Raw genomic sequence first — 50577 nt, forward strand, 5'->3', positions numbered from 1 at the left:
ATCATCTTTCAACTCTCAAATCTTTCAAGATTCCTCTTGAAACTACATCTTGGTTAAGGTATGGACTCAAATTACTTCAACCTCGATAAGGCTTCAAGGGATTCACTAAGCAGCATAAGGGAGTGTTACATTGGGGAAGTTAAGTGTAAGTGTTGCTGATCTAAGACCCTAGGGAGTAGGTGTATTGGGTTAAGCAAAACTATGTACCATTCTCTCATATTTAGTGAATTATTCGTAGTTAAGAGACTACCTGTGGCTTTTACATCTAATAGGTTGCTAGGTGGTTTTTAATGTTATACCATGTGTACTATTAGAATCACTTTTATTTATCTATGTATGAAACTTTTACTCTTGCTAAAAAAATAATCTAAAGGAAGAAACTAAACATGTAATAAAAAATAAAATTTGAGGATTAATTCAAGAGCGCCTACCTATTCATCCCCCCTAGGTAGTTCCATTATATCAAGAGTAAACATAAAATTTCTTTCAAATAGTAATATTATTGGTTAGCCTTTAGGGTGCCACAATAAATTTTCACAAGTTTTCTTGCCTGATTGCTTATTTAATGTACCAATGTGAATATCTAAATATAGATTAATACTTTATATTTGTAAGTTTCTTTCATAAGAATCCTCAAGTTCAAACTCCTTAAGACATTACCTAGTTCCAAATTTAAGGCAAATATACATGCATTCTAACTAACCTGTGCAAGACATTCCCCTCGATCTTTGGAAGAAAGAAAATCATTTCCATGCCATGCATCTTTAAAACAAATAACTTCAAGAAGCCCATCATCTACAAAAGGATCTTTACAGTTTCTCTACACATCAAAATAAACAATGTCTCTTCAGTAAATGGTCTAATGATGTGATCATAAAGTTGGCTTAATGCAACCATGAAACAATCACTCTTCTCTTTGGACATAAAATAGTGCATTTAAGGAAAGAGAACTTACATAATTTTTTTTTACATTTGGTCTATCTGGAAAGCAAGGCAAGTTAATGCAAACGATTGACCTAGTGCTACATATAAGAGAAAGAAGTAACAATTATGATTAATCAAGTACAACCCATATGGACAATACGTAAAACTAAATTCTTAGCTTTAAATAACATATAACAAACCTTTGTTACCTTAATATTGGACAATTATAATGGCACAAAGATTGGGTTATACTCCACAACTAATAGGTTTATTATCTAACAACTTAAGCTTTTGGGATTCAATATTAGTTTATTATGATTTTAAAGTCATTTTAAGACAATACCCTTTTTTTTTAGAACTCTTCTTTCCACTTCTTTGTTTTCTTTCAACAAATAGTCTTTGATTATTTTTAATACTATTACTTCTTGTTATCATCCTTCTTTAAATACCAACATCACATATAATTCATGTGATCATCAAATTCATGTGATCAAATGTGGAAGCTATAGTTCAAGTAAGTTTAATTGAAAAGTATAAATTAGAATATAGCAACATTATAAATTTACCTGTGTGGTATGCTTATTTCTTTCCATTCTCCTTGTTTATTTTTGGTTTTAATACCAATAGGTAGAACAATGGTCCTGCATTCTCATGCTCCTCACATTATTAAATAAATAATAAATCAAAACGCAAGTGTAGAATTAAATATTCCTTTTAAGTACATAAAATAATCCAAAAGTCAACTTATTTGATAGCCTTTAAATTAAGATATCCTAGCACAATGATAACTATAAATTCAAGCACAAGTCAAGATTTCAACCTCCTATGTTGACATAAGCTATGAATAAACTATCATTAAAGTGAAGTCAAATTTTGTCATTAAAAATGTTCAAACAAGACTTCCTAATAATAGATACATGTGGAGAGGGTAGTTGTTTAAGGAATATGAGTGGCAAATCATTTTACCCACATATAATTGAAAAGAGTAAATTTCATCTTTAGTACTTCAATCTTGAGTCTTAACAATATAATTAATTTAAAGTCAAAGGTAAAGTGACGAAAAACAATAACATGTGCTTGTTATATATTTATATATGTGGATATAATTAAACATAGATATGCATATATGGTTGTCCCATGATCCTAGTTGTGTACTTTGCATGTCAAGGTTAGATCCTCCTAATTAACCTTCACTAGTTAGGTCTAATTGGCACATTCTCACTCCATCAAGTGTTCTTTCAATTATCATCCTCATTACTTCTAAAAAAGGTGGGGAATCAACATTTTTTTAGGAGGTCATGAAGAGTAAGCACCCAGTTACCTCATCAAGAGGATACATTCACAACAAGGATCATAAAGAATTTAGTCAATCAATTGATAAATTCATATTTTACCTTTCTTTTAAGGGTGACTAAGAACATGTAAACTATATGTTTTAGTTCCATCCTACTCAATAGTAAAGCTTGAGGTCCTTAATTAACATGGTCTTGGTCCATCTTGATAGATAGCTTACCTCTTCCTTATATTAAGTATATAGGATGGTTCGAGGGTTTTGGTTTAATTACTAGGTTTGGAAGCTTGCTAAGAAAGGATGATACATAAATTGCAAGACCTTCTTTGGTTCAATTAAGAAGAATAGACATTTATTGTTGATCTTCCAAGAAACTTAGGTTAACCAATCTAATAGTGAATGACATAAGCTTCCTAATTCATGCCAACCTGAAATGAATGCAAACTCTAGAATCTTCAAAAGTCTAGAATTCTATTTTAGATTAAACCCCTTCCTACAAATATTAATTTTAAGAGAGATCTATATAATATTCCCCTATTAATTAATTCTTCATTATAGTTCCAATTTAGGACAGAAGACATGGAAAGGATTCTTTTTAATGAAACATAAAATCTCACAATCCATTCTTAAAGTATCAAAATGAAATCCTTAGACATTGTAGCAACATCAAACTTATTGCTTATGAATTTGCCTTTAGGATTATGAAGAGAGATGTTCTAGATTTATTTTCATAAATGACTAGTGGATGCAAGTATTCAACTTTGGGGACTTTAGATTAGTGAATTGTTACTATTCAAATGATGAACTTGGTTTGCTAAAATATTTGCTCTTATAATGGTATAGAGTAAGATTTCATGAAAGCTACTACTTAAGATTCAAGACTTGAATTGTACATATATCTTTCTTTTTTTTTTTTTTTGTGCCCTCATTTTTTTAGATATACTACATTTTATATGTACAAGGCTCTATGATCTTTTGAGAAGATTCTTCAACATAACTGATTAAGCTTCCTTCTCATGTCCATTAGGCTCTACATAGTTTTTCATGATGCATTTTTTCTTATAATAACTGAAGTACTTGTTTTTCTTAGACTTCAATTTAGATCCAAACTTACTTTTGCCATGATAATTCTTCTTTTATATTATCCCTTTAGGAAACAAAATCATGTATGCCTTCTACTTTGAGACATTTTTTTCTCAACTAATTAAAGTTCAAAATTAGCTTAACTTTCTCAATGGAAAAAACATTTTTATCATATTTCATAGCCATCAATAACAATACTCCTTAAAACCATAATGGTTATTAAATTGAAATGATGAAGATAGTTGTCAACATAATTCTTTTATATATTTAAAAGATTGAACATTTTTTTTTCAAATAGAAACAATTCATCATTGGCTTAATGATATTCATAAGTGATAGAAGTCATAAATTGAGCTAAAAATAAGGCTAAAATTGCATATTGGGTGCATGGTAGGTGATAAACACACTCGTAATGAGGTATTTTACAAAGATTTTAAGGCATTTTAGAGTTGGTCACGACATCCCATGGCATATGTCAATCTATGTTAAGAAGAGAGACCTTTATGACCACTCTTTTGTCCATGAAATGTTTCTCAAATCTTAGGTGTTTGGTGATAAACTCAGGTTGTAATCTAAACTTCCTTTCTTTGATTAGAACATTGGTTCTTAATGCCTAAAAATTTGAGTTTAGGAACCTCTTTGAGAGTATCTTAAGTGCATAATAGTCAAAATCCCTTTTCAACGTAAGACAACTCTTATTGAACTCCTAAAGGTATGATTTGGCAAACAAATAAGTAGTGGAAACCTTAAGGATACATGTAGAGGTGTAACTCACAAGTGAGAGACTTCTAGATTGGTTAAAAATAGCTTGTATTGAAAACTTTCTAGCTGAGAATACTTGTAAATAATTTTAGTTTTCTTAATTTGATTGAGGGTATTTTCATAGAAGTAAGGAAGTCAAAGGGATCCCCTAATCCTTATCATTTTTGCAAATCTTTTCAAATCTAATTTCACCTTAATTTTACCTAGGTTTTCCCCTTGTTTTAACAAAATTTATCAACATTTTTTGGTTAACAACTGAATGAAAGAATCACCTTAAAAGAATTTGCTCACTTTTCAAAGCTTTCCATTTCCCTTGTACCTATAAGGCCACCTCGTCGTGGATAATACTCAACTCACTATATTCAGGGACTTTACCAGTTGGTATACTTATTTAAGAGCAGTTAATAAACTCCCTAACTTTATTGATAACCCATAAGTATATTAGAATTTCATTTTATGCTTTGTATATGGGTTCATTAATTTCCATAAAGGGCATCCTCATCACTAAAGAGTTAGTAACCTATGCACTAAATTAAAAAAGAAAAAGGAAAAAAAAAATAATTGTAAAAGGATGTAGTGATTTATGTGGTTTGACTCATTTAAACCCTCTCCTACAACATCAAATTAATTCTATTAAATTGGACTATCTTCCAAATAGTAGGCCTTACTTTCTTACATATTTGGATGACAAATAGTGAATAAACTATGAAAAAAGAGTTTGCATTTTCATTTACCATCCTATGATGAATGCTAACACCCTATCAATTGAGAGGGTTCATGTTAAACATGTTTTCATCTTTATTTGAATTGATCCCAAGGATACTAGCTTGATCTTAATGGCCTAAAACAACCCTATGACAAATCCTATACTATTTTTCTCTAATTAGATGAAATGGATTCTTCAAGATGACATAGATTAAGTCTCACATAATCTAGTACATGAATACATGATTATTCCAAAGATAAGTAGAGGTACCTAGATAAAACACACACACAAAAATAAAAATAAAAATTCTTATTCTAAGGGTTTATTATGTTTATTTTGATTTCTATTACAAGCAACCATGAACCGCCAAATATCAAATAAAAGTATCCCATTTTTTTTGTGCCTTTTGACTAGTTTAGAATTTCAATATCATAAAAAATAAAAAATGACTATTTTTCTCTCCCACTTTGCTCCTTCTCTTTTTCTCACACTATTTCCCTTTTCTTTCTCTTCTATCCCCCGCTAAGAAGATTACACCTAAATTTAATGTACTTTTTAGTTATCAAACAAACATATGTTTAAATATATCTCAAAATCTTATTTTAAACTAACTAGAACATAAGGAATATGAAATAAAGAAATACATGTAATGAAATCTCTCTCTCTCTCTCTTAAGCCTCACTCTACCTACAAGGATAATATCATATCATAATTTAATGCTTTTTCTTTTTTTTTACAAAACAAATATATGTTTATATATCTCAACAAAACCAAGTAAACATCACTCAAACGACATAATTGTTACTTTAAACTAAGTAGAGCATTTTAAGTAGGAAATAAAGACAAATACCATTATTTGTAGATATTGAAAATATCATTATCAAACAATCACCTTGGCCAAGACGTCAAAGAACAACTACCACAACATCCATCATTTTTCTGTGAAGAATCTTTAGCATCCAATCCTAATATAAACATGTCAAATCAGTCAACAATGTAATCCAAGTTCATTTGACTTGATTTTCATGAACTAGTACTTTTGTTTGAATATCTTAAAACTTATAATGCAATAATGTAGAGAGTAAAAAAAGTAATATAAAATACAAATTTGTTTACATACAATGTTAAGTGCAATAAATGACTAATTGAATGTTTACTTCTAAAATATCAAATAATGATTTTCTAAAAATATGAAGGCAAATCTATATGATAAAATGAGGTGACTGGTATCAATCAATATAAGAAACAAAAGTCCACTAAATATCTCATAAGTAGAACATTTAGTCTAAAGTAGAATAAAAGAACAATCCAAATGAAACAAACTAGGCCAAAAAATTGTCAAATGTGATATGAAAGTATGCATAGTAACCTTAAAAAACTTAGAGAAAAATGAATAGTTCTACTATATTGTTTACTAAATAAATCCTAGATGAGGAATTATTAGGATCAACCAAAGTTTATAGTTTCTCAATTATAGGATTGAGTAACAAAAATGTGATTTATCAAGTCAAAATTTTTTGGCAATGAAATATAAGATTTTACTAATTGAAGTAAGACCCAGAGGATGGGGTGCGGTGTTCAAAAAGTGATAATTTATGTGAGACCTTCAAACACAAGAATACAAATATATGCTAGTTACATTGAACCTAAACACAAGTACTTCAGGAACTCACATTTTTACAACTTTACTTTCTCTAATCCACATAATTATTCACAACCTTTCTAAGAAAAAATAAAGTTTCTCTAGAACAATGATGAGAACTTGAATTAAACACTTGGATGGCTTTAAAAAACTTATTTTAGTATGTTTGAGGCTCTCATAACAAGCCCAATTTTTTAATTTGATGTTAATACCTCAGAAAAATTTGTTTTGATATGTTTTATAAGATTTTTGTAGAATTAAGTTCAATTTGGTCCATTTCCAACACTTCATGTAAAAAAAGAGTACCTAAGTAGGGATGCTATCATTGATAGTGCACTTTAATCTAAAGAGCCTACTAGGAAGAGCAGGGCCCCCAGTAGCGCACTAGGAAAAGCCGATTGTAGATTGCATACCCTAGGAGCACCAATCCAAATTGCATACTTATAGAAGCACACTTAAAGATTGCATATTTAAGTAGTGGTTCGGATTGCACACTAAGGGGCCTAATCTACACTATGCACCTTATATTGTGCATTGAAAAGACTTTGGCCCGATTGCACACTCCTTAGGCATGCTCAGATGAACTCCCCTAGGCATCAAATGAAGAAACTGAACCATACTTCCTCATCCTACACAAAACTCACAAAGCACACCCCAACAACCATAATTGTGCTATTGTTCATCAATATGCCTAGCACACATCAATAACCCTAAGTGCACAATTTTCCACAACAAAGTAGTGTACCTTCCCAATTCATATAGTACGTTCTTCTCTCCTCCACTAATGAAGCACACCTTAGATAGTTTCTACTCTCATTTTCTCAATCACTCCACCTTGTGCATATGTCACATCTTTTGATCATTGTGCACTCAAGGCAGTGCAACAATTAGTGCCCTTAGACTTTTAATTGTTTCATCTTCTTCATCATGTTGTTGTACTGAAAAGAAAGGCAGTGTAACCAAATAGTTCACATAAATATCTCATGATTGATGATGTTACTAACATATTTAGACCACCAACATAAGTAGGAGGCATAGCTAAATAGGGGGGTTTTGGAGTAGTAGGGAAGGATCAACGAAAATTGTCGCCTATATATACTAGGACTATAAATAAACAACGGGAGAAAGAGGATCAATAAATAAATAAGTTAGATTGTTTTAGTTGTTTTTCTCATGTTTCTTTTCCTTTTTGTAATATTTTTCTACTTTTAATAAATCTTTCATTTCACTTATGTGTTTCTATGTTTATTTGAATGTTTTCTTTTAGTAGTATTTTTTTTCTTCTTTTTGTGTTATTCTCAACTCCAAGGGGTGAAAGGAGCTGAGATCTCCATATCTTAGTTCAATTCACCATTGGTTTAGCTATGAATGGTAGAAAGATACCTAACTTAGGTCAGTAGTTATGAGTACCACAAGGAATGAGTATTAACTTAGGTAAGTTATTATGAGGATTAAAAGGAATAACTATGGTGAGAACAACCTATGTCGCTCTAGTTGTGAATGTCGTAAGTCAAGCAACCACAACAACATACCTTTGCTCCATCGACTCTCATCAATTAAACATAAGCCTTTTAACATGAGTAAGAATCCACTTAAAGCATCAAATTGCGAGGACCTAAAAAGGAACAATCAGACCAAGTTGATCTTTCAATGAGATAGTTAATGGTCATCTCAATTGGAAACCCTTTGGTATAAACCCTTGGTCTGGTCCTAAAGTTGCAAGCATAGGATCAAAGCCCTATTGGTGAGTTGAACTTGAGACAAGGAATTTAAGTGAATTTCTACTCTTAGAGTTTGTTGTGTCTTGATTTTCTGATTTCTAAGGTCCCTCGCTCTCTCCAAATTTAAAAATCAAAATTTAATTTTCCAACCAACACTCACGCCCTCAAAACTCATACTTTTAGCACAATTAATTTGTAGTTCCCTATGGAAATAACCTAATTGCTATACAACTACTAGTTCTTTTTATTTTTTATTTAAGAACTAAGGGGTTCAATGACTAATCTAGTTTAAATTTTGTTCTTATGAAACTTCATCATTAAATTTATTTCCAAATTTTGTTTTAAATTTATTTCAGATCCTAAGACATAGAGTTCATACATTTATTCTATAGTGTTTAAGACTATATTTGGATCTTTAAAAGTTCTAAGGAAAGGAAGATAAATGATAAAGAAAATCATTTTCTTTATTTTAGAAATTGAAGAAAAGAGTACAGAAAAGATAAAGGAAAATATTCCTTTTTTTTTTTATAACTTTTTTCTTTTTTTCTATTTATCACCTTTGATTTTTTATTTTTATTTTCAAACTTTCTAGCTAGGAACCAAGCATAACCTAAAGTCCTAGTAGTATAAAAACAATTTTAATATATCTTGATGCTTGATGATATCAAATGCAATATAAAAAAAATTGCGTTTTTTTTTAGTTCAATATCTTGCAAAATTAAGGTGAAATTTAAATATGCATGACATGTTTGTGAAATAAGCATTTGGGATATTTAGATATTTAGGTTTTGATGCATAACATTTTGATATATTCAAATGTTGGGATATTTAGCATTTAAGATATCTAGGTGTGGCTTACAAGTTGCAACTGATATGGTATATTATAGTGCACCTTGTATACATTATGAAATTTAACATGTTATATATTTTAATATTTTTATAAAAACATGTAGTTTTTTAGCATTAATTGGATATCTTAAAATGTCATATTAAGTAGGAGAATTTTAATACGTTGAATATATTCAACTCAGTTTAATTTTTATGCATAGATTAAATTAAATAAAAGTAATAATCACTAAAGGTGTAAGCAATAACTAGGAGTTTAATGAACTCTCAATATTGGGGCTTATAAATGTTATTATTATTATTCTTATATATATATCCGGTAGAAAAGTGGATAAATCTAGTTAGACATCAAAGCAAAGATGAAAAATTGAATGATGATAATTTTTAATTTTTTGGTACTACATTTGACAACAATTAGATCAATATCATCATGATCTTGAGGTCTAGTAGAGATGGCTAAATAGAGATAGATGTGTACATTGTACTATGCTAAGAATAATGATCTAATTGGAAAAATTGAGCCATATACAATTGTATATGAGTTATGGGAATCTATGAAGCAAAAACACAAAATCATCTCATTTGCTAAGTTGCACAATTTCACAATGAAATTTGACATCAAATGAAATCCAAGCATTTAATCATGAATATTTATAAGAATCATCTCAAACATGATATTGGTGTTTGAAGGTAAAGGTTACCACCTAGCTATGAATAACAAGTTAAGATAGTTAAATATTATCTCACTTATTCTTAGGAATTTATGATGTATAGATTGATGCACGAAAAGAATGTTCAAAATTTAAAGGAAAGTTCAAATTTTTAGAAATTCAAGCTTAGATCTTAGAGGCTGCAAAAGTTGACAATTCTAAGTCTAGTTTATGCTAAACATTTGGGTCAAAGTGTAAAATACTTTTAATAACTTTATTAAAAAAAAAAAGATATTAAAAGGTGACAAAGCCAATAAGTGCAAGAGAGGAATTACTATGAAAAATAAGATAAAGCCAAGATAACCTACATCAACAGCAAAATGTTGGGTCACTTTATTGTGAATGCACTAAGTTGAAGTATGTACTACCTAATTTTATTTCTAGTATTATTTTTTTTCACTTTTTCTAATGAGTTAAAGGATAAATTGCTGGTTCTTTTCAATTTTTATCCTACGCTTGGGAGCAATTGATCACAGAGAAATATAGTTGTGTTTGAGGATTGCCACCTAGTTCTAGATAGCAACAAATGTCTAGACTTTCTTCATGATGCACTTTATGTTCTAGAGATTAAGAAAAGCATAATTTTAATTATAATTATGCTATATCTAAAGTTTCAATTTGTTTCTATTTTTTTAAGGGCAATGGGATTAAGTAGTATTTTTGTATAGTTTATTCTTGATCACTTTTTTTTTTCTTTTTTAGTGGCTAGTTTTATGGTTTTTGGTATTATTAATTCTATCTTTTCTAATGTAATAAATCTAATTGTTTTATTACATTTAATTGTGTAGGTGAAACTGGTTAAAAAGGATGAGTAGACTAGATAAAGATTCATTATTGTATTCATTGGGTATGATCAACTTATCTAAGCATGAATTTTTCTTTGTAGGAAAGGTAATCGGAAAACCATTTTCTACAATGGGTAAGGCATATATTCTTTTTAACTTATACATTTTGATATTTATAGGCTTTTGAATGTGAGGGAACCGTATGGAACTACCTATTTCATAAAATTTATAGATGGTTATTTTCACTTTTGATGTCTATTTGATTTCTCAAATTAAAAAATATTACCTTAATAAGGTTAAGAATAAATTTGGTAAAAGTTTTAAGGCATTGACAATTGATTGAGGTTGCTAGTAATTATACATTATAAGAGAAATTTAAGTAGTTCTATCTATGAAGAAAAGGAAATCAACATTTAGTTAATAGTTTCTTGCACTCCATAGCAAAATAGAGTTGCATAAAGAAGAAATCACACAAATTGTTAGAAATAGTTATTTAAATTACAGTCTAAACTATCTATTCCACTTGTTTTTTGGGATATACACTATTGACTATAACCTACATTTTTAACTATTTAACATCAAAGTCAATGCCATTTACTAGAGTTGTGAACCTAAAAGATTTGGGTAATATGTGACCATGAAGACCAATAGCACACTTAAGTGAAGTTTTCCATAAGTTTGGTAAGTTAGGTCCTTGAGAAAAGAATTGTATCTTCATTAGATACTTTAAGCATTCCAAGGGTTTTGTGTTAACAAGTTGGCAAACTAATGGTAGCATAAGTGAGATTTTTTCAAGAGAAACCTATTTCTTGGAGAAAGATTTTCCCGGTGGAATAAAACAAGTAAAACTTAAACTTTTATGAAATGGAGAGTCACATCTAAATGTAGTAAGTAAACTTACTTGAGAATGGAGAAAGAATTCCTTAGCATTTCATGAAGAGTATGTGTAACCACATACCAATACATTTATTCAAGCAGAGAAGAATCTTCATCATGAACATGTAGAAATATCCTTTTCATGGTTTTTCAATTAGGATAAATTTTTTTGGTATTTCAAGATAAGAAGGAGACTAATTTTTGTGCATGATGAACTCTCTGTCTCTTACTAGTAAAGAATGAATAGTTTCATTACATGAGAGATGAAATTTATTAGGACTAACCATATCTAGGAATTTTGACTTTTCATGATGGTATAATACTAATGGGAATAAGCGGGTTTTAAAAGTGAAATGCAAGGGAGATGGGTAAATATATATATAGGAAAGGTAAATGGTTGAATCAAAATATATGAGGCTTTCCTAGTAGCAAAAGGATACACCTAAAATTAGGTTATAGACAATGAGGAATATTTTTCTTTTCTGGTAAGGTTTGCCTCAATTGGTTTTATTTTGGCTAGTATCCCACATTTGGAGTAGGAGTCATTACAAATAGACATTAAGACAACATTTCTTTGTAGAGAATTGAATGGGGAGATTTATATTGATCAATATGAAGGCTTTAAGATATAAAATTAAGAAAACAAACTATACAAGCTCAAGAAATATATATTAGATTTATATTGACCTAAAATAGTTTTAGAAAAGTAGAATATTAGATTTTATTAAGCCATTATTTCTAATGGGCATGATAATTGATAAATATTATTATATGTATTTCAATTGATACAATGTCAGTTTGTTTAAATTATGTTTATATGCAAATGGTGTATTGATGGTAAGAATTTGTAAGGGTTCATTGTCACTGCTAAGCAATGTTTATTATTAATATTCTATATAAACGACAAATGAAAATTAAGCTATAAAACTTCTCAGTTTGTCTTAAGTGACATATAATAGGATTCTATAATGATTAAATATGCCAGACTACAATGTTGGTTGACTCTTTTATCCTTAAATATGAGAACTTGAACCTTAAGGTTGGTTGTAAGACTCCCAAGGAAAAAGACAAGATGATTTATGACACCAAGGTCGTTAACTATTTGATTATGACATGATACATACTCGACCTTGTTGGTGTTATGCCAACTGGATGCAGGCCCATATAGCTTCACTAGAGTCAGATGGATTACTTCCTTGCACAAAATGATCTCTAGACAGGTGGTCTAGGCATGCCTCTCTGGAGCTTAAGTTAGAATCTAGAAAGAGTGAATCCAACTTTTTGAATGGATATGTACGCGTATCTCTTTCATGCTTTTGAAGGAGTTTTTATAGAATGTATATACCATTATCTCAATGTTGATTGTGCATTCATGTATTTCCTGTGCCGATGAATGTCTTCATGGTGGATACTATGTCTTCATAAGATAATAAATGCCATTTTCTCAGCGTGGATTGGACAATCATACCAAATAAGAGCTGTAGATTAGCGTCATTTGTTGTCTGTCGTGCAAAAATCCCAAACCATGTCATTGCCTGTGCATTTATATTTATCAATGTCACTGATTGCATGTAACAACTGAGGGACATTGATTTTTGGGTGTAAATACTATTTTGATTGTTGCTTAGGCATTGGTGGTGGTTAATCATCCACTCAATGACTATTATTTTCGACTAGCTTAGTTTGTTTGTCTAGAAGTCCCTAGTCGGTTTGGTCTGTCCATTCCATCTAGCATTGGGGAAGAAAGAAATTTGTCTTTCCTCTTGTGCCAAACGGAGCTTGTCTTGGTCCAAAATCCGTTTACCTTGGATGGCCAATGGGTCTTAAGCTTATGAAGGACACGTGGAGGGAAACTTCCCAAAATGCCCCTTAATCCATCTACCTATGTCCAGTCGAGTTGCTGACGAGTTAGGGCAGGATGGATTGTCTGTTTTTTCAATTTTTTAGGCGTCAAGGGATAAGTGTCATTTGGTGCTTTAATGATGGGTCACATCGACCGAGGCCGACTGTCAGGTGGCATGTTCCTTCACTAATCTTGGTAAGCGTTCCTAGGTAATGTGTCTCTTGGTTTGCCTAAGTTTTTGTTCCCTATAAATAATGAGGTTCCACTTGATTTGACTTTTAGTTTTCCTGTACATAGTGTTCTCTCGTCTACGCTGCTCCTTCACTGTTACTATGCTTACTACTAGTTGCGTCTTTTCGCCTCCATCGTTGTCATCGACTGGTTTGCTGCTAAAGGATTTTTTTCCTTACCTAAAAGTGTTTTGGTCTTGGCTTCAGTAAGTTTTCTACTGTCGGTTTGTTTCTTTGCTTGTTTTTTTTTTTGTTTTTCTGATTGTGTTGGTGTTGTTTGTTCAGAAAGAAAATGGACATATCAATGTCTAGATTTTGGGTTTTTTAGATTCCTTGCTTGCTTCTACGTCGTCATTGTATTTATGTTGTTGTTTCACACTTTCACTACCATCGCGATGGTGCGATGTGTATGACTTTTCGTCTACCATCGGCGAAGGAGCTTGTTCTGCAAGTTTTCACATCCAAATCCATCTAGATTCAGATTATAGTTCGTTTAAGTTTAAGTGTCCATCACTGGGGCAACACCAAATGATAGACGGACTAGGTGATTAGTTCTGACAAGTGTGTTGATCCACGTAGGTTTCCACACGGCCAAGATCTGTATGATCTAAGGACAAAGGAGAAGTTACTTCTACCAACGGAAGGCCTTAGCAAGGCGAATGAAAAAATGCTAGAGTCGAGCGCTCTAGGCCAGATCACCTAGTTAATGACCTGTCCAAGGGGGAGTGTTGGGCTCATTTTTGTATTTTGGACATCATCCCGATTTAGCTATCAAACAACGAAGCTTTATCGTTAGTCGATCTCTTGAATAACATGATATACTTTACTAAGGAATAGTTTGTCGCAGGGCTTTGTCTCTCCTTACCATCCATTCTTAAACAATTTCTTCACTTCACACAAATTCCTACTACCTTCTTTCATCTAAACATCGTCTGGATATTGATGGGGTGTAGTGTGTTAGACATGCTCTTCCAATTAGATATCTCCCTACTGGAAGTCTTGTTCATCTACACTATCAAGATGAGCCCAAAGGAGAGGTTCAACTTGTCTACCCACATTCATTCTCTCCAATTTGTGATCAATCTTCCGAACTCGAGCAAATGTTGGGCCAATGGGCATGTTTTGGTGTTCGGCCCCTAGAGTGGTTCATATGAGGGTCTGAGCGGAGTTTTTTCTCCATAGCACTCGTTGGAAATTCCAAGTAGACTATGCTTTTACCACTTTCCTTTTGTCTTGTTGTTATTCCATCCTTGTTGCTAACCTACTCATGATCTTTATGTTCGTCTAAGGCGGGTAAGAAGAGGCGAGAACTTCTTGTAGAGTGGGTGAAGAAGGCTTGAGATTGATGTTGTTGAATAGGCTCATGTGTTCTTCTGTAAGATAGGAACCTCTAAGCCCTGATTGAAAATCCAAAGTCCTTCATTATCTCAGTGTTTCCTTGGTTAGCTTCTCCATCTCTAGTGTTTGATGAACATTTCATGCGAAAGGATCTGTCTTTCTATGAGGTTGCTCGTTTAGTGGATTCTAATGCACATTAGGCTCGTTTAGAGGAACCTGAAAAGAAACACCAAGAAGGAACACCGAGGCAAGCTCTAGCTACTAGTCGTCCGGCCTCTAACTCTATAGTGTGTCTTCTTGCCCAAAAGAAAAAGTCTGCGGCTCGTCCCGTCTAGAAGGAGAGGACTCCACATATTACAACCCCGTCTTCATCATCTTATTCGTCTTATTCGTCTTCTTCATCTTCTCCGTCCTCTTCATTTTCTAGCCATGAAGTAGAAGTAGGGGTGAAATGGTTGGTGCCTTCTATTATTTATGAGGAAAAGGAAGAAGAGGAGATGACCACTAACTTGAGAGTTGGATTCCGTGAGAAGCAGCATAAGCGCCTATCTAAATCTATTACTATCAACCATCTCTTTCAAAGAAAGCCCGTTCGGCACCTAGACCAGATTTTTCGTCTAAGCCAATACCTTCGACTCCTACTACAATTGTTGTCTCAAGTCCAGATGATAAAGTTGGCGACATTTCCTACCACGAGATGAGAAAGCCCTTTGTTGTCTCTGGAAGTGTTAGTGAGGATTCATTCGAGTGTCCAAACTCTTCTCCTCATTGCCCAAATTCGGCCTACGTTCCCAATTGGGAGGAAGTATCCGAGCTTTTGAGGCATATCCCCTCCTTTACTAAAAGAGAGCTTTTAGTGCAAGACATGAGGGCGCTCTTTCTGGCTACACAACGAATTTCAGTTCAGGTAGATGAAGACCTGAACCAGTCTTTCATGGTGTGACTTCTTTAAGGTATTCAATTACTGCCATTGCCCATATCATTCATGTAAAGGACTACACTGCTTTTGAGATAGCAGAAGTGATAAGTCGTCTCTTTCTTTTTCACTTGTGACTTTTCTCATTTTTTCTTTAATCTCTTGTTTCATAATGATCTTTGCTACCCCCAGGTGATAGACGAAGTTCATAACCTCATGCGATAGTGAGCGCACCTCTTCCAATGATTGGAAGTAGAAAAAACCATGAGGACATACATTGCCTATTACATGGACGAAAACGAGGAGCTTCTAGGCTGCTTGGATATGGCAAGGAGAAAGGCTACTGCTGCCCGAAAATTAGCTGATGAGGGTGTTTGTCTGCTAAGGAAGGCCCAAGAGGAGAAGGAAGCATCCCAAGGCGAGGCTTGCCGGTTGGTTGAGGTGAAGGCGGCTATGGAGGCCAAGAAAAAGAAGGTTGAAAAGGAGACTGCCTAGCTAAGGCGAGAGCTACAAGATCTTCGGGCAAGGTTTGCCACTCATAAAAAGGATCTGGAAATAGACTATCAGAAGCAGACTATCAAAAGCAGATTGATGACATGTTCTTCTATGGCTATCGGTGTTATATGAAGAAGCATGACATTGCCAACGATACTTCCTACTTCCCTTCTGATGATAAGGAGGATAGGTTTTTGGGCGGCCTTGTCCCAAGAGACGGGCTTGAGCCAGGAGGCAGACATGTTCCAGGAGATGGATCTTCCGTTGAGGATGGCTCCTACGACGAGCGAACTTGATTTTTTTTTTTTTTTTTTGGCTGATTGTGGCCTAGATTTTTATGCCTATACAAATGATGTATGCTCTTTTGAGCCTTTTACTTCAATTTTGAATGCACTTATTAATCTTCCTTCAAGTGTGCCATTTTTAACAGTTTGTCTTTGCTACATTATTTCCAGAAGCAACTTTTATTGACAAGGTCCAAGGGTGGAGCAAGGGCACGATGTCTAGTGTCTGGAGATGGTATGTCTTCGAGTCTCCTACCTTAATTACAACATAAGGTCCTTCCCAATTAGCTTGTAGCTTTCCAACTCCCACTTCAGCTGTGTTTTTAAAGACTCTTTTGAGGACTAAAGATCCTGTTTGAAAAACCGTAGACGTGTTTTTTTCTTGTATTGAGCAATTTTTCTTTGATGGCAAGAAGCTATCCGAATAGTTGCAGTTTCTTGCTTTTCGTCAGCCCAATATAGTTGTCTTTTGAGTTTTTCATCGTTGCCCATTTAATCTCACACGGCTATTTTGGTAGTAGGCATGCCAATTTCAGTTGGAATGATGGCTTCCATCATATAAGCAAGAGCAAAGGGAGTGGCTCCTATTGGCCGTCTGGATATTGTCCAATAAGCCCATAAGACTCTAGGTAATTTGTCTACCCATTTTCCTTTTGCTCTTTCCAATCTTTTCTTCAATGCATTCAATAGGATTTTGTTTGTTGCCTCTGCTTATTCGTTGCTCTGCAGATAATGGGGTGTTGAGTACAAATTCTTGATGTTTAGCTCTGAGCAAAATGTTTGAAAGATGGCGTTGTTAAACTAGGGCCCATTATCCGTGATGATTGTTTGTAGAATTCCAAATCGGCATACGATGTTTCTCCAGATGAACTTAGAGACATCTTTGTCTTTGATATTGGCATAGACTTCTACCTCAACCCACTTGCTGAAATAGTAGGTTTCAACGAGTAAAAACTTCTTTTGTGCTGCTCCAATGGGCAAGGGACCAACTATGTCCATCCCTCATTGCACAAACAAGCAAGGACTTATGACTAGGCTAAGGGCTTTCAAAGGTACACTAGGAATGAAAGCATGTTGTTGACACCAATTGCATCTTTTGACATAGCTTTCCGTGTCTCGCTTCATGGTGGGCCAATAGTATCCTTACGGGTAGGCGCAATGCGCCAAAGTTTTTCCGTTTGGGTCATTGCCTCATACGCTCTCATGGAGTTCGACTAAGACATACTTGGCCTCTGGCTTGCTCAAACACTTTAGGTATGTGCCTCTGAATGATCGTTTATAAAGTTGATCATTAATTAAAGTGAAGCGTGCTGGTTATATGCGGAGTTTGTGTGTTTGTTTCCCATTTTTTGGTATATCCCTTGTTTGGAAGTATTTTATGATGTCGAGCATCCATCCTGAGTTTGTTTTACCTATATTACCTACTGGCTTGAGAGTGATGGAAGGCGCGACTTTAAGGTAGACGGGCAACATTACTGTCTTATTTATAGGAAGAATGACAACTATCCCGATTAATGCATTGACCTTTCTGTTCTCCTCCCACAACATCCGTTTGGTGATCCATTCATCTAGTTTTTTTAGGCTTTCTTCCACCATGGCAAAGTATCGTGCCATACATTCATCCTTTACTTCATACTCTCATTGAATCTACCCGATAATTAGTTGAGAGTCGTTCTTGATTTCCAACTTGGTTGTGGCTAACATTGGGACAAGATCTAGCTCGACTAGCACAACTTCATATTCTGCCTTACTATTGGGAGCCAGGAAACTGAGGTGGATAACTTGTTCTACTAGTTCCCCAATGGATGACTGTAGGACCAAACCTACTCCTGATCCAGACAGTCTGAACATTCCGTCCACATGAAGTATCCGCTATTGCTCTCCAGAGTGGTCAGCTGGATGTGTTTGTTTTTTAGTGAGTTTAGTTATAAAGTCGACTATAATCTGACCTTTTAAGGATAATCGTGGCTGATACTTGATCTCGTACTCATTGAACTCGATTGCTCATTTCAACATTTGCCTAGATAGGTTTAGCTTGTGCAAGGTGACTCGGAGCTTTTGGTTTACAAGTATGGTCACTTGATGAGGCTGAAAGTAAGAACGGAGATTTTGAGTGACACTTTTCAGTGCTAGAGTAGTTTGCTCTACTTGGGAATACTGTATCTCAGCATCCACCATTGCTTTGCTCACATAATAGATAGGTCTTTGCTTCCTGTCTTGTATATGTCAAAATAGGACGACGTTGACAACATAGTCAGATACAACCAGATACATGTAGAGTTCTTCATCAGACTTGGGATTGCTTAGAATAGGCGATTCAGTGAGGTAACACTTGATTGCCTCAAATGCCTACTTACACTCGTCTGTCTAGTCGAACATGCTTGCCCCCTTAGGTGTGAGGAAGAAATGTCATAACTTATCTGTGAAATGAGCTATGAAATGACCTAAAGCCGCGAGATGACCTATGAGGTGCTGCATTCCTTTTTGATGTTTAAAGCAGGTCAAGGATAGATTTTACTTAAGATGGATTAACTTTAATTCCCCTTTGGGTTACCATAAACCCTAGAAATTTCCCTACATTGACACCAAAGACACATTTAGTTGGATTTAGCTTCATATTGTATGCCTGCATAAGACGAAATGCTTCTTCCAGGTGTTAGATGTGCTCAGCTCGGGTCATGCTCTTTACAACAATGTCATCAATATAGACTTCCACAATTCGGCCGATTAAGGGCTTGAGGATTTTTTTTCATTAGTCTCTAGTAGGTAGCGCTAGCATTCTTGAGTCTAAACAGCATGACTTTGTAACAATACAATCCCTGTGGTGTGACAAAGGTTGTTTTCTCCTCATCTAGCTAGAACATAAGGATCTGGTGGTATTCGAAAAAGACATCTAGAAAAGAGAGCATCCCATGCCCAGTGGTGGCATCGACTATTTGATCTATCTGGGGCAAGGAAAAACTATCCTTTGGGTAGACATCATTCAAGTTGGTGTATTCAACGCAGACTCACCACTTCCCCTCTTTCTTTGGAACTACCACCACGTTCGCCAACCAATCCAGATATTTGACTTTTATGATAAATCTAGTTGTCAGTAGCTTGTTAACTTTCACCTGGATGATTTTTTTACGGTCCAGATGAAAGCGTTGAGCCTTCCATTCAACAGGCTGTGAGGTGGGCAAGATATTGAGTTTGTGGAAGGCCACGACCGAATAGATTCTGGTCATGTCCGAGTGAGTCCATGCAAAGATGTCTTTATTCCACTAAAGCATATTCCCTAGTAGTTTCAGTTCATCTTGCGCAAGTAAGGAACTGGTGTAGGTGATTTGATTCTTGCCATGTGAAAATAGCAATGGTTGGAGTGGATCAACCGCGAATGGATCTTTTTCCACCAAACTCAGTAACCATTATTGTTCTATTGCATTTTATAGCTCGGGATGTGCCTCCTCACTGGTCAAATGTCCGAACTCTAGCACCACCTAATAACATTGTCGTACAACTAGCTAGTTGCCTAGGAGATCGACTTGTCCCGCATCCGTGAGGTAGCTTACCATTTGATGGTACGTAAAAGGAATGGATTTCATTTTGTGAAGCCATACACGTCCCATAATGGTATTGTATGGAGGCAGATCATCGACCACGCAGAATCGTAAGCTCATTGTGGTCGGACCGACTTGGACAGGCAACACAACATCGCCCAGGGAGGTTGTTGTAGCTCTATTGAATCTGAATAATAGATGTCTTAGATTCTCTAGGGCAGATGGAGAGTAGGCCATTTGCTTATAAGCCAGCATTTGCAAAAGATCAGCTAAACTATCCGTATTAACTAAGATTCTCCACACGTCAAATCCATCCACTTCCAACATTAGGATCAAAACATCTTTTTATGGTTGCAACATCCGATTGACATGTATAGGAGGGAAGGTGATTGTGTCGTCGATGGGATGAACACTTCCTTCTATGAAGGTGCCTTAGACGGAACTAATCTGTTCTCTTATAGAAACCGCACGAAGCAACCTTCGCCTTTGCCACCTAAAGTTGTGTTTGTCATCTCTTAAACCTTCGTGTATATATTTTAATGAACAACCCTGGGAGCTGCTAAAAATGCAGGGGCTTGGACGATTGCCTCTAGTGCCACCTCTCTTTGGCCGCTTGCTGAGCAGATGTACTGCTTAAGATGCCCGACTTTGATGATTGTTTCCACCAAGTAATGCAGATTCTAGCATTATTCAATGGTGTGGCCATGATCCTTATGGTAAGAGCACCTTTTCTTCCGGTCCCGTCTATTCGAATCTTTCTTAATTGGCTCCGACCATCTGAAGTTCGATAGGTCATGGATCTGTGGGAGAAGTTTCTCATTAGAGATACTTAGGGAAGTGAGTCTTTCCTACTATTGTTGTCAGTCCTCTTGCCTTTTGCTACCTTGCCTCATTTGGTTAGAAGACTTAGAACTCATTGTTTTATAATTCTTAGTCGGCTGATTGGTGACCAAGACTTGTTGAAAGACTGCTCGGACATCATTTTTTAGGATAGAACACTTGTCCGCCTACCTGAATAAGCCATCCATTGTTATGGGTAGCTTCTTTGTGTGGGACTCGAAAAATGGAGTGCCCGGGCTGATGCTTTTCTTAAAGATCTATAGGATGGTGTCCATACTACAAGATTTAACTTGAAGCACTGTTTTCCCGAACCGCTTCATGAAATTCCTTAAGGTTTCATTTTCATGCAACTTAATGTTTTGTAGAGTGCTTATGTTCTACTCTTGGCGAGTTGAATATAGGTAGTAGCCTGCAAAGGCTTTTAAGACATCTCAGAATGTGCTCACGAAATTCTGTGAGAGACAGTGAAACCAGGAGAGAGCTTGGCCATGTAGGCTGGCGAAAAAGACCTTGCACATCAATGCATCATTCCCTATGTTGAGGGTCATGAGCTGCCTGAAGTGCATGATGTGGTCAAATGGGTCGCTTGTTTCATCATACATTGTGAATTCCACAAACCCTCTAGGTAGTTCATAGCTAATAATATAGGGGTTGAACAGTGTGTAGAGCATGCCATCCAATTTTCATCTGATGGAGTCAGGTAGGGCTCACGTTGCTAGCACTCCTGCCTGCTATTGCCTTGGTGGTTGAGGGGGTCATCCGGATGTGGTTATCGTGACTGGATAACCTAGACGTGCCCTTAGGGTTTCTTACATGTGCGATTGCTCTTCCATGCTTGGTTCTTGAGGTTTTAGTCGGGCTCTCATTGTGTTAGATAAATACAACCCTCTATTGTCCTTTCTTTTCCTTGATGCCCGAGTGGAGATGGTGCATTCGTCCTGTTGCGTTTGACGAGCTAGCTAAGGTTCCTCCATAGGTCTCCTTGAGTAACTGCCAGAGGAGAACTTTATGCCCTCGAGGAAAGATGTCTCAACAATTCTTCATGAGGTTGTTTACCGACTTTGAGTGTGCCGACTTTGAGAAGGTTCCACTGCTAACATTCGAGCCCACAACTCTTTGTTCACTCTCTTAGTCATTCCATTTAGCAAAGCAGAGTCTGCAGCTACCAGTCTTTTTCTCGTTGGCGTCTCTCCATCATTTCATGCCAGACAAAATAGTCTTCGTCACCCATAGACGATGATTGGTTGTTGGAGGGTGTTGACATCTTTAGTCGATTTCCACAGAAGGGGCCAATGTTGGTGTTGTGCCCACTAGATGCAAGCCCGTCTAGCTTCACCAAAGTTAGATAAATTGTTTTCTTGCACAAAAGGATGTCTGAACAGGTGGTCCAGGCATGCCCCTCCGAAGCTTAAGTCATAATCTAGTGAGAGTGAATCCAACTTTTTGAATGGCTATGTACACATACATTTTTCATGCTTCTAGAGGGGTTTTTTATAGAACGTATGATACTATTGTCTCAACGTTGATTGTGCATTCATGTCTTTCCTACACTGATGAATGCTGTCGTGGCAGATACTATGCCTTAATAAGATAATCAACCTCATTTTCTCAACGTGAATTGGACAATCATACCAAAGAAGAGCTGTTAATTGGCGTCATTTGTTGTATGTCATGCAAGAATCCCGGAACCATGTCGTTGACTATGCATTTACATTTGTCAATGTCACTAATTGTGTGTAACAATTGAGGGACATTGATTTTTGGGTGTAAATGTTGTTTTGATTATCGCTTAGGCGTTATCCGCTTAATACTTGGAATTTTCATACTGGCTTGGTTTGTCCATCTAGAAATCACCAATCAACTTGGTCTGTCCATTCCGTCTTGCATTTGGGAAGAAGGAAATCCATCTTTCCTCTTGTGCTAGACAGAGCTTGTCTTGGTCCAGACGGATTACTCCCAAACAGATTATCCATTAACCTTGATGGCCAAAGGGTCTTGAGCCTGTGAAAGACACATAGAGAGAAGCTTCCCACAGACCTAACATTAGTTCTATAGTTGGATTGATTGGTGATGGAGCAAAGTTTATGGTTTCTTCTACTATGGTTGAGGAAGTTGTTTTATTGAGGATGGTTTTTGGGATTTTCTAGCTTATCAAATGCTTTGGATCCTATGGAAATCCATTGTGATAGTATGGTTGCACTTGGTTATGCCAAATAATCTACGTATAATGGAAACACCTAACATATTGATGTGAAATATCCCTTCAACATAGATTTTATTAAAACAGATGAAGTTGTCTTAGAAAAGATTCTCATAGACATGGTCTGAAATTCCTTTATTAAGCCTATTTTATAAGAGACATTTATGATTTATGCTAGGGAAATAAGATTATGTAGTATGTGATTGGTGTATTCTTTTTTTATCCCATGCTTGTTCTCTTGCACAACTTTGGGATATTAATTAAATTGAATATCTAAATAATTATATTCATCTATATGTTCAATATAATTTGATTCATATGAAATGTAAGTTAGCAAACATATTGGAAGGATATGAATAGGCGAGATCCCATTCAGTCACATAAATAATTTATTAGAACTAAAATTGTGTTCCCCTTTCATGTTATCTTGTTGTATCTTAGAGTGTTTAAAACTGATGTTTAACCCATAATTTTTCATTTTTTAGGTATTCTCTAACATGCCCCAATCTTTTTAATATGTTCTTGAGGTTTTGATATATTTTTTGCAAAAATTCTTCTCATCCTTAAATTCCATATATGCTTCAAAGGTGTAACCAAATCATGTTGGAGCCAAAGAAGCAAAGTCACATAAAATTTAGAGGAAACTAACTTCGATCAATTTCAAGTTTGAGATTAGTTGGAGGTGTTAGAGATCTCCAATTTAGCCCAAATCAATTTTGTTAAATATTAGAAATATTAAAGAGAAATCTTACCACACAAATATGTTTTAAAGAATGGATTATATGATATTAAAAATTCGATTTATTCTTTAGATTTAAAAATCCTTTTCCTAGTTGAAAAAATTGGGAAAGATTGATTTAAAAAAATGAAGAAAATGATGATTGGATTTTGTTTTAGAAAAAGGAAATTCATAACAAAAATCCACACAATTGTTAGGTTTTATAAGCTAAGCATGCTCTCTCAACATAAAGCTACCCTTCAAAAGCTCATAGCAAGCAAGTAGATTTCTAGGTAAATTTTCAAGGCAACACAAATCTACCTACTCAAGCTTCATATCAACTAGTAAAACATTAAAAGTTAATGTCCTATATTTGATCTACCATCACAATATCATGACATGCCAAAGTTGGAGCACCCAATGGAGGTATATAAATGCCTCATCTTGTCTTTTAATCTCTTATTGTATAATAAACTACTCGTGGAATATTTCTAACACTTGGATTTTGTATGTCTTGACTTTTATTTGCCTTTACTTAATTTTGTAATTCTAATGTTTGAGTTGGGATTTATATTACTATGTTTCTTCTTTCTTTTACAACCTAATTTTAGATTATGAATGTCCTGGATATTTTGGTGCTTAAGCTTTTAACTTTTGACCTATATGTTCCATGATTCAGTTTCAAAATTTTAGGATTTGCGTGTGTATGTTTATTTATTGTGAAAAGCAAGACTCTTGTGTATTTATCATGTTTGCAAAGATTTTTTGGTGTAAAAGACCATGAAAAGAAACTTCAAGAGGATGCTTACTTCCTAGAATATTTTATGTTGTTGTAACTAAAATTTTCAATGACCTATCTTCTCCTCTGTTTTTAGAAATTCTCTAAGTCTCTCACCTCACAAAACCCATCCATTCCACCTCAAATCACCTCTTAAATCTCCAGCTTCCTCATTAGCCAATATGGTGTGTCTTTTTAGTTTAGTAGATTTGAAAAATCATATTGATTATCACTCAAATCAATGTTTATATGTGCTAAAAAATGGATTTTTCATATTCTTTAGGTGATAATCATTTCCTTTTAGCCTAAATATGTGTTAAGTTCCAATTTTAGTACTAATATGCTTATCTAGTAAAGAATGTTAAAAAAAAAAAAAAAGGTAAAATGTGAAACTCATAGGAAATGTCAAGGCAATCAAAAGTTTAGAGAGTGATGAAAGAAAGGTGGAGAAGCTTGGATCTAAAAGAAAATATTAAAAAGGCAAGGAAAAAGGAATTGTTGAAATGTTAGAGCTAAATCGATACCTAAAGCTCTATTTCGATACCTAAAGTTGATGAAGGGAAGGATTCAAAGCTTTTTGATACAAGAAGCATGTTGTACCAAATGTGCACAATGTAAACTTTAGATAAAACCTTGACTTGAGGGTCTTTAAGATGGGGGTGACGATTATTGAAGACAAAATACATTCCTTTTCTTTAATACTTGTTCATTCCTTGAATTCAATGTTAATTGGATAAAATACAAGTGGTTGAAAACCTTGATATAAGAGGAGTAGGATCTCTTAAGGAAGAACATTAGAGGAATGCATACTTCATGCGGTATAATTATCCCTACTCTAAGATTTGTAATGTATCCTGAGGGAGATCCGATTTAATCCCTCATATGCAAAGCCTTAGGTTTAGTATTTAAGATGAGAATAAGGCTTATTTTGGTTGAGAAATGAAAGTTGTATCCATGAAGGATGTTTAAGAACTAGAAGTATAAGAATGTTACTATATACCAGTTGCATCTAGGTTAAAGGCATACGGGTAACAAGAATCAGTACTCTATACTTTCACAAATCCTTACTTTTTTTAACCATGTGTGTTAGAGGTCAATTTCATACCCGGTCTTTTGTACGAATCTTTCTTTAATGGACTTTCACTTGAATAGTTGCTACTTGTGAGCACACAAGATTTTTAAGCTAATAGATGGTTTGATGGGTTTAAAAAAAAAAGGATGTTTTTCACAGAGAAAGTTTTGTTTTTCGAGAGAAGTCCTTCATAATGTTTCTCAAACTAAAAGTCTAGTGGCCAAGCCCATGGGGAAGTCCATAATATGTTATCTAAGAATCAAAGATCTACATTCTCATTCCTTGTAGCCATCATTGAATATTGATTGGTCTGACACATTGATGAACATTCTACATGGATAGATCAAAAGTAATAAAAAAAGCTAGACCTAGCACACTTGAATGCCTGATGATAATGCTATCAATAATTATACTAATCCACATATGTCTCTCTCCCATCAATTGGTATGGGATATTGTTTAACAAAGTGAACAAATGTTATAATATTTTTAATTTTTTTAGTATGGATAAATAAGTTTGAAGGTTTTAAAATATCTCAAATCTTAATACAAAAATTTTATAATGATTATTGAATAGCCAATGTTGAAACTAATTAAACATTCAAAATTATTCTCTCATCTCTACATAACACAACCCATTATTCATACTTTTTTCCTTTGGACATTTGTTTTAGCTATTTCCCATGACATAACATTATGCTTACTATTACCAACTAATATGAATTACCTTTTTGTTTGCTAGTTCACTAAGAAAAATTGAGGTAATTAAAATGATCTTGTTTTATCAAATTTGAAAATATAAAGCAACAATTTTATGTTATGTGTCTTCTAAAAGTTATCTTCTAGACATCCCTTATAGGTAAGCCTTGTATATAATTGAATATAAATATAACTACATATCTACATAATTAATAGGTAGTTTAAAAAATAAAAATGGAATGAATCAACATAAAACAATAATAGGAAACTTTTGTTCTTTGCATCATGAAAAAAATAGTGGAAACAAGATAATAGTTACATTTTTGGAATATAGATCAATGCTTCATAAATGAATCTGCATAACAATGAATCTTAATAGAGGATAAATATATAACCTAGAAAAGTAGGTAAAAAGGATATTAGTTAAAGGTCTTACCGATAATAAAGTAGTTCCAAAATGTTGCATGAAGATTTTTGTGACCTTCCTAAAAAAAATGTTATTATAAGAAGCATTAGTAGTAAAAAATAAAATAAAATTTCATCTACTTGAAGCTTTAATGCATATAATGATTAGTATGCTTAAGGATGGTTCTTTCTTATTAGAGATTAAATTAGGGAATCAATGCTCATTGATATTTCAAGAGGGTGGTTTAGCGAAATTAAATTAATGTATGACTATCATGTTAGTGAAGAAACTTTAAAGCCTACATGAATGGTAGGTCATAGTCTTAGTTATTTAATTTGATATTCGTTATCCATATTACATGCATGTACTTGGCAACATTAGATAGAGAAAGGCTAATACTTCATGAATTTTAGCTCAAAGTATTGTCAACTTCTAATAATATGATCATAATTTCCAAAAAAAAAAAAAAATAGTATATTACATCATAAAGATATACAACAAGGCAATTGGATGTGATGGCAACAATTGAGGCACTAAGAGCATTTTCATTTGTTCATTTTTAATTTTTTTTTCTTATTTCTTTGTCATTGTTACTTTCGTTCCTTATTTCCTTATTTATTGCTAGCATGAGACATTTCTTCTAGTTCCTAAAAGCAAATTGTGTCAATTAGAACTCCATAGAATTTATAGCACAAATAGATTAGTCAAAGCTAGGTTATATTTCCTTATTCCTATTTCATCATCTTTAAATATTAACTTAGAATATTGCACATTGCTTTGGTACTGTTTTTCACTAAATTTTGTAACTATATATTTTGGAACTATTTCCTGATTCCTATTTCATCTTTGTCTGTTCCCATAACTCCAAATTACACTTGTAAGCTTGAAGTTCTCTTCATTTTATATATATATGCAGCTTGAAAATCTCCTTGCATTTATGGTCTTTTTCTCAATTATGATTGGCTAAATTTTGTGAGCTAGGGAGAGCACTTGCTATAAGGTAGCTCTCTTGTGGTAATCAATATGATGAAAGTAGACTTTAATTTTAATGCTTTCATTGAGGCTTTCTATAGGTGGATTTCTCATGGGTTCATTATTATTATTATCAAGATCTAGTAATAGGTTGTGAGACATTAGAGATACTTGGATGATGTCTTTCACCTCTAATTTCCTCCATTAGAGTTGTTAAGATCAAGGCACTAAATTTATATGGACCTAAAGGTGCTCCTTAATGGCAAGGTGCTCCTTAATGGCAAAAAAAAAAAAAAAAGTGATCCTTGATTACCAAACTTGAATGTAGGCTAAGTGTTGGAAAATATTAGAAAATGATTTTTTTTTTGTGTATATTTCATTTAAGGAGCTTCATTTAATGAAGCCAATTTTAAAACATTTTAAGTTAAAAAAAAAAAATTGATCCTCTTAATACCTCAACATAACCTAATTTATCACAAGCCAAACCTCTTTAGATGTACCTGTGACTTCTCAATTAGACGAACAACTGTTGATATTCAATGGAGAGCAAGTCACTATCTAAAAAAGCTTCTATAGCCAAACATAAGAAGAAACAAAATTTTCAATAGAAACAAGACTTAATGTCCTAACACTAATTATCTTTGATATCTTGTAGGTTTAAAAATGGGTTAATAAATTTTATTCTTTATATTATAATTTTTTAATATACCTATTCACAGCCCCCACCACCTCTGGGTCTTACCCTACTTAACATTGGTTGTTCATAGTGAAATTTTGATTGATTCATTGGATACTTAATGTTAGATGTCGTGAGATTGTGTGTTTTCAATATAGGATATATTGGAAGGATGGTTAAAGATGAATAAGGCCAATTATGTATTGTTGATCCATACCACTAAGAGACCTAATTTCAGTATTAAATTGATAGTCTTAATGCTAAATCATATATCAATTTAAATGAGACTTTAAGGTCTTTAGCTAAAATGATAAAGCATAAAGCATAAATCATGATGACCTAAATCACCATAGAAATTGATCTTTAGTTAACTCCAAATATTAATATTTTTTGTTTGATTGATACAATTTCAATTTGGACAAATTTCATATCTTAAAATTTAATCAATTTTGTCAATTTTTTAATATGACTTTTTTTTTTTTTTTACCTTATCATTTGATCATTACACCTCAATTCACATCATTTTCTCTCTTAATTACCTACAATTTTAACTATCCTAGTGGAAGACACTTGGTTCCACTATACTACTATAGCTTCTTGTTTTACACATTTTTTATCAAGCAAGAACTACCTACATATATTAAGATCATTTTAATTTGTTTAGACATGATTAACCACCTACTCATCTCCTCTCTAGGTATCTTCATAGCAAGGGAACCCATTTTATTTAACATTAAAATTATATAACACCAACCATAAAGTCACTTATCTAATTAAGGAATGACATAAATAGATAGGTCCACTAACAAACATCTACTTCCCATGTGGTGTGTGTCACTTTGTATTCTCAAATAAAAGCTTTTCCTTCAATGGTTTTCTCACTGGTCTACGAACTATTAATTATATGTATTTCTATTTTCAACTTAATTTGTATTGTTCAATTATCAATTTGTTAATCAACCTAGCCTATCTTTGTGTTTCTAACATACTTGATAAGAATGTAGTTCTTATTTCTTTAATCTAGTTTAACACTTAGACATATTGCAATATTGTGCATCATTTATGAATATTTTATAAAAAATTCATTAAATTGCTTCCAACAGCCAGTACTAATTCCTACTTTAGAATTAACGTACTTTGATATATTTTCTTAATTTGGTAATAGATAGTGTGGGTATGCTTTGAAAGAATTTTAGGTGGAATTAAAATCCTATGTTAAGGATGTGATGATTAACAATTCTATATATGAAAAACTACTAAGACAACTAAAAATAAAAAATTAATAAAGATCCTTAAGCTTAATTAGTGGACTAATCAATGTATTGATTTTTTTAAAAAAACTAGTAGGAGATATGGTTGTGTAAATTAAAGAAAAATGTAGTATGATAAATATTACCATAGGTTGCAAGTTTGCTTCAAGATCACTTTCAAGACCAAAAGTAGATGGTGATGGAAAACCTTCTGGAATGGATTTCATTTTCATTACAACCCCCCAACTGGAACACATGTAAGAGAAAGTATAACTAGGATGAGGTTATATTATTGTTAAGGAAGGGTTGAGAGATTCCAACACACATAAAGAATGCTCAAAACCATTATGTATAGAAAATGGTGCAAAAATAGTCCAAGCCTTCAAAGGACAACCAAAATCAATTTTATTTTTCAACTTGATTATAAAACATTACTTACCATCATAACAAATGAAATAAAGGAATGTGGTAATAAATAAGTTGTGAATAGGTTATAGGAAACTTTTTATAATCAAACTCAAAACTTACAACCACTGAATATTAAATAATGAAAAAAGGAATAGGATCTAAAATAGAAACATATAAAAACCATAAAATAAAGCCATGATACCTAAGTGCTACATGTAGGACTTGTTTTCTATTCATTTTAAAGGAATTTTTTTAAAAAAAAAAAAAAATTGGTTTCTAAATTCCTTGATTTTCATTAAGTATTTGAAATTTTGTTTTAAAGGTTTGTTGAAGATTTTTATTATGTCTTTAAATGTGTGTATTTTTTAGCCAAGGAGTGAGAGAGGTGGAGTGTGGTTGTGTTTCAATTTAGCTTTAAACTGGGATTATGCAAAATTAGGAGTTTTTGGTAACTAGAAAAGACAATATGGAACATGTTATTTTTTTAGTCACCTCTAATCTTTTAATAAAGGCTTGTCCAACAATGCTTTCCTAGGAAAATTATACTTATTTAAAAGCTTATGATAGCTATCACACCACATAAATTCACCTCAAATTATTCTTTGAGTATGTGAGCTAAGAACTCCTTCTTAGCCAACCTTTTCTCAATGCCTCAACAAAAGTAGCGAAAAAAAGGCTAAGTCAAATTATGGGAACCCTTTCCCAACTTGTTTTATTAATCAATCAACTATAAGATACACAACTAGCTAAGTGTGTCAACACTTATACAAGAGTTAGAGAATCCACAATGCCTACAACCTGCTAAGCATTCACTATATCTCTCTGTCTCTGATATGCATGAGGCTTTATACCCTACTATCTGTAGTTACACATTCAAATTGAAACACTTGAATTTCAAACTAGGAACCCATTGGTGGTTATGCAACCACCATAACCACTGAGCTAGAGACACCTCTTCAAACCAAGGTGTCTCTTTGAACCAACTACAACCCATCAACCATTTGATGTTCCCTTTGCTAAGTCAAGTTGTTGCCCTCCATGTTCTTCACTAAACACAAACCTTCAAGATAACACTAGCCATTGTTCCTTCAATCCATCTCTTCATGAGCAACTATTTATGAATCCTCCTAACAAGGTGACTCCTCCTTACAAGGTGTATTCTCCTCACAAGGTGCCTCTGATCAAGGGCTCTCTAAACCAATGTTTCACATCAACTGTCTGATCGTGTGTAGGCTTCCCCCATACTTATGCTCAAGCCCATGCCATGTCAAGGTGCCCATGGCATTGGGCTTGTGTTAGGCTCCATTTGGTTGCAAGGCTTATTGGTGCCTTGCTCATGCCATGCACTACTAACCTACTGGTCTGTTTGCTGTATCAACCCCTCCTATTAAGCCACCTGAGTCACAACACCGAGCCATAGCACTGGGCCCATGGCCTAGTCATTCTCATGTACAGGGAATTATGCCCTTATGCCATGCATAGGCATCTAGTCTAAGTTGGTTGCATGACTAGTCACCATATCAAGCCATGGCATTGCGCCCATGACTTCTCAAACTGCCTCAGTGCACAAGTCTTTAAGGGCTCTTGTGCTAGTACAAGGAGGGGATAAGTCGCACCGGGCCTCATGTTGTTGAAACTATGAGGTGCATGCCACACATGTCATGGAGCCCATGTGTGCATCCTAATGTGTCATCCAAGCGTCCTAGGCATACCTCAGGCCATGCACAAATAACCTCAGTTTTCATCTGCACCATCACTGTAGCCATCTCAAGGCATGAGTCAAGTATTGAAGATGTCCAACTACGGAGGATGTGTGAAAGTTGTGCGTGTTGGCATGGGCATAAGGTAATGTGGGCACAGGTGTGGGGTAGATGTGCGCCTGACCTATGCCATCTATGCTTGTCTCCTCACTTAGCTTCTTAGGGTTGAACCACCAAACCTCCAGGTTTTCCTTGCTTTCTGCCAAAGGTCCCCATGGGTGCAAGGCCTACCCATGAGGCCATTTGTTCAATCATTGGGCCAAGGGTCTAAGGGGTTGACAATAGCCTTTTAGATTTATTAAACGTTTAGCATTTGGGTATAAAAGTGTCAACAAAGCCAGAAACCTAAAATGTACTTTCAAAGATGAGGAAATTTTCATACCTTATCAACAATTTCAATATTATGTGATCAGATTTTTTTTTAGATGACCTTCATACCTTATCAACCATTTCCATATTCTTTGATTGGAAATTCCTTTAGATAGCCTCATAGTAAGGTGTAGCATGAGGACCATAGTTGGATGGTTGAGAGGGTATTACTTCATCTAAGGCCATTGAGTCCTAGGTTCCAATAAAAGTATCAAGTGTACAAGATCCACTTCAATCACCAATTTCGGCTTAATAGTGTAGAAAGACAACAAGAAATGGAAGCTTCTTTCAAAATCATGAGACATTGTGATAAAAAATTTTAACAAAATTTATACGAGAATGAAGATGTACTGCCTTGTAACAAAATTTTAATGTTCTTGCAGTTGATCGAGAAAAAAAGTCTTTTTTATACCAAAGAAATAGTGCAAGGAAATGAAAGAAAAACATTGGGGAAGAAAAAATCTTGAAAAATCATAACTATAATCTTCAATCAGTGTTCTATTAAGTAGCTTTTAAATGTAAATTCCCTTACCTGTCTATATCCTTTTTTGGTTTGGTGATCACCTCTTTGAAAAACTGTGCCATATGCTTAGGTAATGTTCTTGGTGGTTGATTCTCCTACAAGTTCACAAGTAACCATTACATGCATGTGATTTCTACTTCAACATTGCATTATGTAATCAATATACCTTTCCCCTCCTTGGATGAATGGTTTATTTAGCCTATCTCTATACATATTCTAGGATATGAAGAGGAAAAGTTTGTGAACTAATTATAAATATCATAACAAGTAGGTAGAAATGTAAAGAGTGAATAATGAATAGTGGAATAAGGTTTAAAGTTCAAATATAAATATTGAGGGTAAAAAAATATGAGATATTTTGAGGGTTAAGAGTCATATTTGTTTTCTTTTTCGCTAATAAAATCTCTATGGTATATTAAATCTATTCTCTCATACATGCATATTAGCAATATTAGTGGCACCAAACCATTTTTAGGCCTTATATACAAATAGGTCATTTTGCGCATCACCACCTTCACATTAGAAATTTCATCACATATTGATCAAGCCATCTTATGAAAGAATTCAATGACCTCAAATACTGCAAGCCTTTGTTTTTAGGAAAAAAAAAATCTCTTTAATGAAGCATGGAATATTTTAACACTTAATTTTTTTTTTCTTTGCTAGATTAGCATTAATAAAAAATACAATATTTTTAAAGCATGTAAAGAACATTTTTGAGGTTTCTAATTAAAAATCTTCTAGATAATTACCTTTCACTACAAAAGAAATAAAATAAATGCTATCAAACATTCATTCAATACTTTTTATCTTCAAAAATTTAATTATAAGAATAAAATTAATTAAGTAATTTTATTTATAATTATTTTATTTTATATAATAAAAAGTTATCTAAAAATAATTTAAAATAATATTCACTATACTTTTCATAAATCCATCGTATTTGTTACTTTGATATTAACAAAAATTATTATAGCATGTTGGGTCTCCAAACGTTGGGTTCTCAAAAAATGTTAGGAAAAGAAAAAAATTATTTAGGACAATCATTTTCCTCAAAGAAAATTAGATAGAAAAAATAAGAAAGAAAATATTTTGAAAAATTTTTAAATATTTTCCGAAAACAGTGTGGAAAGTTTGAGAAAATGCATTTGTTCATAATTTTAATATAGTTTCTCAAAATTTCTATGGATGAAGAATTAAAAGAAGTATTAAAACTATTTGCTTTCTTTCTGTTCATTCTTTCTAATTTTATTATATTACTTTTTAAGTTATATATAATAAAAAATAAATTATAGAGTAAAAATTTTAACAAAATAGAGAAAATATATTATATTAATTGAATAATTTTTAGTAAATAAAAATAATATATTACTTATTTATTTTATTGTCGTTTTAATTTTTTAATCAAAATTATTTAAGAAACATAATCATGATTTTTAGTTTGTCATTAATCATTTTAATGAAAAATTATTTCTTATAAATAAATTAGGTAGATTTTATTTGGAATTCTAAATTTATTATATTAAATAACTAAAAGAACAAGATTCCAACTAAATGACTATGAAAAAGGAAAAAAAAATGAGGACAATAAATGTTAAAATAAAAATATATGATCCAATTAAATAGTCTAGTATATGACCAGATTTTATTTTGAGAAGTGCATTTGACTTACCCATCCAAGTGAAAATGAAATATTAGCTTTAGATCCCAAAGGCAATAAGAGAAGTGGTATCTTTGAATCAAGCTTCCTATGTCTCATTGCTTGTGTCATTACTTGCATGAGTCGATTAGCCATAGCATCCCCACTAAAAATCTGGTGAATACACGTATATGATCTCAAAGTAAATCCAATGTATAATATAATAAAATGTAATTACAACTCAACTTACTACTATTGGAATGATGTGTACAAGTGTTGACTTATGTTCATGGACTTCATTGAATACGTCACGAAGAAGAACCTTTGAAACATCAATCACCTGAAGATGGAAAACAAACCAGTTTTTCATATAAAAAACTAAGTTTTAAAATTTGATATAAATGAATCTCTTATCATAATATAAAAAGTTATGTTTGAATATCTAACCGGTTCATGATTATTTGCGATGGTACGACATGATAACAACAACTCATTTCCCAACATAGCATCATCTTCACAATTGATCAATGCCATATGAAGATACCTTTTCGAATCTATGCCTGCGAGTGTCATTTTCACTAGGTCGCTGTATCAACAATTTTAAAGATTTGATTAAAATATTTAAAGGTTGTAATGATTCAATTTAAGGAACTTGTACTTAAAAAATATTTTTCAAAACAGTTTTCACATAAAAATAAAAAATATTACAGAAGAATATTAAAAAACCAGAAGTCCTATTTGTTTATATATACTCTTTTTATATTTTTATTAAAAAAAATAGAAATAATATATGATAGCATATTTGGATACACAAAAAAATCTAAAGAAAACAAAAGTTGAAAACAAGAAAGGAAAAAATAACCTTATGAGATCCATAGTATAAAAAATATGAATATTATAAATATAAAAAGAATATAAATATATTCTATAACTTTTAACAAACAAACAAATCTATTTCTATATTTAAATGAATTAAATTATGAAACCATTAAAACAAATAAAAACCAAAAATACCAGACATTACTTTGTTCCCAGGATCTGGTCGCCAATCACTGCTGCCAATATGTGCGTTGCTAATAGGAGGCCATGACATTGCTCTATAACCTCATCCTTCAGCTTCAACCTATATCTTGGAAGTAACTGGAATGAGAAGAAATAGCGGCAAAACCATATTTCCTCTATTGATGTTGATGGCAGTTGCATGTGATACAAATTGCGAGGGCCCACCATCATTCTTGCTTTGCGGGGGAGTCGGCTTGTGATGATAACAAGACCATCACCATCACCACCACCACCCTCACCATTTACAGATTTCAACTTGTCCTTTAACTTGAAATACCAGTGGATGTTGATGTCCCAGATGCCGTCCAACACCATCAAATACCTTTTACCCTTCAAAGCTTTCCCAAGATTCTCCAACAGCTCTTCTACTTCTACCCCATCATCCACCACTGCTGCTTCCTCACACTGCATCAACATGTCTTTTATCACCTCCTTGAACTCTACATCTCCACTCAGTTTCGGGAATAAGCATATCCAAATTCTGTAATCCCGGGAATACCTCCGATTGGATTGATAAGCGAAAACCATCTGGGCAAGAGTGGTTTTACCCGAGCCCCCAATCCCCACGATTCCAATTTCCTGAAATCCTTCTCCATTCCCCAGTCAATCTAAAATTGTGTCTAGTTGTTCATGAAAACCTGGAAAATCTGAGTAATCAAAATTCAAAGAGTTTGGTCTTGGAATAAGTGGTAAGGAGGTGAAGGATGAACTTGTGGCCATGTCGGCCATACCAGGAATAATCGTATCAGCCGTAGCCCTTAGCTTTCTCTTTATTTGCATCAACAACCTTCTGGTTTTGCATAAAAGCCAATGCTCCCCCACAGTGTATCCATGCATCGGACCATCCTTCTTCTGTCGGGATTCACGCTTCTCCGACAACACCACGCAGTCTTCTAATGCGCTGATGACGTTGTATAGACAATTCTTCAATCTAATGGGTGTGGATGCGGTGATGTCCTTTGCTTCCAACACATCTCTAATCTGTAGAAAATGAGAGCGAAGGGGGATCTCATTTTCTCCGCTGTGTTCCTCCTCCGCGTCTTCCAAGTCCAGAATGAACTTGTTCTTCAAGAACTGCAAATGATCAGCAGACATTTTGTTGATGATATTCAAAGTGATGAGGAGGAAATTAGATGTATTTGCTAAAAATATGGGGGTTTATGGTCTCAAATCTCAGTCTACCATACATATGTAGTGTATATCTTTGATTTTTTCTCTGTGAAGAAAGAATATTCTTGTGTTTGAAGGATAGGAAAAGAATAAACATCAGGGAAAAGAAAATGAGGTTGAAAGAAAAGGAAAACTCTTTATTGTTTTGAATATACCTCTGTGCCTAAGCAAAGACTCCTCATTATCCTTCACTGCGGTTTGATGAATATGCATTCCTTCCGCCATTAGCAAAGAATAATCCTCTTTATATTTTGAACATGAAGTGCTAGTTTTCCCCACCTCACAGGGTGCTTGAGATTCTCCACTGATAGACGGAGATGACTGGGTTTCACAAGAGACATCTTCCATGTTGAGCAATTCACACCTGCCATGCTTCAAGTAATCTTGAAGCAAATAATGGTGATAAATTAAGACCCTTCCATTCAATGATAATCTTCCATGTTGAGCAATGGATGTGATCTACCAAATAATGGAAGAGAACACAAGGAACATTTTGAGAAGTGAGAAAGGGAACACCCAAAGCAAACAAGTAAAGAACTTGGGAAACCCAGAAAGAATACAATCCTACTTTTGCTTTTCAAAGTTCTACGATTGACCATGCTTTCCTTACTTACACATAATCATTAATAATAGAAATAGAAAATAGTATAGTAAAATAACAAATTAAAAATAAACTACCTTGTGAAAAATTCTTCCTTAAAAGTTAAATTAGACTTATTCAACTCTTAAAATTAAAAGTTACATGTTAATTCGTAAAGAACACAAAACATGTATGAATTAATTTCATGTTATAGATGAAACAAGAGATGTACTAGTAACAGCCCCTTGTTGAATAGATTTGAGTTACATATATATATATATAGACATTTGAAGGGGGGTGGATATCTCAACCTCTCCGATGTGTTCTTCCTTTGCTCTTGCAAATCATCCATCAACTTTTTCTTCATAAACAATAGAAAATGTGTAGCCAATTTGATACTCAAAATGATCAGTATTAAAGATATGTGGGGCAGTTATGCATCTACTGCCCTTACATATATATAATGTTTATTATAGGCCTTCCTTGTTTTTGGGAAAGAATTTAATGTGTTTGAAGGAAAGGGCATAAGAATAAAGAAAAGTAAAAGGAATAAATTTTAAAAAGTAATAGTGTTTACCTATATCTTAAGGAAAGAATTCTCTTTATATTTTATAAGTGTTTATGTTTATGATTTCCTCTTTCTTAAATAAAGAATCCTGCTTAAAATTTTCTTATGAAAAAATGCTAGTGTATATATGCGTATACATATATATACTTGTAGCTTAAAGTTCAATTTTAAAGAAATCATGCTCACCCCTAGAATTCAATATATTTTTCAGGCTTTTTTTGTGTATATATATATTCTCATTTCATAATCAATCATTTTATAACTAGTCGAACATGTGTAGACTTTTTAATTTTATTTTTCCCTTTTTTTGGAGCATCTTTAGATGCTTAATTTCCTTTTGAGAGTGTTCATAAAGTTTTAGGAAGGTGCCTAACTACTATACTTTCATTTAAATATTAACTTTAAGATAGGCCTCTTTGAAAAACCTTGGTAGTACTTTTGGACAATTCAAGTGGTGCTTTTATTGAAAGTAGATTACAATGGACACCAGTGCATATAACACATCATGAAGAAGTAATGTATGCCCTAAGCGCAATTTCAATTGGTATGTTCCAATCCTTTAAACATCCTCCTTTGATCCAATACCTAAAGTAACGTAGTGTCTTCCAATAGTTTTCTTTCTATAATTTACGAATCTCACTCGATCCCTTATTATATATTTTATTGCTATTGAATCTACAATCCACCTAGCAAGACAATGAACAACTAATACATGTGTACAAAAATATGAAAAAAGAGATCTAGGATTTGGGTATACTTCTTTAGCTCAGTGCACTCACAAGCAAAGTCACCTTTTCATAGTTGTAGCATTTCATGTTGGCCTTATCCTTATTTCTACCCCATTTGCCTTTCTAGCTAGCTTTTTTCCTGATTTCCTTTCTTTAGCCCCAAATTTCTAGTTGTACCACCATGTTTTCTTGTCCCTTATGCTTAGGCTTATTAGCCTATTGTTGCCCCGCATGGACCACAAGTATGGTGTGTTGTACCCTTAAGCATTTCCCTTCTAACTTCAATATGGCGAGAAATATTAATAAAAGTTTTGATATTATCATTGTGTGTGAGCACAAGTTTCATTTACTCCATGATTCAAGCACAAAGCAAATAACAACTATGACTTTTTGCTCATATGTTAGGTTACTACCAATTGGCTTCAAGTCACAAATTGGGGTTGACACTGTCATCAAATGTTCAACCATGATGTATTTGAGGTCTATGACATATTACTTGAACTTGAAAGTGAGTGTTCACAACCTAGTTGCAAATGTCAAATCATAGGCAATCTTGAGCTTACTCCACATCAGTGGGGAAATTCTCAAACTCCTTTATTAAGTCATTGTGCATGCTACTCAGCGTAGTAAAACATCTACAACAGTCTTTTTTAACTGAGAAATTATAAGCTTCCATGTCACAATGGTGTTGGGTTGAATTCCCTTCTTCAAGTTGGGTATTAGTTAAGGTCTCTAAGACATCTTGTTCATTTAGTTGGTATTGGATTTTTCTATGCCACATAAAATATTTTTTTCTATCTAATTCTTCTACTTTTGTCAAATCAACAACAACGTTCTTAGTGGTCATTTTACTACATTTATTGCATAGAGTATGACATTAACATACATTTCTCAGTTTCAAATCAGCCTATGATATTTTTGTTAACATAACGAGATTGAGAATTTCGCAATGCTCATAATCATCTCTCATTGAATATGAACTAGAACATTATAACTAATTTAAAATTTAAATTTGTTTTTAAAACAATCCCAATATCCCTTAAAAAATATTCACCATAATATTAAAGAGAAGAAAAAAAAAAATCATCTACAAGTAAAAGTCCAATTTTTATTTTTTTTTTAAATATTGGATAAAAACAATTGATATGCAAATAGAAATTGCATGCATAAAAAAAATAATCCATAAATTCAATAACCTTATTTCCAAAATTCTTTTAATGAAAAAGGTAGCCCTTTGGGTTGAACTACACTTTTGTGCTTGCACATTTACGCCTACATTTTTTGGATTAGACATGCACTTTTAGGCAGTCTAGTTTTATGTGTTTGCATGTTTGGGCCTGTACTTTTGGATTAAATTTGCGCTTATGGACAATCCATTTTTGTGTTTGCATGCCTAGGCCTACACTTTTGGATTGGACCTGCACTTCTAGATAGTTCATTATTGTGTTTACAGGCTTAGGCTTGCACTTTTGGATTAGACTTGTGCTTTTGGGTAGTCTATTTTTGTGTTTAATTTCATGCTTAAGCCTATACTTTTGAATTGAACTTGTGCTTTTGAGTAGTCCATTTTTGTGTTTGCATGTTTAAACTTACACTTTTGGATTGGACCTATGCTTTTAGGCAGTCCATTTTTATGTTTGCATGCTTAGACCCATATTTTTGGATTCAATCTACACTTCTCATTTTTTTATTATAAAAAAAATATTCAATTAATGGAAACAAACATATATTTATTTCAAATAAATAAATATAAATGCAGACAAAAACAAGCCTCATCTAGCTCTTATTTCAATGTAAGATTAAAATTAAAATTATAGTCCAAATAAATACCTATGGAAGATCTTTGTAGTTTGAATTACAATCTCTAATGTTGGTAACGTCTTTCTTCAAAGAAACTACTAAAATTTCATATTACTCCATCCTCCAGATTCTAGGTGTAGATGGGCATCAAGAAAAACTTGAACGAGAGAAAATAGAAAAGAGATAGAAAAGCTCAAACCTTATGGAGAAGAGATTATTCGACTCACCAATATGCTTATCATTTATAAGCAACCTTATTAGTGAAAGATAAATATCCCAAACTAAATGGGTTATTATCTTTGTTCTATTTTTAACCAATTTAATTCAAAAACAAATTTTGAATTTCATGAAATCTTATCTACTTATTTATCCTCCTTTTTATTTAACCCACATGTGGATGGTGAATTTTAAAAATATCTAAACTCTAATAGTAAGGAATCAAAACTCCTTGAGTTTTTTGTAGAATAACTTTTAAGGAGGTGGAGAATGAACTTGCCGCCATGTCAATTGTAGTAGTTAAGCTTAATTTCTCTTTATTTGAAGCAATAAACATTTGGTTTTGCATATAAGCCAAGGCTCTGCTAGAGTGTATCCATGTATCGGACCATCCTTCTTCTTTTAGGATTCACGCTTTTCCAACAAGACCATCTAATGGCGTTATAATGATAATCCTTCATTTTTCTAATCTATAGAAAATGGGAGCGAATTAAGGGGGATCTTATTTTCCTCAATGTGTTCCTCCCCCTCGTCTTCCAAGTCTTCAATGAGCTTGTTCTTCAAAAACTACAAATGCTCAACAGACATTTGGATGACAATATTCAAAGTGATGATGAGGTAAGATGTATTTGCTAAAAATGTGGGGCTTTGTGGCCTCAAAGACATTAAGTCTTGTTTATATGTTTGCAATTATGTTTCTTTTAATATTTGGCCATATAAGTCTTTTTAGACAGTGACTTGTTTTCCATTGAAGATCAAGAATTGTAGTTCGTCTAACCAAGAAGTCATAGGTACGTCTAAAAAGGTTTAGATTGTAGCATACTAGGCTCTTACAAGGTATAAAAAGATTCAGTACCTTTTTCTCAAGTTAAAATAATTTTTATTGATTTTTTTAAGAGAAAAGAATCGTTCAAGCAGTCAACACCATTCAAATGGTCAAACCGCTTAAGTGGTGTAAGTCTACTCGAGTGGTCATACCTATTTTGTCAAGAATTTTTTTCACACAAATTGAATTTAGAACTCTTCCAAAACCTAAACTCTTTGAGCTTTTTGCCTATATATACTTCATTGTAACCTTTAAGGTCAAGAGATCAAAAATCTCACTTCAAGGATTCAAATATTGAATCTTGGTTTGAAGACCTTCATCACTTCAGCGAGGCTGAAGTGATCCATTGGAGCAATCAAAGGTTGCTGCATCACAGACGTGAATCAAGTTATAAGTATTGGAGAGTAAGTCGCGGCCAAGTAAATCTATGTAACTTGATTTCGTATGGTGGATTTAGATTAGTAGGTCTTATACCTCGTGGTTTTTATCTCCTCAGTTAGTGTGGATGTTTTCCACATAAAAATCTTATGTCTCATTGTTTATATATTTTATATTTGATATTTTGTTTAAATTTCCCATAATTAATAGAATTAATTATCCCTAACATCTCATAGGATAAAAGAATTGGGTATAATATATTAATATATATTGAAAATTTTAAAATCACCCATTCACCCCCCATTTGGGCGTTGCTTATTGGACTTTCGATTTTTCAATTGGTATCAAAGTAGGATAAGAAATTGATTCTTTATCCTATTGATTAAAAATCCTACTTTTATTGATCAAATTGTTTAAAAAACAATTTTTTATTGATCACATGGGATAAAAAACAACTTTTTATTGATCCTATAAGTCTAATATGGAACAATCTAAAAGTGATGCCCTTTTGAATAGTTCACCCTACTTTGATGGGAAATACTATTCCCATTGGAAAACATGAATGATGTTTTTCCTTAAAATGCAAGGCAAAAGGGTATGGAATTCATTAGAATACCCCATTGATCCTTGATGCTCAAGGAAAATCAACTAGAGAACTTAAACCTAAACATGAATGGGACAAAGCCGATAATGAAGGTAGTGAAATCAATGTTAGGACTTTATTTAGTATTTTTAATAGAGTTTGTTCAGATGAGTTTCATAGAATAGCAAATTGTAAACTTGCAAAGGAAGCATGGGTTATTCTTTGGGTCACTCATGAACATATATCTACTATAAAGATTTCTAAATTTCAAATATTTTCCATTAAATTTGAGAATATTAGGATGCATGAAAATCAAAACTTTTCTTCATTTTGTTCTGAATTAAGTGATATTGTTAATTGTTCCTTTAACCTTGGAGAACCTATTATGGTGTAAACCATCAATTTTGTCCTCCTAGCACATGTCTTGTTAGATACTTGTTCGATACTTTACAGTTGGCTCCTTGGTGGCCCATATCTACTCACGCTACTTACCTTTCTTGAGCCACCTTGGAGACTCTGGTTAAGGGATCGCCTAACCCCTTTATTGTGACCCTTGGCAGTTTTTATTTAGACTTAAGCTTTCCATTCCTTTTTAGGATAGTTCATAGGCATGTTTAGGCCACTTAGACAATATCCCGATCACTTTAGGACACTTAGTTCATTAGGCACCCACTTAGGCCCATTTAAATACTTCATTAGGCTTAACTTTTATATATATATAACTTTTATTATTCTTATTATTATTATTATTATTATTGTTATTATTATTATTATTATTGCATGCATTCGATAATTATATTTATTTTGTTCATTCATTTTCATTTTTTTACTCTTTATTTGTTTCTTGTTATCATTGTCATTATTATTATTATTACTATTTTCTATTTTTTATTTCTATTTTATTTATTCACTTATCTAATAGGAAATTGCTTGAATTGTTTAGACTCCAAAATGTGCATATAGTCCCCTTATTGAATGATGGAATTGTACAATTGGGTATCTCATTTTCTCTTTCATTTTCTTTTAATCATATTTCATTTTATTACCAATTTCATGACTGTCATTAGTTTTTTTTTTTTTTCTATTTTCTTTCAATTTTAAATCTTATCTTATTTTGTTTTGCATGAGGAGCACCATCTTGGGGAGTACAAGAGGATCGTGGGATGAATTATCCCCATACATTGACTCTTCGGAGAGCAATCACCACCGGTTGGAGCCTTTTTGCTTCACTTTTCTCTACGTCAAAAACCTAGGACCCATGTCAAGCATAAAAAGAACTTGAGAAAGGAAAAAGAAATGTTCTAAGCATGCATGACGGTGGCACCATAGAGTGACAACTAGATATTCCTCCTAGGGATCTGGGTACTTCAAGACTCGGTTATGGAAAATGCCGGAAGCATGGTAGGAAGCTAGGTCTTTTCTAAAGAGATGCCTCTCTTCCAACAGCGAGCATCACCTCCACAGGGGCGCCATCAGTTGGAGAAGACAAGCCTTCTTTATAGTAGTCCTCTACATGTCTACACTAATTCATCGCATCTCCATAGAAAAGCAACAACTCATCGAAGCCACACATAGACTAGGTTTTGATACTGATCAATCACTGCCATTATCATTCTCCACACTTCATCGCGACCAATGGCACACCGGCTGGGGAGGCACATCAAGAATGCATCCACTGGCAGTGCCACCTCTGTACCCGGACTTCTTCTTTGATAACAACAACGATGCTGCCCTGCATGTAACCTTCATGTCTGATCCAGGTTTAGACGACGTCAGTTTCGATTTCACCTCCGACGACCACTCCTCATGCACTGCCGACCACCGACGATGCGATCTCCTCTACCTGCACTGCTACACTGCCGTCAGAACCATCATCTCCACAGTGTAACGCTACTGCACTCCTCACCATCGCCGACCGAATCTAACATGGACGAAGACGCCTCTAATGGCTTCAGCCGCCGCCACCACCATAACCACCATCATCATAGTCGATAAAGCTTTGCGACCGCTGATCGTCGTTGCGTAAGTTCCAGCCCTACAAATGAAGGAGATGACTCCGGCGAGAGGCAAAGAAGGGTAGCACTGAGGTTTGGGAAACCTTCAATGACTGACTTCGGCGGATGCAGTCCGTGTTGGATCAGAATCGCACTTTGATTTAGCAGATCCGCCAGATTTATCACCTACGTCGGCACCTAAAAGCGGCTCCGCCTTCGCCAACCGCTCCTTCACCATCTCCGTATTTTGGATCACTGCGGACCCCATTGAACACGTAGAGGCTGCAAACGAGGTTTCGCACTGGGAACACGAAGAAATGGCATAGGCGACTGTTTCTAATTGGAAGAGAGAAGAGAATATGACCATGGGACCCACCTGACAATGTTCATTAGGTTAATAGGTTTCTTTTATTAAGTCAATTGAAATGGTAAGTGCCATCAAAAGTTTAGAAAGTGGGATTTCCTTTAAGGTTGGAAATACATCTCCCAAAAGAAAATAAAATATTTCATAAAGGTGGGCTGTCATAGAAATAAGAAGGTAAGAAATGGGCAGCGTGACAGAGGACTTTGGCTTTGAGGAGGAGACTTTTTCTTTTGGAGCAGGATTTCACATACAAGGGTGATCTTTTCTAGAGATGACACATCAAGAGAGTATTTTTCTGATACAATACAGGTTAGTTTTCAGTTTTTGATACAGTATTTTCTTTTTTTGAGGAAGATGGTTGAAACTTCTCGAGATTGGTAAGAGAAACTCCCTTTTGCATTATGGGCATACTGTACCTCTTTTCGCACCTCTACAGGAGCTACACCTTACTCTCTAGTGTATGGTATGGAGGCTGTTTTGCCGGTTGAGACAGAAATGGGTTCTTTGAGAGTAACCCTTGAGCAGCAGATTTCTGAGATAGAGTAGGCTCAGGCTCGGTTTGACCAACTTAACCTTTTAGATGAGAAGAGATTGAGAGCAACCGATCATATTCAGGTCTATCAAAGGAGATGGCTCGTGCCTTCAGGAAACGGGTTAAGCCTAGACCATTACAAAAAAGGGATTTAGTTTTGAGGATTCTCAGAGGTTTAATTGGAGACCCTAGAGGAAAGTTCAGACCTAGTTAGAGTGGGCCTTATGTTATTCGAGAGTTGACTCCAGAAGGGGCTGCATGATTGACTAACTTAGATGGAAACCAATTTTCAGAGCCTACCAATGTGGATCAGGTGAAGAAGTATTATGTTTGAGATTATGGTCGCAGGATGGGTGGCCATCATTTCGGTCCGCCTTACACCTTATCACCTTTATTAATATATTAAACCGTTGCTAGCCCATTGAGCCTCACGTGGTATGTTATAGCCTTATTTCTTTCTTATAGCCTTGATTACCATTTCTACACCCGGGTTGGGGCCCTTTGATGTATATGCATGCTTTGCTAGGAAAGTTTCATGAGCTTTAAACTTACAGGTCTATCTTCTCATTCTTGTTACCATCCCCTTATCGCCCCATTTGTTCTATTTTACTATCATCACATTTTCATTCTCTTTTTTGCGTTTATCATTATTTGCTTCATCTTATCTCTTCTATTTCTTGGGTTGATGATTGTTCACATCTTGGTGCAAAAGAGGGCAGTCATATCACTCCATCCATCCCATCATTTGGCATTGATTTAGAGATTTTAGTCTGAGAGGTTGTCTCATGGGTTGGGATTCATGTATTCATCAGTGGTTTGAGAGAGTTTGTTCATTCCTTGTATCTTTCCCATTGGAGTTCGATTTATTGATGATCAGAGCATGCGCATCCAAAAGAAGAAGAGAAAAAGCGCAATGATATGTTTGTATATGGTATCTTGCTCCATTGGGCACTTATGTCAACTTTTGAGGTCTGTTTATTGGGTATATTTGTCATCGTGGGTTCTTGTGAGATTTTTATATGAGTTTTCACTCCTTGAGCCACTTTTGTTATGCATTTGGAGTGTTGAGGGTTTGTGTGAGAGTTCTATGGTATCCTATGCTTCTCGGATCATGGTTGATATGTATTAGGAATGAGAGATGAGTAATCTTTTTACTAGGGTCTCCAGATCATTGTCTTACTCATCATTCCATCATTGGCGATATGACTTTCCTCTATTGTACTAACATGGGTTGATCATCATCTATTCTACTTTCTCATTGCCTTCTTTTATATCCCATTACCTCTTTCCAGATATTCATTCCACTTTTTATCCATTCCCTACATATTGATACACGTTTTTTATTTGATACCTTCTTCACATCATTCACATGTTTCATTGATGGTTTAACCACTCATCCTTTCTCTAATTTCACCATTGACATTTCCTTTGGTTACCTTTAGGTCCATGGCTCATGAGATTTTTTCTATGCATTACATCTTATACACGAGGGTATGGGTTTGATCATTGGGTATTTGAGCCTAGTTTCCCTTCATTTCTTTCATCCTATCACCCTGGCCTACGTTACGTCCCGTGTCTTAAGACCACCTTAAGGCCATGAGATCAGGCGTTATCTTTGACAGTCTTCACTTGGACAGGCTTTTGTAGACTGGTTGAAGTATAGTCATTATCATGTTCTCTTTTATGGAAGATACTTTTGGAAGCATTTGGTCTCTCTCTTACTTGACATATTGATGTTTGATGGATTTTTTTTTTAGTTTGGAGGTAGTTCATCGATGATATTGGATTCATCTTTTTGTCGACATCAGATATCCATACTGAGGCATATTCCCCTTTCATTCGGTTGAGATGAGCCCCTAGTGGAGCACTTTCTTTGAGCTTAGGCATTTTCATCGATTAGAGACCCCTAGTAGAGTATGTTGAGATGATATCAGTTCTAGTAGAGCATTGTTGAGCTCATTGACAGTTTTCATGATTCTAGGTTCCATCTGCGGAGTATTTCTAAGATAGACTAGTGGATTATTATTGAGTTGAAGACAATTTTCAGTGCAGTATATAGATCTTGTACATTGGGGTATATTATCCCATTTGGAGGTCACCAAATTCCCATCAGATTTAGTTAGGGATTCATCAGAGACGTGCTTCTACTCTCAAGATTAGCATATTCCTCATCATTTTGGTTATTCATTTGAGATCAGATTTAGAGAGTCTTCCTTGAGGTATCGGCTGATACTTCATTCTGATTTCTTAGCGGATTATTGTTGAGTTGGAGACAGTTGATTGATGATGTTGGATTCATCCTTTTGATTGTGCGTCAGATATCCACACTGGGGCATATTTCCCTATTTCTCTGAGGTTTTCTAGTTGTTGTTGGATGATATGACTATTCCTATCCATGGTTATAGAGATGTTTGATTGATTTTGATTGATTCTCTATTATACATCAGATATCCATACTGGGGCATATTCCTCTCTCCATGATGAGTTATGTTCGGGCAGCAGTATATAGATGGATGATCATTGTTGGTTGTTTATCTCACGACTTCAATGTCAAATATCGTACTGGGGCATATTCTCCTCTCCTTTGCGAGATTTGTTTGGGCAGTGGTATGAGGATGGATGATTAGTGTCGGTTGTTTACCTCATGATTTTGATATCGGATCTTATACTGGGGCATATTTCCCCATTTTCTTTGAGTATCCTTGAGATTGAGACAGTGGCCAGCTTGGTTTTAGATTTGAGATTAGTTTGGAGCTTTCGGCGATTGATTATATCAAGACCTTCCTACATGAATTTGTCGAGATATGGATCATATCGGCTTTCACCAGAGGAGCATAGGTAGGTCCTTTAGCCAGATGTTCATGGGATAGATTTGTTTTCATCATTGTCACCTTGCAGATTGGATTACCCAGATGAGCAGTATTTTGTGCACTTTGAGATTTACCTTTTGAGATCCGTCAACAGGGTAACTTTTTCGACACAGAAAGTTCTTTCAGCTTAGACTTTCAGAGATTTGTCATTATGCATCAGTTTTTTACCTATTGATTTCAATGGATGATTGATTTACTGGTTGTTTTAGTAGTGTGAGCACCTTGGATACTGGGGCATATTTCCCTTTTTGAGCTCAGTAGTCCGACTCTTGTCACTTTGAGTATACGACTTTGAGCCCATTTACTTCCAATCCACTTTCGAGTTGGTCTTCTTTATCTGTTCCTTCTAGGCCCTGAGCCTCATAACCCTGAGCTATCCACTCCTTCTAGACACTGAGTCTTATGGCCTTGATTTATCTGTTCTTTCTAGGCCCCGAGCCTCATAGCCTTGAGTTATCCATTCCTTCTAGACCCTAAGTCTTATAGCCCTGAGCTCTCTGTCTTCCCTTAGGTCCTGAGCCCGGTAGCCCTAAGCTATCATTTCCTATAGATCCAGAGTCTTTCCAGCCCTGAGCCAAGCCTTCATCATTTGGTCACCCATGAGTGGTTTGACTGGGAGTTTGTGTATTGCATTCTCCTTCTAACCGACCAGTCATAGAGCCTAGAGCTCATAGCCCTGAGCTATTCATTGTAACCCCGGGTTACTCATTGCATCATGACCTAGAGTCATTTATTCCATCCATAGCCTTGAGCTATTCATTGTAACTCTGAGTTGCTTATTGCATCATGACCCAGAGTCATTCATTCCACCCATAGCTTTGAGCTGTTCATCATAACCCTGAGTTACTCATCACATCATGACCCAGAGTCATTCATAGCATCCCAAGCCCTGAGCTTATGACCCAGAGTCATTTGCATCCTTCACATCCTTGAGATGTTTCGTTTTCATCATTCTAGCCACTTGTGAGTGGCCTAAACCCGGCACCATGAGCCAAAAAACATCATGATTGGCTATTCATTTAAAGCCCTGAGTTCTTGACCCAGAGTCGATTTTCATTTATGACCTAGAGTCGTTTCTTTTCCATTTAGAGCCTAGAGCTCACAACCTAGAGTCATTCACTCCATCTTAACCCAGAGTCATTCTTAGCATTTATAGCCTTGAGCTCATGACCCAGAGTCATTCATCTTGTCCATGACCTAGAGTTATTCATCTCATCTATGACTTTGAGTCATTATTTTCATTTTTTTTCCATCTTTATGCTACTTATCACATACCTTTCTCTCTTTGCTGCCATTCCCTCACATAGAGTTGTTTTATCCTTGTCGTTGCAGCCCCATGTTCCGACTCTACTCTCGCCATGTGCTAAGACAAAATCTCTGGTCCTTCTTTAGTTCTTCGATATAGTTCACTTCGCTCCACTCATTATTCGTTTTTTACTCACATTCCTTACACTCATGATCTCTACCGAAGAGGGGCATATTTGTAGACCCTCAATTTTGTCCTCCTAGCACATGTCTTATTAGATACTTGTTCGATACTTTACAGTTGGTTCCTTGGTGGCCCATATCTACTCACGCTACTTACCTTTCTTGAGCCACCTTGGAGACTCTGGTTAAGGGATCGCCTAACCCCTTTATTGTGACCCTTGGCAGTTTTGATTTAGACTTAAGCTTCATACCTTTTTAGGATAGTTCATAGGCATGTTTAGGCCACTTAGACAATATCCCGATCACTTTAGGACACTTAGTTCATTAGGCACCCACTTAGGCCCATTTAAATACTTCATCAAGCTTAACTTTTTTATATATATATAACTTTTATTATTATTATTATTATTATTATTATTATTATTATTATTATTATTATTGTTATTATTATTATTATCATTATTGCATGCATTCGATAATTATATTTATTTTGTTCATTCATTTTCATTTTTTTACTCTTTATTTGTTTATTGTTATCATTGTCATTATTATTATTATTATTACTATTTTCTATTTTTTATTTTTATTTTATTTATTCACTTATCTAATAGGAAATTGCTTGAATTGTTTAGACTTCAAAATGTGCATATAGTCCCCTTATTGAATGATGGAATTGTACAATTGGGTATCTCATTTTCTCTTTCATTTTCTTTTAATCATATTTCATTTTATTACTAATTTCATGACTATCATTAGTTTTTTTTTTCTATTTTCTTTTAATTTTAAATCTTATCTTATTTTGTTTTGCATGACGAGCACTATCTTGGGGAGTATAAGCGGATCGTGGGATGAATTATCCTCATACATTGACTCTTTGGAGAGCAATAACCACCGGTTGGAGCCTTTTTGCTTCACTTTTCTCTGCATAAAAAACCTGGGACCCATGTCAAGCATAAAGGGAACTTGAGAAAGGAAAAAGAAATGTTCTGAGCATGCATGACGGTGGCACCTTAGAGTGACAGCTGGATATTCCTCCTAGGGATCTGGGTACTTCAAGACTCAGTTATGGAAAATATAGGAAGCATGGTAGGAAGCTAGGTCTTTTCTAGAGAGATGCATCTCTACCAACAGCGAGCATCACCTCCACAGGGGCGCCATCAGTTGGAGAAGACAAGCCT

At 34.3% G+C, this 50577-nt stretch overlaps 1 protein-coding gene across 1 annotated transcript; it reads right to left on the reverse strand.

The window, feature by feature from the left end:
- Positions 1 to 35320: 35320 nt before the first annotated feature.
- On the reverse strand, positions 35321 to 36457 carry LOC117911032 (putative disease resistance protein RGA1). The gene is made up of 2 exons (XM_034825197.1): positions 36001 to 36457; positions 35321 to 35949 (listed from the first exon to the last, which is right to left on the reverse strand). The coding sequence occupies exons 1-2, from the start codon at positions 36455 to 36457 to the stop codon at positions 35321 to 35323; spliced, it is 1086 nt and encodes a 361-aa protein (XP_034681088.1).
- Positions 36458 to 50577: the final 14120 nt, after the last annotated feature.

Source organism: Vitis riparia, chromosome 3 (assembly GCF_004353265.1).
Source record: "Vitis riparia cultivar Riparia Gloire de Montpellier isolate 1030 chromosome 3, EGFV_Vit.rip_1.0, whole genome shotgun sequence".
Taxonomy (NCBI): domain Eukaryota; kingdom Viridiplantae; phylum Streptophyta; class Magnoliopsida; order Vitales; family Vitaceae; genus Vitis; species Vitis riparia.

What these genes read in the sequence shown, in the direction of transcription:
- LOC117911032 (XM_034825197.1), bottom strand. Translation starts at nt 36,457, where the DNA reads ATGTCTGCTGATCATTTGCAGTTCTTGAAGAACAAGTTCATTCTGGAC. An exon ending in TGATTACTCAGATTTTCCAG is followed by an intron (nt 35,950 to 36,000) that starts GTTTTCATGAAC and finishes GGAATGGAGAAG; the next exon opens with GATTTCAGGAAATTGGAATC.